Source organism: Dendronephthya gigantea, unplaced genomic scaffold (assembly GCF_004324835.1).
Source record: "Dendronephthya gigantea isolate DGI-Jeju-01 unplaced genomic scaffold, DenGig_1.0 000003F, whole genome shotgun sequence".
Classification (NCBI taxonomy): Eukaryota; Metazoa; Cnidaria; class Anthozoa; order Malacalcyonacea; family Nephtheidae; genus Dendronephthya; species Dendronephthya gigantea.
In genome coordinates this window covers 1,492,501-1,553,539 of record NW_021163013.1, presented here as the reverse complement: position 1 = coordinate 1,553,539, position 61,039 = coordinate 1,492,501, and the positions used below count along the sequence as shown (strand labels likewise).

At 36.6% G+C, this 61,039-nt stretch overlaps 5 protein-coding genes across 8 annotated transcripts in view; 3 read left to right on the top strand and 2 right to left on the bottom strand.

Moving 5' to 3' along the window:
- The first annotated feature begins 3,042 nt into the window (after positions 1-3,042).
- On the top strand, positions 3,043-6,464 carry LOC114539428 (ras-specific guanine nucleotide-releasing factor RalGPS1-like). Its single transcript, XM_028560058.1, has 5 exons — positions 3,043-3,375; positions 3,966-4,094; positions 4,217-4,341; positions 5,170-5,939; positions 6,295-6,464. The coding sequence occupies exons 1-5, from the start codon at positions 3,043-3,045 to the stop codon at positions 6,462-6,464; spliced, it is 1,527 nt and encodes a 508-aa protein (XP_028415859.1).
- Positions 6,465-7,517: 1,053 nt separating this feature from the next.
- On the top strand, positions 7,518-32,839 carry LOC114541214 (oxysterol-binding protein-related protein 8-like). 3 transcript variants are annotated; one of them, XM_028561208.1, is made up of 25 exons: positions 7,518-7,962; positions 11,079-11,156; positions 17,097-17,176; positions 17,298-17,339; positions 17,725-17,826; positions 20,393-20,473; positions 21,181-21,303; positions 21,843-21,930; positions 22,161-22,233; positions 22,503-22,564; positions 23,160-23,218; positions 23,396-23,450; positions 23,967-24,037; positions 24,695-24,760; positions 24,852-24,964; positions 25,519-25,600; positions 26,263-26,458; positions 26,892-26,990; positions 27,699-27,796; positions 28,236-28,325; positions 28,998-29,042; positions 29,335-29,450; positions 29,875-29,917; positions 30,781-30,935; positions 31,373-32,837. In XM_028561208.1, the coding sequence occupies exons 1-25, from the start codon at positions 7,950-7,952 to the stop codon at positions 31,842-31,844; spliced, it is 2,502 nt and encodes an 833-aa protein (XP_028417009.1). In that variant the 5' UTR covers positions 7,518-7,949; the 3' UTR covers positions 31,845-32,837. The 3 variants fall into 3 exon arrangements, with proteins under 3 accessions (XP_028417009.1, XP_028417007.1, XP_028417003.1); XM_028561206.1 differs by lacking the exon at positions 7,518-7,962 and adding an exon at positions 8,494-8,640 and having other exon boundaries at positions 23,396-23,441; positions 31,373-32,839; XM_028561202.1 differs by lacking the exon at positions 7,518-7,962 and adding an exon at positions 8,495-8,640 and having other exon boundaries at positions 31,373-32,839.
- Positions 32,840-36,633: 3,794 nt separating this feature from the next.
- Positions 36,634-40,658, top strand: LOC114542398. Its single transcript, XM_028561965.1, has 4 exons — positions 36,634-37,124; positions 38,194-38,282; positions 39,350-39,526; positions 40,487-40,658. The coding sequence occupies exons 1-4, from the start codon at positions 37,060-37,062 to the stop codon at positions 40,573-40,575; spliced, it is 420 nt and encodes a 139-aa protein (XP_028417766.1). The 5' UTR covers positions 36,634-37,059; the 3' UTR covers positions 40,576-40,658.
- A 3,401-nt stretch (positions 40,659-44,059) lies between these two features.
- LOC114541819 lies at positions 44,060-51,272 on the bottom strand. Of its 2 annotated transcripts, none has more exons than XR_003689354.1 (5): positions 51,026-51,223; positions 47,567-47,710; positions 46,677-46,804; positions 46,203-46,349; positions 44,060-44,397 (listed from the first exon to the last, which is right to left on the bottom strand). XR_003689354.1 is itself a non-coding variant. In XM_028561636.1 (5 exons), exons 1-4 carry the CDS (start codon positions 51,255-51,257, stop codon positions 46,225-46,227), a joined length of 633 nt encoding a protein of 210 aa, XP_028417437.1. In that variant the 5' UTR covers positions 51,258-51,272; the 3' UTR covers positions 44,060-44,397; positions 46,203-46,224. The 2 variants fall into 2 exon arrangements, 1 of the variants encoding a protein (XP_028417437.1); XM_028561636.1 differs by having other exon boundaries at positions 47,567-47,714; positions 51,026-51,272.
- Positions 51,273-55,070: 3,798 nt separating this feature from the next.
- Positions 55,071-61,039, bottom strand: part of LOC114542474 — an 11,839-nt gene continuing 5,870 nt past the window's right edge. The window contains exons 6-11 of the mRNA XM_028562017.1: positions 59,095-59,388; positions 58,189-58,500; positions 57,813-57,888; positions 56,702-56,984; positions 55,894-56,005; positions 55,071-55,515 (exon numbers count right to left, since the gene is read on the bottom strand). Of these exons, the coding sequence (XP_028417818.1) occupies positions 55,157-55,515; positions 55,894-56,005; positions 56,702-56,984; positions 57,813-57,888; positions 58,189-58,500; positions 59,095-59,388 (1,436 nt within the window). The 3' untranslated portion in view covers positions 55,071-55,156. The remainder of the gene's footprint in view (positions 55,516-55,893; positions 56,006-56,701; positions 56,985-57,812; positions 57,889-58,188; positions 58,501-59,094; positions 59,389-61,039) is intronic.

Below are 61,039 nucleotides of genomic sequence, written 5' to 3'. Positions count from 1 at the left end.
ACCACCATTCTCTACTAGACGAATTTGTTCGCTTGAACAGATAAAATGTAGGAAGCGATTCTTCTCTTTCGCGGCGAATTTTTTCGCAAGTCAATCACGTCACTGGATTTTAGATATCGCTTCGCTTTAGCCACTATATAGTATCGCCATCTTGTCTTGTATTTCTGATAGTATTTCGCTCGAAAATTTGCCAAGCATAAGCTACACGATTGTGTTATTTTAGATACAGGAATGGCATTGTATTAGCCTAGATTTTTAAGGAAAGGAGTCTTGCAGAACTTTTTAACTCGATGTAAAAATTGACATGTGCTGCGCGTACTTTTAAAAAATAAACAGACATTTAAAAAATCTATCTAGGCTATTAGGTTTTGCACGTGCTTGCCTATAATAATGACTTCATCAAGCGCGGAGCAACTCATTAGTTTACGTCACAATGCATGCTCCTCATTATTGACTCATACTGCAAACCGACAAGTCGTGTTTGCAGGAGTTGCGCTCGAAATCTTATTATCAAAGCGATATTTTGGAAAGTGATTTATTTTTGTGTCTTGAGATGGGCGGCCTAATGAGTCGCTGCGTCTCCGCTTGTTTTCGCCAGCCCGCCGTGGAAACATCGTGCGAGGCCGTAGAAGATCATAGTCCGGTTCTGGTGAAAACTCAAAATCTTAGAAAGTCAGGAAATCTTAAAGAGGAATCCTCACAATCCGTAAGTTATTTAATATGATCGTTTTAGTTTTGATATTAGTTACAACTTTACCAGTTTTTTCGACAAAAAAAAATTCATTTTTCCGAAATGCGTAAAGATTTTTTTTCAAGAATGCATTAGGTTTTTTCTATTTTACAATTATACTTCTGAGATCTTCTGTGTTTAATAAAAAAATTTATCTAATTAGACGTTTAATTTCATAAATCTTGATGTTTACAATAGGTTGTTAAGCAGGAATTTACAGGGAATTATGAAGTCATATAAGTGCTTGCGTGCATGCGCAAATGAACAAAACTGCAACAAATGTCCAGTGTATCATGTTTATATAAGTTCAGAGTTGCCAAGCAACTAAAATATCAAACCAAAAAGAAAAAGGAACAATTTTCATTTCTCGAAAAGCTATTTGAAAATTATTTTATCGTTGAAGTAGGTAGGAATTAATAATTCTTTTTTATTCAATGCATGAACGATATGGTCAGCCCAAGGCGTATAGCCTACAGATTTTCGAAAATATATATGTATATATAAAGCCTGATACAAAAAAATTCTTAAAAGTAAATCGAATACATAAAGTGTTTATGTATTAAAAATGCAAGAAAATTCGTGTTAGATTATATTGTTTTTGTACGTACCATGCAGTGTTTACTATAACTTGTCTTCATATTAACTATTGATTCAGATTAATTTTTTAATTTTGTACGTTTTGAAAAATAATAATATATATATCTATATATTCCAACTTTATATTCGTAGGACATGAAACAACTTTTATATTTGTATAGTTTTATAAAGGGTATAGAAATAAAATGATTTTGATCATGCCATGCAGAGAATTAATACACATGTTATTTTTCACCTTAGGATGATTTCTCTGCTGTCCGAACTCTATCAAAAACCCACATTCAGGAAACTAAATCTGACCTTGAGCCAGGTATTTAAAATATTTTTATGTGCAATTACATCCATTAGTCAATCGTAGACTTAAATTGACGTACTTTGCTATTAGACGAGGAGTAAAATCTTCATGCAAAGACCATTCAATGCATTCAGTCATCAATCAAACTAATCAAAATTTCCCTTTTTTTCCAGTTACTGTTCTTGCGAAGCCACAAGGCAGTGTCAGTCTTGAAGACGTGAAGATAGAGATTTGTGACGTGGTTAATGAGTTGTCAACAGCTTTAACAAAACAAAGTGAAGATGCAATTTCACCTAGAAAACGTAAGATTATTCGTTTACGATTTTTTTTTTACTTTTTATATAACATAATGTTAAGTTTTTCATAATGCAGCTGTAGATCACTGTAAATATGGCCAGAATTATGGCAATATTGAACCACTAATAATAATATTAAATAACATTCAAAAACATTTTACAATTCATTTGGAACCTTTCTAATTTAGCAAAACATTCCGTTGATTTATTTAGATGAAGTCAATGAAGTAGATGATAACTCATCAGAAAATCACCAACAGAAAATTATTCTTCAAAAAGATGAAGGTGAATAAAAATTTCCTAAAGGCTCGTTTATACTTGGGTTTTTTGCTGCGATTTTCTTCTTTTGATAGATGTGAACGAGTAATTAGTTACTAATTAATGCTCTGATCTATCGAAAAACTGAAAATTCGCGTCGCGTTGTCAAATTGCGTCCGGTGTGTGTGGGCCTTAAACGGGCCTCAAATCGTTTCTTTGCAAGTAATGCATTGGCCCTATTTAGAACTATATGAAAAAATAGGAAGAATTTTTTAATCACATGCATTTAATCAGCCGCTTCAGTTGATTCTCTTGGTGAATTTTTGATATTTTTTATAGCTAAAGTAAAGAAGAACATATTGTCTCATACCATAAAGCCAGAGATTGCTCTGTCATTGGTTGAAAAAAATAATGAAGAAATTTCAGGTGGATCTGTCGTCACACTGAATGTTGATGATGGCCTAAAAGGCATTACGTCATCGGTTAATGCTACATCATCTGTGAGTAGATCGTTCGTAATTGTCAACAATTTATAATTTTCTTTCTGGTAAAAACAACGAACAAACTTTAATAAAAAAAACTTTTTTCTATTTCACATTTATTTATTTAATAATTATAGCTACGTTTTCCACATTTTCAGACATGTGAAGAATCTACACCGGTGAAACAAGGTAATCTAATTTATAAATTCATAATTGCGCCAGGAATATCTCTTCCGGTGAAAAAAAGTTCAATTTTAACTTTGCGGTTCCTTCGTCGGAACCGAAATATTTCCGAATGAAATTTCAAACGTCTCTACTGCGCATGTCCTCCACGAAAAATCTTCCATTCCAGAAAAGTTTTTTCGGCGTGTGTAGGCAGTTTCAATGACCATTCAAATCTCATTGCGGGACATATTTATTCACTCCAGTCCTTTTCAAAGCTTGAGCAAAATATCTCAAAGTACGGACAGTTATTGCCGTTGCTTTTTATTAGGCAAGACGTCAATCAGAAAGAAGATTGCCAAATATGCTTTGTCTCCTCTCACTACTCTGCGAACTCGATCAGAAAGAGAGAACACCATTGATGCTCGTCCAAAGAAGCTTCTTGACATGGATCCTTCATATCTTGCTCAAGAGTTGTGTCTCATTGATAAGGAACTTCTTCTTATTATTCCTTGGAGCGAATTATCTGTTTGTGGCTGGATGACTAAAAAAAAGGTATATAAATAAATGAATAAAACGTTAACCGAGAGATCTTCCAAGGTTTTTTAAAAAAGCTTCCCACCCGACCTATCAGTTTCGTACTGACAAAAGTTTTGTTGATAACCACAGTTTCCCATATTCGAATCTGAACATTATAATTGTATGTCTATATTTTACAATTTTTTTGCCTGTTTTCGCTGATTACGCTAATGTAGATTGTGAAGCAATCACTGATCTTTCACCTATAATTTTCGTTAGTAATTTTATCAACAATTGAAGACTTTATCTCCAAGTCGAATTTGTGGGTTGATTTCGAGTCTTTATCAAACAAACAATGGATGACTACATGACTGCCAAGATCATGTTATTTACTCATTTCGATACATCAAATTCATCTCACGCTTCGTTGAATCTCGACTAATTAACCGGGACCATGTAAACAGCCACGTGGTCTGTCAAATATGAACTGATGTTACAAAACTTGGATAGGATTACCAAACCTCATCGAATGGGATTTAAAGACCCATAGCTATTCCTGGGCAGAATAACAAATGTTATTGATTTTATTTTAAAATGTTATTGATTTTATTTTAATTGATTTGTAGTATCAAGTTTCTCCGAATGTCATGGCGATGGTGGAATTCTTTAATCGCATTGCACTTCTTGTTGCTTCGCAAATATTGTGCGAAGATGATGTAAAGAGAAGAGTTCGTGTCATCTCTAAAGTTATTAAGGTTCGAACCTCATTCTCTTCAGCGATTATTGCAGCAAAAACACTGTAGTTTTAGGTGCAAAGAGCAAATCATTATAAAATCGTAACATACTTCACTTGAACGTTTTATTATTTTGCTAATAGGTTGCCAACAAACTTCGTGCAATGGGTAACTTTAACTCACTGAAAGCTGTCTTGGGCGGATTGCAATGCACACCAATCTATCGCCTCGACGACACTTGGAAGGAATTATCGTCAAAACGAAGAAAGTAAGAAAATATTATTGTGGATAACCGCCTACTACTATTTATTTTCATCTAAACCTGTCCCCGCCAAATACATGTAGCAGTGGATGTAAATCAATCTCTTGCATTTGGTAAAACTATTTCTCTCAACAGCTCCCAAACAGTAGCGTAACCAACCTGACGATTTGTCCCGCTATGCTAATATTTTAGTGTTCACTGATTGTGAAAACAATAAATTTCTAATAGACATGAATTATAATAACTCGAAATTTACATAGCGAGAAAAAACCTTCAGGTCCAAATAAGATTAAACATTTGCGCTCGTTCAAAATAAACTACGAAGCCCGCATAAATAGCGGTTGAAAGATACAGCCGGCAAACAGCAAACAGCATTTCCTGCAAACAGCAAAACTAAACAAAGTCTAGGCGTCGTAAAAAGTCGGTTGGGATGTTAATATAACAGTGCAATAGTGGTGGAACGTTGTTTAGTAATTTTAGTTTGTCATTAGCAGAAAATATGCGCAGAACTGGATTTGCATCATGTTTAAATATAGTCAGGGAACCATGCAGGATTTGGCAGCGAACTCTATGTGAATAGACCTTGTGCATAATGACGTATCAAGCCGTGACGCCTGCAGGGAATTCTGGTTTTAGCAGTCACGGCGAAAAATTCACAAACTTCAAAATTTCCCGCCGTGACTATTACGACCAGAATTCCCTGCAGGTTTCACGACTTGTTACGTCATTATGCATGAGGTCTATTGGATCGACAACTCAGTTGATGTCTTTGATAAATTCAAATCAATTCAAATCAGCAGTTAATTTTTCATTGTTTTTCTTCTCGGTTCAAAGGCAATACCGCAGTTTGACGAATTTGATGAGCGAAGAAGACAATTTCGCTGCTTATCGAAACGAATTGGACAATTTGATGGACAAGAACGTTCCATGTCTACCATTTTTGGGGGATTTTCTGACACAAATCGCCCAAACACAAACCTATTTGGCTTGTCGTAAGAAGGAATGCCACAAGAGTACGTCAAAAGAAAATAAGTCAGAAAATCTGGAGATTCAAACAACATCGTCACCTCAGAACATCCAGACGAAATCTCTACGAAAGAAGTCGCTTTCTCGCACGAGCTGGCTGAAAAAGCGGAGTTTTTCCGTTAAGGAAAAGTACGACCGTTTCTCTCAGTCGTCCCCAAACATTTCCGGAACTTGTCGACAGACTCCTGGCAGATTAGGTCATTATCGTTCGCACAGTTTGCGAAAATCTCAAAGTTGGCAGAACAGTAGCGACAGCGGAATACAAGTGGATGAAAGTAATACCTCGTGTTTCTCATCCGGGTCATTCCTAACCAGTGATACATCCCTGGGTTATGAGACTGGTGAAGAAGGATTTGAGAGTTCAGTACAGAAGAATCGTGGCGTATTCAGTGCTACTAGCACACCAATACCTGGAAAAGGCTCATTGAAATGTTCAAACCCTGGTGGTAAGAGCAAACATCAATCGTTGTCTCGAACACAGAGCATATTGAGCTCAGTTGAGGTGGAGGATGCCAAGAAATCACCAGATGTAAAAGACGCTCGGAACATCCCTGATCAGGAAAGCTCAGATAAGACAGGTATGTACAGTACAATACGATCACGGCCCCGTTATATGAAAACCGGAACCAGCTTTCATCTTTGGAATCTGGATTAGGAATACTAAGATTTAATCAAAGTAACAGCAAAGAACGGGCGATTTAAAAGCGATTGAAAAAAATCACTATCCCTGGATAGCGCTATCCGGCTGTCATCAATCGACCACAGCTTTGTAGCAAAATGATCTTGTTGTCTGGTCAATTTTTACGCAGCCAGTGACTTTCACAGACCACATTTATTGATAATTCACTTGGCCTGATAATCAACTCAACACCAACATTTTGAGCCCTAAGTTTACTGTGCAGTGGTTTAATACTTGGTTTTATTCTTTCCCAGGTCCTGAACTCCAACTGGGGCGTTTTCATTCGGCTGCGATGCAATACAGTTTCCAAAGTCGACCGTGCATTCATCACTTTTTAACTTCAACGGCATTCAATGCTGAGGAAGAGAACTATCAACTATCAGTAAAGCGAGAACCTCTTGCTAAAAAGAGTGTCCGTATTTAAAGCGACTTTGTTCGTCAGATATAGAAAGTAACAGTAATTAATGATGATATTAATAGTTAATATTGAATATGTAACATGAATTTAAAAATAAAAGCGTTACAAATATTCAACTGAAAAATGGTTTGTTTATGTGTCTGTGCCTATACTATCTGTTTCAGTTAGACCTTTCACCGTCAAATTCATTGACAGCGAAAAACGGCACCCATCCGCCGCTTTTTTCTCGGACAAGAAAATTGACGGTTAAAATTATGCGTTGGGTTGTGGTTCTGAGCCATGCTCCCTCTCTCAATTTTTCAACAGGCCCGGCCCGATGAAATGCGTACAAAGATTCAACAGCCCAAACTTTCAACCGGCGTTGGAAAACATTTTGGAGCAGCAATATTGGGTTGAAATTCAGGGGCGTGACTAGAGAGATAATTGGGGGGGAGGGGGGAATATTCATATATTAAGTTCTGCCCGACGGATTTCTATTGTAAGCTATTGCACTTTGGGCAAAAAGAGTACGGGATGGTCAGTTGACATCAGAACTGCATGCTTAGCAACGAAGACAGATGTGCGTATCTCTGCTATCTTTTGAGCTTCTGAAACGATTGGTCGGAGTATGAGCCTTGAGTCAGTCTACCTTACAGACATTACAAAAAGTCTTATATTCATCACCACCAACTGGTGCCAGCCATCCTGGGCAGAGTAAAAAATGACCAGTAGGCAATGCACAATATGGCAAAAAACGTATATAGATTTATAGTATAATTTTTTGTTACAAATATGGATTACTGGCTATACGATTTTACTTTGCTCAGTGAAAACTCCTTAAAAAGTAGAGCATTTGTTTTTGTTAAATAATCAGTGCTTAAAAGTTAACTAACCTTTAAATTGCTTATCTTGTTTCCAGGAAGTATTGAAGTAATTGAACTTCTGTGCGTACCATAGCTTTTTTGTTGGCGCTTGCTTCGCCAGTTGCGTGTGGCTTCTGGGCATGAGTCGCTTTGTTATTGTTATATGAAGTACCGGAGGAAACAAATTACACAAAACTTCATTGCTCTTCATTAATTGCTATGATTCGAACTTCCAAATTCTATGTACAAAAGCAAGAAAAATCTGCACTTAATTCTGTTTTTTAGAACCGATCAATTCTCGAAACGAGAACGAGATCGCCGGATTTTAGTAAGCAACTGGCCCCAGGACCCATCGTTGTCCCGCAGACCGCAGTACAAAGACCAAGAATGGATGAAGATTGTGAAATATTGCCTGATTGATATATTATGCTTGTTTTTATTAGCCTTCACGAGCTTTGTTGTAATTTTTGGTCATTGTAAGGTTTTGAAAGTCACGAATTGTCATTTTGCTATTCGGTTATGGTCTCGTGGATCAATTAATTTCGATGGTGTGGTCAGATAGACTTTGAAACATCGAAAGATATTGGATCGTTATGTCGAGAGCTTCAGATCAATAATGAGATTATGAAAAATTAGCAAGATCAATGACATGGCAAACTTGGGTAAGAAGGACCTAAAAAAGCTTGTTACATGAATGGATATTGCCATCAACTGCAGTATGTATTGGTGTAACACAGTACAGCAGCACAAGTTTGTTGAGAACGTTATATTCGCACACTTCAAATCACCGAGTGACCGAGATTAGTTATGTTGTATCAAAAATTTGAACATTGAAGTATCATCTTAAACGATGTTTTTAGCAAACATTTTCCCTGTATATTCTTCACAATATTAAGATGTTTTATCACTATTGAGGATAAAACATACCGAACTGTACGCCATCGATTACTTCTAAGCACCATCCCACATTAAAATTATGAATATCTTTATTTTGACAAAGAATTTCTGCCATTAATATAAACTGCACATGGGGATTATCCGCAAACCCACCGCTTTAAGCTCTATGTTATGATTGTTATTCCTCATAATTCCTCAAACTTAAAATATTCAATGTTTTCATTCGAAATAACAGGTACTAAAAGGGCTTCTTACAGTATAAACAACATTTTATATCAACTGCCTAGTGCCTACATGTACCTGTCGTGTATTAGTTTACAGTCATATTTTGCTTTGTATATCCTAAGTATTGGTTGAGGAGACACGTTTTAGAATGGCTCAAAGCACTAGACGGTCTTTATCCCTTCCAATATCATTTATTCAAAGACGTTTCTCAGATAACGGTATGTTTCTATATGATATATTCCGCTATTACATGCTCTACAAACTAACCTGAGAAAATTGTTACAATGTTCTTGTCAGGATCACAAGTGGTGAATGTATACATTTGCTAAAGTTCTGTTGCTTTCATAATTTAGTTTAGTTTATACCTACATTTTATGTGGAACTGAAAATTCAGTTTTTAAAGTGTTACATTTAGACAGTGAATCTATTATTCAGGGCAAAAATGACAGCTGTTGAATACTGTAGATGCTGGATATATAAATGTCTCATGTAAATTTGTGAACAAAACACAGTATTGCTACACTAATGTTAAATTTGCTCTATGGATTTATATATGGAAGAGTTAGTATGCATATTTCCATTGGAAAATGCACTTATATTCTTATCTTGATTTGCATTTTGTGATATAGGCAGTTTACTGAAAGGCAGCTTTCTAGTTTGCCTACAATGTGTTTTTATCTCAAGTTCAGACCACCTGTAGCCATAATTTATATTCTCAATAATATATTTTTACTTAGGTAAAGATGTACATATATAGTTTAGCTATATATTATGATTGCCTGTTAGGCTATAATTAACTAATAATAATGCTCTCACTGTAGTGCGTCATTATTGATACTATCTTTCTTCCAATGCATTTTTTCATTTTTAATGCCTTTTAGTTGCACTATTCTATTTTCCAAATAATAAACACAATCCATACAAAGAGAAATGAATAATCTGCATGAATGAATCCCCAGGAATTATAAAGCTGGAAATCTTTTTAACTATTTCCATGTCTTAAATTCATATCTATTTAACAGGCTAAATTTGTGGCCAGTTTGCCCAGGAAACAGTGAAGTCAGGGTCTAGTCCATGTTGTTTTTTGCAATTTCAATGCACTGACTGGTCACCTCACCCTAGCATGATTAAATCAACTCCACACAATGTTTTTATGCATCTATAGAAAATAATGCATTGTTAACGTGACATATAGCCAATATAACCAAGGAGCAGCGTGGCAGCGTCTTCAGACAACTTAGCATCAAATGTGGTATAACAACTGCCTAAATAGACAAAACACTTCTCGACGTTTCGAAAGGTTACATTTGACATATAGCCATGCAGACAAATTTTGCCATCTAGCTGTTTTACTAAATTTGAAATGCATTAGGTCTGGAAAAGGATTTTAAAATGAATCCTTGAATTTTAGACCCCAAATCTACCGTTTAAAAGTGGCATAGCGAGCCTGATGATTTACTTAGACTGCTATGCTAATTCTCAGTCTTGATATTATGTAATTATTTATTTATTTAGAAATTCATTGTTTTCACAGACTAATGACCACTAAAAGATTAGCAAATTATTGGTTCTAAATTTCCAGACTGGCTTTGCTGTTGCCTCTCAAGCTTACAATATTGAGCCAGCTATAGGTTTATAGTAGCAGGTATTAACCTAATGCCAACAAACTACTGACACAGCACATCTCCCCTCCATATTATTGACTTGCTGCCAGCAGGCTACTGTACTGCTCACTACCAAATCCTCTGGAGTGATGTTTCAATGTTTCTAATCATATTGTAATATTGGAAGCTAATCTTAAGACCAGATAATATCTGCATGTCCCTCATTAGTGATTGCTGAGTTGCTGTATACAATAATAACAGTATATAAATTTAATTTCATTCTTATATTTTGCAATCTCTAATTTACATGGCATTCACCAATGTAAAATTATATTATTACATTACCAGCTATTGAATTATTTGATTATTAAACACTGGCAGACACAGTAGTTTTGTGAACGAATCCAAAGTGACCTACTCCACAGAAAAAATTTTGCACCCCTGCACTAAAAAATAGAGAGTTTTAGCAGCGACCACGAGTACGAGATTCGTGCTTGTTCGTGCGTTGTTTGCTTTCGCCATCAGCCAAAACTCGTAGTCGTCGGACTTTTGAAATTTGCCAGCAAACTCGTACTCGAAAGCCGGTGTCAAGCGAAATTTATGACCATTGCGAAATACATGGGCGACTACGAGCTTTGGCTGATGGCGTAAACAAACAACGCACGAGAATGGCGAATGTCGTACTCGTGGTCACTGCTAAAACTCCCCAATATTCAATAGAATATGACAAAAACTGAGGTTTTTTCCATCTATAATGACAGACATATACCCATAACCCTAACCTGTGCCGTGATGCAGACTTTACTTGGAATCTATGCTTCATGCTATCGTAATGCATGGTAGTTCCATGGTTTAGGTATGGCTTCGCTAATTTTACTTAAATGTTTCTCCCTCCCCCAAATTCCCATAGGCAGCCCAAATATGCGTGATAATTTGAACGCGAAAAATTTTAAGATTTCTCGCGTTCAAATTATCACGCCTACTTGGGCTGCCTATGGTCACCCTTAAGTTTTCCATCAACCATGAACCCTCTGACTTTTTTTGTTTCATAGTTACAGCAAATGGCATAAATGAGTGTGATGAGGATGCCGCTGATATTATTGGAACCCCATCAACACCATCTACACCAGGTTTGTTTTGAAACTAACATGAATTTTTTATTTGTGTGATGGCCGGCACTCTTGTAAAAGACATTACTGTTAAATATTGAGATGAGTCAAAGAATAGAACTCCTATTAAATCGAGTCGTAAGCATTAACAAGTAAACATAGCGCAGGGTTACACGATGCAATTTTCGTGCAACCTCCAACGCAATTCCAGTTTGCAGAGGTGTAAAAAATTACCGGTATAGGGAAATACAAGTTAACTGGATAAGAAGAAAACTTGTTTTTAACAATAGCTGAATTCATATTAGAGACAGGAAACTCGTCTTAGACGGGAAACTCATCGAAGACGAGAAACTCGTCTGATGTGAATCCGGTCGCAGAAGGGTTTCTCGTCTGAATTTTTTCCCGTCTGACTTTCCCCTTTCCTGTCTAAACAGACGGGTAAGTCTGAGATGAGTTTCCCGTCTCTAATGTGAATTCGGCTAATCTGAACGGCCAAACAGAGGGAAGAATCGTGTAGATGAAATGCCTTAATGGATAATTTTAAACAATTAGAATTTAAGCCTGTAGTGATATTCATCAGTACACCTGCAGGAGCCGGTTGTTCAAAAGCCGGTTAACGCGAATTTTTACATAAATTTTTATCATCGCTTGCATGTTCATAAAAGTTGAATATTTTTTACTATGAGTATTTTATGGTTCAATAGAAATCATATTTTGTAAAGTTTTGAAACAAGCGGCGGTGCAGAAACACGTAAACTAAAACAGCGTATTAAAATTTAACCCAGTGTTAGCGCTAACCCAGATTTGAATGAGTCACCTTGAATATTATGCACTGAATATGTAGCATGTAAACAGTATCTTTGCATTTAGGTTAAAAACATTTAGTTCGGTTGTTGAATAAAACGATAGACTTGCTTTCTATTTTGAGTTTATTCACAGTTTAAGCTAAACGGGCTGGATACAAGCGCCGCCTGAGAGATTATCCGAATTGGTGGCGAAATGTTAGAAAACATTATACCGTTTGAAGTTGGTTACATTTTGTTATATATTATTGCGCGTGGGAAAGCCTTACCATGCACTTTTTCGCATTCTTCAATATTTTGCAACCATGCAAGCTTCCTATAGTTCACAGTGTCCCAGCATTACTTTTAAATCAGCTGCTTAAAATTTAACTCGGGTGTTGCGCTAACTATGATCACGGGCCCCTGATCAATATTCAAATTACTTTGACTATTAATTAAATTTAAATGAATATTAGTTATTATTTACCAAATTGATTTGATAAAAACTGTGAAATTTCCATAATGTAATTTGTTGTCTAGACGATCTAGTTTAAATTAGCAACAGCAATAATGAAATTTCCTTTCTAGCTGGGTATCAAATAATCAGATATTTGAAAATTATACCATTAATTTTTCCAAAATGCAAAGCTAATATATGTACGGTGTTTGTGTGCGTAAAAGAATGTCGAAGTCCTTTTTAGGCAAGGCAAGCTTCTCCATCACATTCTAGCAAATAAGTTTGGAAAGGATACTGCATTTCAGCCAGGATTAAACTATATAGCTATTTCAGTTATGATTTTTGGCATTTCACTAGATGCATGTATATTCTAGTGGTTCAAAGGGTCTTAATTTCGAGTGGAATTCAAATTCACAATAAGCGCTATTCGCACACTTCAAATTCAAGCTAGGAACAGTTTATGGAAAAATGAGTCAACTATAGGTCCTTCGGCAGGAATCGAGCCTACGCTTTTGCGATGCCCATGCAATGCTCTTGTCGCCAATAGTGAAACCTCTATGTATAGCTATTTGCCTATACTTCACAAAATGTTTGTTTGTATACCGTAAAAAGGTAATGTTCATTAACATTGGTTCTATTAGTCTCCGAGATTTCCATGTATTATGTTCATCTGTCACTCTGACAGTAAAGATCTTTCCAGTACAAAGTAGACCCGACCCGATCAGATAATTTATATATATCTGCATGTCTGGTATATGTTCCACTAAAATTTGCCACTTCCTGGACCAATTTTCTTGGAGATATTTTGTATGCCTCCTCTTTCAAACCTTCTTCAGCGGCTGTGTTTAATTCGAATTTTTCAGTAAGTATACTTGAGAAAGAATGATTGGCGAAGTACGTTTAAAAATAGACATTTCTTCAGCCGAGAAAAAAATCAAATTTAGGTTTATGTAAATCAGGACAAACGTGTTTGCGGCTTACAGACATTGATTAAACCTTCATATCTTTTGATTCTTTTTTTCATAAAATTAAAATTCCTCGATTAAATACAAATTTTCTTTATACAAATGTTCTTATATATATTCACACATTATGTATTAGAGGTTAACCTTCAGAAGAGTGTCTTTCAGTCGAGAAAAAATAGATTTCTTTAATTTGCATGTTCTCTGTTTGGTTAATTATCTCTTCATTTGGTTTCAGTGTATCAAGTGCATGATGATAATTATAGACGTGAAGCGTGTTACTCTGATATTTCAACCTCACGACCACATTACCACACTATTATCACGATCACCGCAATTTATCTTTCTTCACAAAATCGAGGCGAGGAAGCTTTTGTAATCCCAGGATTTTAATAATCCAGGCATTATGGCTAAATTTCTTTATATTGCATGGCCGACGGCCGACCATGTGGATATAATCGTTGCGACATCTTTAAAATCCATTAAGTTTCAACATTCTTTGTTGAATTTTCGTTAAGGCCCTGTTACACGGTGCAAATTTTTTTGCAACTTGCAATGCAATTCTACTTTTGATAGATGTAAATTTGGCTACTATACGAAACTTTTATGTTTATTACACTCCATGTTCGTTTCTTACACTTACATTTTGAATACTCTGTACTAAATTACATCTCTTAATAGTAGGATGGCATAACAAGTTGCAAGAAAAATTGCACCGTGTAACATGACCTTTTGTAGTAATTAAATAATTTTTAAGCCACATATCGATCGATGTCTTATTTACATTATACTTTCATCAACACATGTCGACGATCGTAAATAAATGCCTAAGCATGCTTTCATGCACGCAAGCGTAGAATGCTAAAATTTGACCTCGAGCAAGCATTTGTGGATTGAATTAGGAAGTATATAGACACCAGCTATGACTCAGGAGGTGCTAGTAAAGATTTTGTGTTTCTGTGATTCTCGGTCAATTCACGAATATTTTGATAGATTACGGTTGAGGGGGTGAAAGTTTAGGGGCGGGGGTAGGGTTGAGATATGGGTTGGCCCTTGTAAAAATGGAATTGAGTTCGCTATCCTGTAGAAATGTTAGGATGAAGGTGTTCAGCGTGGATACATAGTTTACCTATACCTACCTATCCACTGGGTATAATGACTTTTAAATCGCTCTAAAATTGCCCGTTATTCTGTAGAACGTTGTTCGCGGTTTTCTACTTGCATGAAATTTTCGATCGAAATCGAACGACAATTTTCGCTTCATTTTGATTGCAATTGTGACCGGTCAATGCAATCCGCTGCGGTCAAATTCTCACAACTGAAAAGAAAATCAGACGAAAAATGTCGTTTGATTGATAGAAATTCCCTTGTGCATGGAACTGCCTTTGATAATAATGTGGAAAATCAAATAACACTAATAATTCACAACCAATTTAGGCGACGAAAACTTTATAGCCGATTACTTTTGTATATCCGGCTTTAAAAGGTGGGACGGAACCCGAAAAGAACAAAGTTCAACACAAATCCTAGATTATAGCTACATGCATGCAGTTTGCGCCACTCGCATGGCTCATGCATGCTATTGATGTATGTTTGAGTATTATTTTAAGATTAATCACCCCGTTTGCTTGCATTTAACATACTGTAATGCTCGTATTCTTGTATCAATTACAACATTCTTAACTATGTAACGGTTGGGCAGATTTTGGTCACTGCAATATAGCCATTATAGGCAAGGTAAAATAACTGAAAATATCAGAAAAATCTGCACGTCGCGAATTTATCTACTTCATTTTCTTGCCAGTCAAAACACCGCATGATCGTTTCTCATTATTACTAAATTAATATTCCGTATATGTCAGAATAATTATTAAAGTAATTATATGAAATATGTTTAAACTCAGCTTTTTCGACGTTCATTCTCCTTATCAGACTGATAATGAATTGAAAAATTGTTTGTATATCTTAATAAAAATGTATAAGTTAGTATCTTTGAAACATGAAGTTAGTATTATTTTGTAAATCACTTTAACTTCCGAGTCAAGCGGTATTTTTTAGCATTTTTTATAAAGTTACTATAGCATAAGTAATGAATTTCGAATAATTTGGAACGCGGTGCATTGGGAAAATTGAAATACCCCGCTAAGACCGCGAGGTATTTATTTATAATCACACTGTGTGTATCTGCAGACGGTATTTCCCGCGTTATCAGATTTCGCTTCCGTTTGAAATCGTTATGGACAGAAGATTTGCGGTGTATATTTTCAAAATCGCACGCCTTCACTCGTAGCTTATTATTAAAACATAAATGAACTGACATCAGCTGGCTTGTCCGTGTACACAAAAAGCTAATATAATATAATGGAATATGGCGTCCTTTTATGCTGAATGACATAACGCTGCTTTAATAATATATAAGAACTTCACGGCTATTAACAAAACTATGCTTATATTCTGCCGTGTTTTTCGGTCATGTTTGTTTCTCCCGAGTGTCATTTGTAATCGGTATTCTTAAATGACAATGAAACTTGGCTGTCGCTTGAAAATCTCAGGTAATGTAATTATTGTTTATACTTTCTTTTAGCATTATTATATGCCGTATGTAAAGTGATTTTTTTAAAGCTTAGCTTACAAATGTTATTATTCCATATATACTTTTATTGTGTGTGTGTGTTGCAACGTGTAATTAAATAAACATGCAAAATCAACCGAGAATTTCAACGATTCCAAGTGTAATTGCGTGTTAGTTATTGAAGTAAGCTGAAAATCGCTCAGCGGCTGTTACCGTGGGCACATGACGGAAGGACAACAACAGACATGCATCATAAATTGTCTGCACACGTTGTCTACTGTCTGTCAACGCAATTATATTGTCGCCAGTTGATAAACACCATTGTATATGCGGACGCTGAAAAGTTAATTCTATCGCGTGGCTTGAAATATTTGCATTTTTTCACAATACTTCATGTATGTAGTATACTTTATATTGTTTGGATCGTCACATTCTAAAAATATGGCACTCTGATAACATCTAAATTTTGCCATGTGCCTAAGCAGGGGCGTAAGCAAGGATAATTTCTATACTCTTAGTATTTCTTCTGAAATATATTGTGATTACATACATACATTGTGTTAGCTGTTGAATATCGTTCTTCTGTGAGTAAACTATACAATGATGAAATATATTCAAATGATATATGATTGCGAATGATGATAAATCTAAGAATAGTAATTTATACCTGTCAAAACCTCATTTCAATGATTTCATTTTTTTCTTGCTCCCACTGAACGCTAATACAACTGGAACGATATCCCAGCAGAATGATTCAGAACGAGCGAGTTTTGAGCAGAAATACTTGCACTGCACATGCGCTGAATGTTGAAATGTCTATGAGACTAAAGCACTAAGATTTTTTAGTGTCAACATACTGAAATGACCTGAAGTACCTGAATGCCGAAAATCCGCTGCACGGTGGCACATCACAGTAGATGATTTGGGTAGTGCCGTCGCAGCTCCTCGCAAGAATGATTTTCATTGGCTGAACTTTACAATACATTTCTGTTTCAAACAATAGCATAGCTTCGTTCTTTAGAAAGCATAGAAAAGCATTATCCAATTTGACGAAAGCCTCCGAGCACTGCGACATGTCCCGATGTTTTTAATGTAAGGTACAAATAGGTGCAAATCGCGCAATGGACTGGAACACAGGCTAAAATAGGGGAAGCACACTGTAATGCTTTAATCCATATGTGTTTTCAGGCGATGAAAATGGAGAGAAAGGTTTCATCAGGAGTGACTCGACATCAAGGTCACCAACCAGAGCTGTCGGAAGGAAAGCGGTACGTTTATATATCCAGAGTTCACGATTGATATTTCTAGTGCATGTTTTATTAGATGATTGTGTACTGTATAATAATGTCGTTTTATTCTGTTTATTTCCGTTTTTATTTTCTCATGTAGCCCGATAGATCGCCGAAATTTGATAGGAAGGTGTCCTTAAAGGTACGGTGCATTGTATTTGATATGTGTTTGGTATGCTTTTTATAATTACAAAATTTAACAGGCTTTGGAAAGTAATGGTCAGCAGTATTTCGTTCAAAATTGAGCTAAAACACGTGACACATTATGCATGTGGTTAATGTTATTTGTCAAAAACACGTATTGTTAAGTAATATACCAATAAGTCAATAAGTACAGTTATGAATTAAAGTCTACAGTTTTTTCACATTAGATACACTGGTATGGTATAACAACTGCCTGAAATAGACAAAAACACGTTTCGACGGTTCGACCTAGGGCCTTTTTGATGACTATACCACATTTGATGCGAATTCCTTTGAGGACCCTTGGTTATATTAGAATGTAACATGAAGTATATTTGTTTCAGGAAATGAAGAAAAGTTATAAACACGAGAAGCGACGTATGGCAAAGAAAGTGACAAGTACGATGCTCGATCCAGCGGTTATTATACTGTCATCGTGGTTAAAGGTTAGTGCAAAATATTCCTTTTTGGCTTGAATAATTTCCGTTTGCTTGGCATTTGCACGAAATTTTTTAGCGCAAGGATTACAATGGTGTTATTTCCTATAGCGAAGATACTGTAACCTGACACTGCATTGCCGAATTATTAGAAGTTTACGATATATAGGACGGTGTTAAGGTCTGTTCACACGATCCAATTTTGTTGGATCTAATTCACTTCTGATGGATGTTTTATAGTCTGTTGTCTTGTAATGTAAACGAGCAGAAAATCAACTTAAACCAATGCACTACGGCTTCATCAATACGCGACTATATTTCATACATCAGACGTGAATTGGGTCCAAATAAATTGGATCGTGTGAAGACCTTTGCACAGTGCAATTTTTCTCTCAACTTGCGATGCAGTTTTACTTTTGCGGTGTAAATTTGACAACTACGCAATTTGTTCGATAATTTGTTTATTACGCTCCACAGATGTTTTACTTATATATGAGAGCATGTTTTTGTTTCCGAAGGTTTCGTAATGACAATGTTGTTCAGCATCGTGACCTTTGAGATTACCCAAGGCGGCAGATTTCGTGAGTTTCTCTTGAAGGCTTTTATTTTCATCATCTTCGACTACCACTAGTTTTTGCTTTGTTTTACCAGACCACTTGAGCGTATGGTTTTTACTCGTGAATTTTTTAACTTCCCCACCAGTAGATTTCCACGAGCCGTCAATGCCCAGGGCTGATTGTACAAATACTTTCAGACTCTCGTACGAGCCTTTCCAGACAAATTCCTCGTTTATTTTCACTAGATTTGATTGCTTAAAAGGTGTAGAAGTTATAAGCATACTTTGTTCCTGCTTATCTTGAGAGAAAAGTCTGAGGTCAAAAGTCTGAGTCCAGTCAATATGATTTTTGTCACATTAATATCACGACATCACTGCATGTGCATGTAATCATGTTATAAGATTTAGCTAACACAAATTGGTGCTGTTCTAATAAGTATTTTGTATGACCTCTTTTACGTTTTAAAACAGATTTGACTTTTCCCTCATACTTTTGATCCCCACTGTACATTTCGAAAACTCTTCACTAATTTGCATCTTTCAAAAGTAGAATTACATTGCTATTTGCGAGAAAAATTGCATCGTGTGAGGCTGCGTTCATACGACGCGGCCAGTTTCACGACGCGCTTGCAAGACAAATAAATCATACGTGATACGTGCGTGACAGACGTTATGGTCCCACCTTAACCGTTTAATTTCTTATTAAGCCTTCAAATATGAGACATTTTCTCCGCTTCTCGACGGTTTCAAAACAGCTGTTTCGTGAAACTTAATGTTTTATAGCGGTAACGGACCCGCAATATCATCAGTCTAGACGTCTCTAGACTACAAGTAATTTCCGTGCATATATAGCTTGCTTGCATGTGCTTCACAGCAAAATTTTCATTCTTATTTTAGGAAATTTATTACTTGTTTTAGGTAATATATTTCTTAATTCAAGTAAATATTTATACTATAGTCCGTATAGTGAGGGGTTTTTGCTGTCAAATAATTCGTTTCTTGCTTACGTTGTAAGAATTTTCTTAATGGAGAGAAACCCCCACTTAAAACAATAACTAATTTTTCTCAATATTTAAGGAATAGAAAACATTTTCCGTGTTTCTATACAGTTATAGAAACACGCGTGGGAGTTTGGGAGAACGAGAAATAATCAGTGGGAAAACGAGCCCGTAGGGCGAGATAGCAAAATTTCGATTCAATTACAAATTCTCATTACATCGCTTCGCTTGTCAAGTTCGGCGGGAAAATTCCCGTGTTTCTATACAGTTATAGAAACACGCTTCTCTTTAGGATTAAAATAAGGAAATTGGCAGTAGAAAAGAAACAAATACATAATTTTGGAAAAACTGATATATGCCGTTTGCACTGGTTCAAAAGTAGTGTCGATGTTTGAGGACGTTTTAAAATTTATCCAGTTGTAAGCTCTGATATCAGCTAGGAATTGCTGCATGGCTGGAATTCAGAGTTCCTCGGCACAATATAGACATTATATAGTATTATCGTCAAAACGTGCTTTTTGGAAGATAACGCTACACACGTGTAGTCTATTATTTTTGTTATCTCAATGTTTATATATTCACTGTTTATCTCTAAACAATTTAAAATTAGTTACCTCAGATTTATTTATAGTTTCTATTTTTGATTGCGTTAAACAGCTAGAGATATGGTTGGAACAACCAATTTTTTGTTTTTACTAAATAGAATTGATAAAAAAGAGATGAATCTGATACCAACCAATTTCAAATTTATAGTTATTTTCACAATCTGATCTTCAAAGCAATGCATAAAAAAATCATAAATAACCTACATAATCCCAGTCTAGGCCCCAGTCCCTTTTGTATTTATGATTGAATAAGAGGATTGGCACAGGATGTTTTGTCTGATAGTTTAAGATAGCAAAGTCCTTATTGTTATCAGATCAACGCTATTAGTGCACTGTAAGTGTTTGTTATGGCGAATGAGGACTGAGTCGATCTTTTATGGCAGCAATTCTCATAATTCCAATCCAACTTTTTATAGATCAGAGGAACGTTAAAAAATTGGGCAAGATTTTGGTGTTTAGTTAAACCTGGTGCTTTGATTATTTACAGAAATGATAAGGTAAGGTACATGTAGTGCCGTATTTATAACGTTGCAGTCGTGCAAAAATTACCAGGTTCTAAGACACGCAGTTCACCTAAAGTGATTTTCGTGGTTCTAATATATCAATCCTTTGTTGTACTCTTCTGAAGCCTTACACAGATATCTGCGTTTGCAATACAATCCTTAATGATCGTTTCCTCTCATCGCAAAATCAACTCGCAAGCTCGCTGCGAGTGTTTGCATCTAATTAAAATAAACTGTCAAGCATTGTGATTGGACGAGATACACACAGCGAGCTTGCGAGTTAGTTTTTGCGATGAGTGGGTGAGAGCCTTTAGCATGCTCTTCAAAATAATTATTATTGTATTGTTGAAACTACCGTGAGGCTGGCTATTTCTAGAGTCTGATCAAATCTTTAGTCTTTAAGCCGGTTTTCCACTAGCGATATTTTTCGCGCGAAACGACATTTTACTTTTGTTTCAGAGCTCTCAACTGCAACCATCTGGAACGAATTGCCCAAATACAAAGGAATAAATTCGCTTCGCGCGAAAAATATCGCTAGTGGAAAACAGGCATTAGTCTGGTGATATCATCATCGGTTGTCAGTCTCCTCTGAGTATCCAAAAAAAAAGTCAATCTCGCACTGCATGTAATGTTTTTTTGTTCCCACGGACGATTTGATGGTGTTATGAGAATGTTGCAACATCGTTGTATTGTATGTTTAGGAAGAACAATGGGTTGGCACGGTGATTTTGAATGGATGTGAAGTTATCGAACGACCATCAAAGAAAGAAGGATTTTGCTTTAAAATTTATCATCCTTTGCAAAATTACATTTGGGCCACAAAGGTGAGGCCAAGATTTTTGTGCCCATGGGTGCATATTTTAATGGATGTTGATTTTGTATACACGGCAAAAAACGCTCAATATTGTTAAAACAAGTTGGAACAACATTGTTGACAACATTGTTCATGGGGTGCAGCACAACATTGTTGAGGCCTGTTCTCATCAACCGGGAACAACTTGAGCGTTTTTACCGTGTTATTATGGAATGCACAATAATTATATAACTTACACTTTATATAGTCGAGGATATTTTAGCTCGACTACTCTCTGTCAAACTGTATACATAGGATGACTTTATTAGGTTGGTGCTTTCCATTTGGAATATAGGAGTAAATCTGATTTAATGTAGCGTAAAATTGGTTTGTCCCTTGTGCAAAGCTATAAGCAAGCAGGGTTAAGTGTGTGATACACGCCGACGTCATTGTGAAAGTATTCAATGCATTGAACAAACAGTTTGTTAAAAACCTTTGCACGCTTCTATCCTGATTATCTGAAGCAAAATGAATTTTAAAAGCAATCATTTGTTGTTCTTTGTATGTTAGGGTCCGCGAGGGGAAATTGCGGGTGCATTGGTTGGCATCCCTTTGCCGAAAGATCATTTAATACTACGTGCTGCGTCAGAATCAGACGGTGAGTAATTTGTAGTAAATGTGATTTCCACGCCGTCTTTATTTTCTCTTTTTGGCAACGTTGACAAGTGCATGTACTAGTTTTAGTTTTCTCGTTTCTGCTGTTTTCATTTACTTAATTTACTTTTCACGCACGTTCTTGATAAGATTTGTGCTATCATGCAAATAGCTTTCAAACTAGCAAGTAGATTTCAAACTATTATTTTACGATACAATTCGTTTTTTGTATAGGTAAATGTTGGCTGGATGCTTTGGAGGTTTCTCACAAGCAGGCGTACAATATGCACAGAGACAGTAAAGGAATGTGAGTGTCAAATGAATAATAACAAGGGGGGGATTTCGTTTAACGTACCGCCAAGCCAATCAGATTACCTTAATTCTTGGTACTTCATGTAATACTGTAAATAATGTACTTTTTCCTGGAAGTATTCAATATTTATGCATTCTGATTGGGGGAATGAAAATGTAAACAAATTTGATGATTGATCTAAAACGAAATTCCTCCTTGTTATGAGTATTTAGTGATCGCGTTTGTTGTACACCAATGACTTATGTTATTATTCTTCCTTGTAGGGTGAGTGACCTTTATGGTAAAATGACGTCATCCGAAGATCTGGATGAGGAGACTGCACAAGGTTTGTTTCTTTAGTAAACGTCAGGCGCGTTGCGTTTTAAAAACGTACCCGAACTGAGTAAAATACCAATTACATATCATATGCCAACTTTTAGTCGATTCTGAAGTTAACTTGTGCTCTAAAGAAGTTAACTGATTTTGTTTTTTTTCTGTTTATTGCCATTATTATCAATGTCGTGTGATATTGAGTGACGTAAAAATGCAGCAACAATGTGATTTTAATAATTATAGTGACTGCGTGGACCTCTCTAATAATTACATCAAACGCAGAAAGTCTAATGTCACACAAAGTTTCATTCGGGAGCTTTAGCTGTAACTATGCATGCGTGCTTTTTGCTTTCGCCATCAGCCAAAGCTCGTAGTCGTCGAGCTTCTAAATACGAATTGGTTGATAAACTTCGTATTCAAAAGCCGGACGACTAAGTGTTTCGTCAGATGACGTAAGCAACATCCAGGCTTCCGCGTTTGACGTCATAATTACATGAGAAAGGTCTATAAGATTTAACCGTACATGCAAGAATACAATTTCAATAAGGATGGACGTTGAAATAGTTTTCCCGCGATGGAATAAGCCAGGATTGCATTTTGTATTGCAGCCATTGGTCAGTTGAGTATTCGTGAACGAGATATTGATGAAATCAGCAATGACGCTATGGTAAGTCGTTTTCATCCCATTTGGACAACCAGAAATACGTGCAAGAATAAATTCGGTATTACACACGGTGCAATTTTTCACTTGCAAATTGCAATACACATGTCTCTTCGTCATTGCTCTCTTTTGTACGCTTAAGAGAGAGAGAAATACCTACCTCCAATGTTTTTTCTCATACAGGACAAATCCGACTCTGAAGACGACATTGGAGATCAGGAAGTCAAAGGTCATTCAGGTGTTTGTTGGGATTAAACAGGGTGCACTATAGAGATCTTTGTTCCGTTTATACGCATGATGCATGCACGTTGTGACACGTTGGTATAGTTACAATATAGACCATAACAATCAAATTATACTCGCAGAAAAGCTTTGAAGCATATATACACTAGGCGAAAGTCAAGTTAAATGAGGCAGTATAAAGATCATTCTCTTCAGGGCCCTAGCCAAACCGCTTAATTCGAAGGGGGGGTTGATGTATATTCAAACATTCACGTTCACATCTCGTGAAAACAATATAAATCCCCCCCCCCCCAACTAAGCTTCTAGCTACAGCACAACTCCGGTTTTCTTAAACCAATGACCTGCTTTGGTCTTTGGATCAGATTTAGCAAAGTGCGAAAGCCTTGTTTCTATTTCGTCGGAATTGTCATTAACATCATGCAAGTGATATAAACGCGTGTTTTCTGTATTCAAATGGTGGTTCACTCCATGCATGCGACACGTAGCAACATTCTATTACTTTCTTGTACAGACGAAGGTGATGAAGGACCACATGTAGAAACAGTTTACGTAGAGGAGAATGAACCAGAGTACCTTGGAGAAGTAAGGAAGAAATAGTCGTTATTGACTATGTTTACACAAGCGCCGTTTTCAAACGTTTTAAAAACGTTTATTCTTGCTTGGTTACTGTTTTGACGCCGTCTTTACGTGATCCGAAGGAAAGCATACAGCAGTGTCCAGCATATACTGAATGATAAAAAATTAAACTACCTATTTCCTAATATATTGCGCTCAAAGTCTCAGATAAGACACTAAACTGTAAATTTGCACCAGAGTAATTATAATTGGGTGACAATTTAAGTACCTATGAATCCCTAAAATTTGAACCGGTACAAAAATTGGCATCCTTCTTCACCCCCATGCAGTACCTGGGCACAGTGGCGTAGCCAGCCTGACGATTTATTCGTGCTATGCAAATTTTATGTTATTATCATTATTCATTTCTTTGCAAATTCATTGTTTTCACAGTCAGTGAAGACCAAAATCTTAGCATAGCATGACTAAATTGTCGGGCTGGCTACGCTACTGCCTGGGCATTATAGTTACACACAACCTACCCCTGCCAATCAATCGTTAACCATCTCGCGGATGACTCCTGTCCTGTTGTAAACATTCAGTCTGTATAGCTGGCTAAATTACCTACGACGAAGCTGTGCTTTTGGGAAAATATCCGGGATTGAAAGGTTCTTTTGTTTTTAGTCGGGTGAAGCAACTGAGGACATGGAGGATGAAGGAAAAAGTATTCTATGGACTCTGATGAAACAGGTTTGTGTATAAATTATATAAATATATGTATTCTGTTTCAGACGTCGAACTTTTCATCTGATTTTATACGATTTTTTTCTGTTTTTTTAAGGTTAAACCTGGGATGGACCTCTCCAAAGTTGTTCTCCCAACTTTTATCCTTGAACCGAGATCATTTCTTGATAAATTATCTGATTTTTATTACCACGCTGATATCCTTTCTAAGTATGTCAAATTTATGGTTTGAATTGCATAGTTAGGTTTGTTTCGAAGCCGCTGTGATGGCCTCAACTCTCTGATAATAAGTAGAAGATATCCATAATGTTTGTGTGTATTTTATGTAGGTCGTTGAAAAATGTGTAAAACTTTAATCAAATGTGAACGTATCAATTGCAAATAACTCAACGCAGAGCCAAAACTAGAACGAAAATTCGGAGGGGGAGTATTTCCATGAATATTTCTTTTGTAAGTGCAATAGCTTGCAAAGAAATCCGTCCGGAATAGCTGTATATATGAATGAACATCCCCGGCTCAATTTACTTTCTAGTTTCGGTGTTGCCTGAACGACCTTTTAACATCGCTACTAAATGCATAGTAATAACTTTGCTTCGCGATCACTGACGTCACTGAACTCACAGCGCACCTGGACTAACTTTTAATATTTCAAAGAATATTTATTGGGATTCATATGCTAAATGTATTATTTTTATGGATATTTTAATATGTTTGTACTTATAATATATTTTTCCTTTCATCTGTTGTATTTTTGTCATTTTCAGAGCTGTTAAACAAGAAAGTCCCTATGATCGAATGAAACATGTTGTCAAATGGTATCTCTCTGGATTTTACAAAAAACCAAAGGTATATCCATCCAGCAATGACGTTCAACTTTGTTATTTATTATATCTTAAAACTCGAGGTTTTGGATGATTGCATGGTCCTGAGTGCCTAAAAAATTAATCGTTCAGCAGTTGATTTAATTGCATGTATTTGGACCGCAAGTACAGACTGTACAGTACAATGTAGTTGCTATTTCTTTACGGCTATATGTATAGCGTAGGTCGTTTACACAACTATATACCACCCCTCAAAGCGTGTTTAAAACAATCTCCTTGTTTTTCCATCATTACAATAGGAATGTATATAATTACATGGCATTTTTAAGGCCCATTTACACTACGCGATTTGTCGTATACGAAGTATGAACACACGTACAAACATGACACTTTAAGTTCCACCCTGAACAAAATTGAATGAAGATTGATGCATAGGCCCTCTGTTGCATCCGTCAGAATGATAATTGCATACAACTTATCATGTAGTCTAAATAGGCATTAGCCTAATGACAAATCCTAATTAATTATATAGTGGCTAATGACAAAAATATATATTATAGTCTATGCAAGGCATTAGCCTTTATTGTAGACTGTTATATACAAAGTCTGCCTCTTTGCCAATCGGAAACATGCTTTTTCCACCAATAAACACCCTTTTTTTAAACACATACATTTTCTCCTACCCAGGGCCTGAAGAAACCTTACAACCCAATCATTGGTGAAAGGTTCCGTTGTTACTGGAGTCATCAGGAGACTGACTCAAGGACATTTTTCGTTGCTGAGCAGCTGTCACATCATCCACCAATATCTGGATTTTATGTCGCTAATAGACAGGATGGTTTTGTTGTCAACGGCTGTATTTTGGCTAAATCAAAATTTTATGGTGAGTATAGTCAATTTTTTGTCCAAAACCTTTGAAAACAGGACAGGATGCTATCCACCGGGTAGTGTTTTTTTCAATCGCTTCAAAATCCCACGCTGTTTGCTATAACTTTGCTATACATTCCTAAATCTAGGATCCTCTTTAATATTTGTTTGCCCCAAAGATCAAATGTTATCGCTTTAGAGTATTTATATTAATTTTAAATTTTGATTCTTTGGGTATACAACTAGATGTTGTTGTTCTTCGTTTCCATACGAGTACATACGTTTTTGTAATGATTGATACGCATATGTAGTCTTCCCATCTTGACAAAAATGTTATTTCTGCGTTGAGCAATCACCGTGAATCACTAAATATACCATGCAGGGGAGGTGTAATACGACCAGCTAAATCAAAATCGTAAGCTAAAAGTTTTGTATAATTTTTTAACAAGGTAATTCAACGTCAGCTATAATGGATGGTCTAGCCAACCTCACATTGTTACCTCATGGCGAAGATTACGTCATCTCAATGCCGTATGCTCATTGTAAAGGTGAGATTCCTTAGTTCACCCTTCTAATAGTAACATATCTTTCTACTGAAGATCGAAATCAGGCGCTTCAGGTCTGAAGAAAAGTAATACAACAGTGTGTATAGAGATCAGTGAGTTACTTTTCACTCAAGGTAAAAGCGTCTTTCTGATTGCCTCCGAGTAAGTCAGCTTTTTTGAGCTCATCTGCTGACGCTCGAACCTATCTGCTGACGATTTTTTACGAGGGGTTCAGATCCTCACGATTTCCGTCGAAAGTTGTACGGCAAAATTAATGGCACAATGACAATGCTTCCGCAGCTTGTGCGCCTTTGCAAATAAAAGAGAGTATTTTAGAGATTTTCTAAGCTTTAATTCGAGAATAAACTCGTTTGCTTGCGTTGTACTTTGGAGACTAAAATGTTCGTTTCTGAATAAGACACTACAGCATACTGTATAGTGTATACTATTATACTCAATATTCTGTTCAACAAATTCTACAATCCTGTGCAGTTTTTCCCGAATTGGCATAAAATAAAAACCCCAACATAGTTACATTTTCAATGTTGCCGGTTTTTTAGCACATCTGGTCTTTGTAATGACGTAATTTAAGGGCTCCAGATTACAAGCAAGACTAAAGATACAACCGTGTAGCATTAGCATAGGTATGATAGTATGTAACGATATATGTTTTTGTTCTCTCATTATTCATTCTTTGCTCTCCCTTTTCAGGCCTTCTCATCGGCACCCTCACTATGGAGTATGGTGGCACAGTGAAGATTGAATGCGAGAAGACTGGATACCACACTGAAATCGAGTTTAAACTGAAGGTAAAGATGGTTACATTTACAAACAAACAAAATGGCGGAAAGATTTGGGGAGTTGAGTGAAACAGAAATCCAAGCTTTAGTTGATAATAGCACACCAAAATGCACCGAAAGGGCGACAAAGTTTGTGTATATAGTAAAACAGCTCACTCTCGTGGTATATGGCCGATAGCCAACTCGGCGCTACGCGCCTGGTCGGCTATCAGCTCATATACGACTCGAGTTCGCAGAATAACTGTTAAATAGTCGACGTTATTAAATTGCATGTCACAAATCGCACGGATGATTAAACTTAAAATAAGATATATACGGGTGATTATCGTATATGCTGTGTGTTCTCTCCTGCGACAGATATTGGCGTGCAATAACAACCCTTTCTGGGCGTTTCGCATTAAATCAAAACTTTTGTTTATGACAATGATCTTATTTTCATTTCTTTCAGCCATTTTGGAAGAAGAGTGGTGAAAGCAACCGTATCGCTGGTAAAATCAAGATGGGGAAAGAAACGCTTTGTAAACTAGAAGGGAAATGGGTAATGTTGTTATTCTTGTAAATCATATTGTAAAACGTAGCATAAGTGAACTGTCAAGGCTCGTTCACATTTGCTGCGATTTTATGTGCGATTTTCTTCTTTTGAAAGATGTGAACGAGTAATTAGTTACGAATGCTCTGATGTATAAGAACTCTTGTTTGAACTTCGGCAACTAATTCACTCATTCACATCTATCAAAAGAAGAAAAGCGCGCATGAAATCGCAGCAAAAATTGCAAGTGTAAACGGGCCTTCACATGTAATTCCAACCCATCCCTTTTAACCCACTACTAGTAGGAAAATCTTTGCTAATGTTGTACTAAAATGTTGTAGCTACAATGTCATTGTCTATTCGTTGAAATATGATCATCAGATAATCTACATTTCACAACTGTGACGTGTTATAAATCCCAGCAATAAAGTATACTTCAAATTTGTTAGGGCAAATCGCTCTATCAGTGATTCAAATATCTAGATTTACCTTTTCTTATCCATAAGACCGCTAATCGCGGTACTCTATAGAGATTTCTATGGTTAACTGGGCAAGATTAGTTTATCGCAGCTAGGCAAGAGTTTATTTTTGTAAAGTCTGTTTAGACCACTTTTATCCAATGGACTCTGTTCGGAAATGGGATCAAACGTTTGTAAAAGCGTTTTTTTCTTCTACCTTTAGGATGGCGAAGTGCTTATTACCGATTTAAGATCTGGAAATCGTGAGGTATGTAAATACAGCATGTAAACGCTACCATTTTGTTTTGTTTTTGATGAACAAACTAAACATCAAATAACACGTTAACCCTGGAATGGATTGAGATTAGGAGATGTGCTTGGCGAGGTTATCTCAACACTTGGAATACAAGGTTTTTTGTGTAGGACAAAATCAGGAAAGGTGTTGGGCGATTTGGCTCCCATCCTGCGCCAATGGCCTTGCAAACCCAGCCCAGTATGTATTGTATATACAAGATCGCTCCTGTGTCACCAAGTTAAAGATGTAATGTTATCTTTTTTAGACTGAAGAAGATTTGTTACCAGACCTCTTTTGGGAGCCAACACCAGACGTGCGCAATACAAGGTTAAAACGACATGTTCCGGATTTAGACAGTCAGGAACAATTTGAATCTCAAAAGTAAGCGGGAAAAGTTTTATAGTAAAAAAGAGCATTATTACTGAATTATTACTGAATTATATTGGCACCAAAATATTGTGTCAGTGCTATTCGGAAGCAGGAAATATGCTATTAACACCATTTATTGATAACATTAGTATTTAAAACGACAAACACCATTATAAAACGACATGCAGTACCTTCTGCTGTGCCACAGTATAGAGTTGCCAAGCTGCGGCAATAGGCAACCTATGGTTTCTTTAATAGCGTAACTGGGTTCGCTTTACGTGCAGTGGTGTAGTCATAGCCATAGCTAAATCATTTATTTTGAGGATGGGTGTATATTCAGAGATTCATGTTTACATACCTAAAAAATGTAAACAAATTTGCTGATTCTTTCAAAGCGAAATTCCCTCATTGTTCAACTGCTAAATGTTTAATTTAGTTTATGGCGTTATGTCAGTGATGCAATACGTGCGAGTGATCAGGTAAGCATTTCAATTAATCTTGGGTTTGTTTCATTCCCCGTAGGCCCGTTTCAGACGTCAAATTTTTCATGTGCTAATGAACAAACTGGCGAATACAAATGATCTTAAAACACTTCACCTTATTTAACATTAGGTTTGGCACATGAAATGTTTGACGTCTGAAATATATTTTACATTTTGCCAATTACATTAAATGGGTAATAAGCTATATAGAATGAAGCTTCTTCTTGCGTCTTCTGCTTCTTGTGTCTTCTTCTTCTTGTGTTTTCTTCTTGTGTCTTCTTCTTGTGTCTTCTTCTTGTGTTTTTTTCTTCTTGTGTTTTCTTCTTCTTGTGTCTTCTTCTTCTTGTGTCTTCTTCTTCTTGTGTTTTCTTCTTGTGTTTTTTTCTTCTTGTGTCTTCTTCTTGTGTTTTTTTCTTCTTGTGTTTTCTTCTTCTTGTGTCTTCTTCTTGTGTTTTTTTCTTCTTGTGTCTTCTTCTTCTTGTGTCTTCTTCTTCTTGTGTCTTCTTCTTCTTGTGTCTTCTTCTTCTTGTGTTTTCTTCTTGTGTCTTCTTCTTCTTGTGTCTTCTTCTTCTTGTGTTTTTTTCTTCTTGTGTTTTCTTCTTCTTGTGTCTTCTTCTTCTTGTGTCTTCTTCTTGTATCTTCTCTTTGTGTCTGGTTTTCCATTTAGTTGCTATTGTCGTGAACATGTCAAGGTGACTGATGTGATACAATATTTCTATGCGTATGCAGCCGACAATGGCCGATTTCAATGCGAAAAATAAAGACAAATTTATATCCTGACAATTTCTCATCGGTAAAAATGACTTGTTCACGACCTGTCGGACAAAATAAAAACCAATTACGTTCGTTTTTCGCTCCAGGTGAAGGCAACCGAGGAAAAATTCAAACTGGAGGAAGATCAGCGACGCGTTCACCGCGAGCTGAAGGAAAAATGTGAGAAATGGATAACAAAGCTGTTTGATAGAGATCCTGCTCATCCAGAGGCTATCAATAAATATATTTATAAATACAAGAAGTAAGTGATGATGAAGTGTTGTGTTCTTGGTCAATCATTTAAAGCACAGTTCGTTTTTTTGAATGACACCACTGTCCAAACTTCGAGCATCCGAATTTTATAATGTAAAATGAACAAACCTGAAAGAAGATTTATTATCTTTCATCGATTTTCGTAGTGAGTGCCTTCTTGAACGTATAAATCCTTCAACACAGTTCTTTAAATGATAGTTTTAAGGAACATTTCAACTTCGATTAAATGTGAATTGAAAATTAACTAGGAACACTAACCAGAAACTCACCACGCTCTCTTTATACTTAGAGCAGAGTATTCGAAGTAGTATGCTGAATCTATACTAATCAGCAATCCTAATCGCCACTCTCGCATTCTTCAAACAATATATTACGGCATATTCTGAGTTTTGAAGTGAAACCCGATCATCTTAAATCTCGTTCTAGTGTTCGCCCATGGGATCCCATAACGGATTTGCACGAATACGAACATGAATTCAAGATAAGCACTCGAACTCGTATCAAGGCTCCAATGGTGAAACAACAGAGCTTGGTGGCAATGGAGGTTCATCCACCTTCCCAAGATGATGATGATAAACTTTCTCCGCAATACTTGAAACCGACCGGAACTCGTAGGAAATACGGTCGTCAGTCGCCGGATCGTATGAGTAGCATGGACGAGGATGATGTGTCGTCTTTCGCACAGTGTTTGAAACCATTACGCGAGTCTCAAGCTGAACTCAAGGAGCAGATTAGGTCCATACGCAGCGATATGCGACGTTACCAGATTGCAAATCGTGAGCAAATGGCAAGCTTCCACACCAAAGACTGGATATTTCTTCTCTTTTTTGTGATCGCCTTGCTGTGGCAGTGGTATCAGAGCACTCTAGTAGCATCAACGCGAAATACTATTGAATAACAAATCATATCACAAAGGTATAATATATGCACAATGTTCCTTTAAAGTGGAAGTCCAGCCCGTTTTGCGCGTCGGTTCTGCGAGAGCCCTCTGGTGTAAAAATTGCCCAGATTTCCCGTGCTTCAATTTTTTTAACATTTTCTAGTTCATATTTATCATTTAGAAGCGTAGATAGTTTGGATATTCAGATTATTTCAGAAAGCAAATCGTATTTTAAAAGAGGTTGAAACTTAAAATGTAAAAAAAGCCGTTTGTTTACATGCGGACTTCACTTCCACTTTAATGAATCGGATGCGATAATACGTGGCCGGACTTCGTGGACGAGATGTTTCCACCGGCGCTGCCTTGTATCACAGAAATGATTTCTCTTTTGACAATGTTTAATGGAAAGTATGTTACACGACGTTTTAATGAATAGAATATGTCGGGTAGAAAAAGAGCCTGTCGGTCACTTGACACTTATTGTACTATCTAAGATCTTCGTGCATTGATATTCTACACGGGTTGGTTATATGAAAGCTGGACAGCTCTATCAGATTGATCGGGATTTTTTAATCGCTCTAAAATTGGCCGCTGTTTGATATAACCTGAATAAAACTTCAGACTTAGGATTCTTAAATTGGAGAATCTCTTTGATAATTACAAGCTTCTAATCTTTAGTTTTACTTTTTTTCAAGCAATTTTAAAATGGCTGTTTTGAAACGGGATAGCGCTATCCAGCTTTCGATGCAACCAGCCCCCGGTGTCTCAAAAAAACTAAAACTGGTATTTTGAGGTACTCTGTATTACGATAAGCATTGTTAGACATGCAAATCATACAACTTTGTGTCTTTTAAGAGGAACTGATCCAAAATTTATGTAAAAAATATATATATATGTATGTATATACATAGTTATGCAATATATATACATTAGAAGAAGAATATATAAACTGTATTTATCAAATAGCGAAGAAATATTAACGTTAAATCGTTAGGACAACACGAATTGTTCTGGCACATTGTTTTTCGACTTGTTTCTAATGGACCTATATATGGCTTACTTTTTGTAAACTTCTCGCCAAAAATAAGGGGGAATTTCGTTTTAAAAGACTAAGCAGCAAGTTTGTTTACATTTTTATAGTAACCAAAAATTGCAATATATACCATTTTAAACAAATTTGGCGATTAGTTTAAAACGAAATCCCTCTTCGTGTCAAATATTATTTAGCCTTTGTGCTTAATATTGCATGGCCTTGAAAACGTTTTTGTTATTAATTTAGTAACCCCAAAAGAAGATTTCTTAAGGCCTATTTACACTAAACTTTTTTTCGTATACGATTTATACCAAAAGATATGAAAAAAAGAACAGAAATGCCGAGCAGGAAAGAAATTTGGTATTTTTTTCGTCCTTGCTTGCAACGTTTGATGAACCGCATATAGATAATTTGCTCATAAATTATTGCCTCATAATATGATCATTTGCTTATTTATAATTGCGTAATATACTAAAAGGCTTCTCGACGTTTCGACCTATTGGGTCTTCGTCAGCTAGATGATACTCTCTGACGAAGGCCTCAGGTGGAAACGAAGTGCTTTTGTCTATTTTATGCAAATGTTATACCACATTGGAAGCGAAACTATTCTAATGGATGGCCCACACCCAAAAATGGTTAACTGAATTCAATATGAAGCGCGTCTCAGTCTCTGTAGATGCAATAAAGCAGGATGTCTAAAATCATAACGACTTAATCATAAAAACTATTATTGTACATCAGGGAATGCCTTTTTTTTCAAATATCTCAACTCAAGGGCCGTGGAAAAAGTGGTGGGCACTGACAAAAAAGGGCACTTTCTCCTATAGAACTGTATATCACATTTAACCCCGTACCTCTTTAAAGACATTGAAATTCACTGGATAACTTTACATAATTATTAATTACAACTGCAATGGAACATTTTGCTGCATACAAATTTTTACTAAGTCTAAGATCATGTTCTCCTGTAGTCCTGTTTCTTTTTTTTATTAACAATAACGCGCATTTAATGACTCAAAGAAGGGTACGTTCGCATAAAAAGGGGGGCACATTTTGGTATTTCAAATACAATTTCGGTTCCGCGGCCGCTGACTCGGCTGAAATATACCTTTTGTTGAAGATGCATTTTGTATGAGTATGAGGAATTGTTATAAAAAAGTAACATAACTGGTCCCTCAAGGATGAAATATTTACGATTTCGCCATCTTACTTATCTCTGCAAAGACAAAATGTCACACCGGAAATCTGATATATACACATAACAATGTCAATGTACACAACATTATTAAATTAGACCCAAAGTACATATCTTAACACGTAAGCAAACTGAATGAATATCGAATGATCGGTGGGGATTTCCTGATTTGTAACAGTTCAGGCTTTAAATGTATTCTTGTTTCCTCATAGCAGAGTAGTTTTCCTTAAACGCATAAACTTCCGTTATAATTTAGCTGATTATAGGGTTTTACTTTCATCTTTTGTTGGTATTTTTGCAAGCACAAGTAAGAAGTCAAAGCACTGTGACACAGCACAGCTAAAGCATTTCGTTCAGCCTTTGTATTTGTAATATGAGCAGGAACAATATTAGGTACGGTTACCCATTTTCGCCGCGCCGTGCCAAAATGAATGTAGTGCATGTAAACGGGGATAGAAAGCGCTGAATCGTCTCTCTTATTCAGAACATTACTTCCTCCTTTCAATGGATTTAAGACTTGGAGACGGAAATTGACATTATTCTTTTATTTATAGACCATGCTTTATTGAACCAAATATAAAGATAGCGAAATTAATTAGTAAAGTTGGAAGAAACATCCCAAAATTAATAAATAATTGGGATAAAGAATTATACTAATATGCTAATTCATACAAAATTTGTCAACTTCTGCCACTTGTCAATATTTCGCAACCAAACTTTTTTGATTTTGACTAATTTTGGGATACTATTTCCGGAACTCTGCTGCGTGAATCATAGTCCAGCATTTAATTTAATAGGAAGTTATCTTTGGACTACGCATTTAGCAGCAGTAAAAATATTTTGTTGTTTTGTAACTGATAAAGTACTGGGCTATTATTGATAACAGTTACACTGAGGCCCGGTTTAAGCCCCGTTTACACTACACTCGATTTGTGCCCATTTCATCTATGCCCAGCCTTTGTTTTGGTAGCCTGAACACTAAAAAATTGGGCACGGGCCATTTAGCCGTTCCGCGCCAACAAATTGATTGTAGTGCATGTAAACGGGCTTGAAGCTACGTTCACACAGGACCGGACGAATTTAGAACCGTGCGGTTTCCTCGTGTGAACACGTTGAACGGGTCAAATTTCCATTCCATTTCCAATTGTGCCGTTTGAACACCTGAACCGGACGAATCCGAGAACGTTTCCAAGTTCGTCCTGTCCCGTGTGAACGTATAAAGCCTAAATCTTCGCAAGGTTTCCTGCATAGACCACTTTTTCGAGACATATTTTTCGACATTTTTAAGGCCTGCATGCTTACAATGAGGAAATTAATCAATGACTGTCGACTAAGGATGACTGCTGGTACACGATTCTTGCTCGTTGTAGCTCGATTGAAAACTGACGTTAAAGTTACTTAATTGTATGCTTGCAAGTAATTTGATCACATGAAAATAGGCCTTTAGCCAGAATAATAGTATAATGCTGATGTAATCACAATTGTTTGAAACTTGGCAATAATTCAGAATTCAAAATTTCTCCAACTATCATTCACTCGAAGAGCAACATCCAAAACAGAAGCATTTAGTTGGACATTCTATGCCATCCTATAAGTCTATTAGATTGCCCATGAGTCGAATAACTTAAACCAGATAATGTACACAATACTTAAACATCTCAATTGTTAGAGTTTGGATAGTCGAAGACGAAACTTTAATCAATTGCTTGCGTTGTCTGTTAAGAGCAGTGGCGTCACCAGACCTAGCAAGGCTTGGCCTGGGAGAACAATATGACGACGCCGAGACTACGATTAATAAAAAATCTGCCCAACCTGAAGTGTAATGGTGGAAAAAATGCCCTGAGTGCAGTAAGCGACGTAATTAAAAATACCATTGACAGAAAAAATGCTCTTTTGGAATATGTAACCTTTGAACATGCAAGCGTCAACCCATATTCGGTAAATACCGTAATCACAACATTCTATATTCTCAGCGATTTTAGTCAAACTTGAAAATTAATTGGTTTTGGTTGTTGCACTTCTTCCCCCCCTCCCCCGCGCTCCGTTTCCAGAAAACATCACCGCTCCAGAGAGCAAGTATCGAGCTTCATTTGATATCTTATTCACCAGAAACGCGCGGGAAACGATATTTCAAAGAAGACCAACCAACCACCCTATGCTGGATATTTAGTCTTGAACTCGTGCACGAAGTGCGGCTGGTAAAGTGAACAGTGCACGCGGTGTCGGGTGTCCCCCAGAATAATTTCCAGAAACGCTTTTCAATTCAATGAGAAAGAAGGAAGTTGGCAATTTTAAAGTTTTACCAAATTTAGATCGTAAAAACTTTTTTTTATTTCCGAACATCTCCAGATTTGCCCATGCATCAACACGGCGTCACTGCGACCATACTATTGTAATTGAATTTTGTAAATTTTGTCTGGACCGCACTGTTCCAGCGAGCTACAAGTTATATGACTATGGCTATGACGTATTACAGACTAAATTTATCATTTTGACTGCTTGAAGAGGAATCGAATTTCATTGATCTCAATGCTAAGCTTGATTAATAATTCTCATGCTAAATACATTTGCTAAGCAGAATTCTGTATTCATCTCACTCGAATTTTCATCAGTGGCATATTTCTGGACGAATCTCTGCCGGTTCAAACAATCGCTTCGCTTAAATTCACAATCTCAGCTCGACTAAAGACGGAAATAGAAGATACCTCTTGCAGTATAATTGAATCCTGCGATACGTCACCAGGAAGGACACTGCATGGGTGCACTGGTTTATTCATGCAAGAACTCTTAAACTTTGTGACTTGCCAGATTCTTAAATTAGATGAGCTTTTTGATAAAGCCGCTCCGTGATTGTGTAATTGCTTTCGAAACTAGACCGCAGCGAGGTATTTAAGAGCTGTGCGCTAAAGGTTATAGCCATCAGTTTTTGTCTCGCCACTGGGCTAGAAAAGTGAAGGGCTCAAGTTGAGGATTTATACTTACTCTTGACGCGGTGTTTCGACGATATGAAGTTGTTTTTACGTGCAGCCGTGCTGACCGCTGTTTTGGCTGTGGTCCTTTCTGATGGCATGTAAGTTGAAAAATATTAACTTTTTTAAAACAGCGCGTAAGTTAGTTCACAACTTTAATTGCTATGCAGTTACCGTTGCATGCATGCGGTACATGAATTACGAGGTATTTTCTTAACCTTATTTGAAGCTTGCTAAGGCTAAACGATGGATAATAAATAAGATCAATAGGCCTATTTGTGTGGAAATATTATATTTAAATATAATATGCATTTAAAAGTAAATTAGTTTTACAAGTTGTGTCGGATGGAAGATAGCGCTATTGACCAGGGGCCGGTTGTATAAAACCCTTTAACTACATTTTGAAATTCAGAAATACACGTTTCTGATTGGCCAATTCTGTCCTAAACAGTTAAAAGTTAACTAGTCTCTTATACAACTGGCCCCCGATCATGATTTCTTCAATACTCGTAAAAATGTTTGAAAGGCAATGAAGCCGTATGGAACCAACAGTTAATAAACAGAAGCTCTATACTATGAGAATACTGCGGTTTAATATAGTTGCACTGATTACAGGCAACTGTCACACGATTTATTTTCTAAAAAACAAATGCAAAATCACCTGCCGAGTGCTTTGAATGATATGTCCCTTAAAAGACTTTGGATTCATCCGCGCAAGGGATGTTGGGTTGCCATTATTATAGGTGATTCAAGGTAAAAAGACCTTCGCCGCAGGCATGCAGGTGTTTTGTTTTTTGGCTCCTGAATGAATTAATCATTGAATAACCCAGTAAGCTTCTCTCCACCCCCCATGGTGTTCAGAATTTTTAATAACAATAAAGTTAATCGAATTAGCTGGGTATATGAGCTAGTCAGCTTTTAGCGTAAGCGAAACGGAAACATCCGTCAGTAGCCTGCTCCACGCTGTAATCTAATGGCTTATACTAAATGGCAAAGCAATCCTTTGAATTAACAGGCCTCTTAGCCCCCTTGCTTCTGATAGCAGAAAGTAGGAAAGAAGGCTGCCTTCCCCCTCCCCCCCCCATTACCGACGACAGCAAATACAAGAACAGTTAAAGCTGATCGTATTCCCCGCAATTTTTAACCATCCGTTTTTATTTTACTTCGCAGAAATTTGGGGAAAGATTGTCACTGTCGCACAGCTAATGCTAAATATATAAATGGATTATGCTTACGACCTTTGCGATGCACAAACTTCCGTAAGTCAACAGATACAAAATTAAAACTGATTCAGGGGTCAGTTGTATAAAAAGCTAGTTCACTTTCAACTATTGTTATGATTATATAGTAACAAAATTTAACAAAAACCGGTCAGCATCATGTATTTTGGAGTACACTATTTATCGGCCCATGTAAGGTAATCCATGAGATTTTTGGATTCCGGATATACCACTGCTCAGGAAACCGGATTCAATTCCTAGGCCTTAGACTCGGTTGGATTCCGAATTCCACATGCATTACTGCTGGACACCGGATTCCAATTTATATTTTTTCAAGTTGAAGGCGAATAACCGCTGCCGTTGCATACCGTTTGCCTATATTTGGCACATATTTTGTGAGTATCACCACCATCAGTGATCACTCTGTCACTGAACATAAAGACATTTTTCTCTCAAAGCGCTGGTGCCAGGGCAAAGCAGTTCATATTTCACTTTATAACTTATTAAACAATGGCTTCTAGAGTAACCAGGAGTTGGGATTTTGGACTGGAATCACTGTCTGGATTACGGATTCAAAAGCCAAAAGATGTCGGATTCCGGATTACCTTATTTGGGCCGACATTTAGGACTTTTACACAACCTGGCTAAGATGGTTAACTAAAGGCCTACTTATTCGCTATACGATTAGTTGTATGCATTTATCATTCTGACAAATGGAAACGAGTGCTGACTGCACAAACTTGCTCATACGTAAGATTCCGAATTTAAAAGGTGACGTTTGTACACGTGTTTACACGCTCATATACGCCAGGCTAAGAATCGCATACAACAAATCACATAGTGTAAATGGTCCTTAACGGATGCTCAACATGTTTTAATTTTCGAGAGTATATAAGCAATGTACGATACACGACCACTCAAGTCTTCCATTTCTGCGCATGATTGATGACAAGGATAGCAAAATGTTTGCATACCTATACGTTTGTCTGTCTGCGGTTATTGTGGTGAGAAAATCAGGACAATTTTAGGACTCTGGGTACAAGGTCTTGATTTTTAACGAGATTTCCATCGATATAATAATCTTATTGCTCCACATTTTCTCGCAGAGAAACTTCCACTGATGGGTGATACTAAAATTGGTTCCGGGTTTGTGGTTTACAATCGTCAAGTGTACCGCACGTATCCAGCGGTAGGCAGGAAAACTAAGCGTTGTCTTGTTGTTGGTGCTCTGTACAATAAAACGTTTGCAGTTTGTGTGAGACCACTGAAATGCTTCGAAAAAAGTAAGTCGAATATTTTCAGGGAACCAACAATGCATGAGTGCCTGTTTTAAAGAATTTCGAGAGAAAGGGGGGTGGGTAATTCAGGGGTGGATCCAGCACTAGTGCACTAATTTGCATGACACAAGAAAACTGCTCAAAATAGCCATTTTGTTTTGTAATGCAAATTAGTGCACTAGTGCTGGATCCACCCCTGGGGTAATTGGAAAGTTTTGAAATCAGTTGCTTGATTTTAAAATAGTATGTTTTTGCGATAGATCAAATAAGTGGAATTACATTCAGCAAAGGTTGGTTTACAGAATACAAAATGCTAATTCATTTTCGCATGCAGTAAACTTTTTCGTAAAGCTATCTTTGTTATTCATCAATATGTTAACTCATATTAATTTTGAGAAGCGTAGATTTTAGTTAGGGGGGCGTTACTTAAGTCCGGTTTACACTACAGTCTTTTTTTTTGGCACAGCACGGCTAAAATGGGTACACGTGCCCAATTTTATTAGTGTTCAAGCTATCAATATACAAAGGCCGGGCACGAATAAAAAGGGCACGGGTACCCATTTTAGATGTGCCGTGCCGATAAATCAAGTATAGTGTAATCTTTATTACGGGGCTGTAATCTTTATTTTCCCTGTCGTGAATGGTGCCCGACGCCCCTTGGCCTTAATCACGCCCATGAGACAGTGTTCTGATAACGCCCCTACCTACCGGTTGAGCTCTCATGTAAGAACAGCCTGAAAACTATCTTTTCACCAATCGCAATGACCCATTCCAGCTTGCAAGTTAACTGGGAGAGATCCAACTGATTAAAATGCCATTGTGTTAATTATCATGCGTATTGTCGCAGCAATCTTACGACTTACGAGTTGTTTTTTTGCGATCGATGAGCAGAAAACAGACCGGAAACCCAATCTGGAGAAGCCATTTGTTTTCTCTATTCATATTTTATTTTTCTACACTTTTTAGTGTTTGGAGTGTCAGATCGCTCTTTATCGCCGAAATATTATGTTCAAGGTTATAGTCTGTATCAGTCGTATCCTGCATATTGTCAGTAACGTCTACTTGTAAACATACTGAGGATATATTCACTAGCAGCGTATATTAATACCTTGTTAGATAAGGCTTAGATTGTTGTATCCATACCACAATAAAATATTTCTGCATAATTGTGTTTTGAATTTGACGTGGCTCCTGGTCATTTTCGATATTACCAGAAGTAAAGGCGGTCGTTGTTATGCTATACATCTTTCTATACAACTTGCAATGCAATTCTACTCCTGGGGCATCTAAAGGTGTGAAATGCGAACGTTTCTTACTATCCGCCAACGTTTTCTAAGCATTTCGATCACTCTTTAAAACACCCTCAAAATCATAATTGCATTGCAAAGCGCAAGCGAGTTGCATATAGTGTAATAACGCCTTTAAAGGCCCTGTTACACGCTGCAATTTTTCCTGCAACTTGCAATGCAATTCTTCCTTTCAGATATTAAAATTTGGCAGCTACCAAACTTTTGTCATTATTACATTCCAAAGCGCTTCTTACACTTGCATTTTGAAGACTCTTCACTAATTTACATCTCTTAAAAGTGGAAGTGCATTGCAAGTTGCAAGAAACATTGCACCGTGTAACATAGCCTTAAGGCCATGTTACAATTTTTCCAACAACAACGAAACCTTTGCGTTCATTACACTTCATGCACTTTTCTTCGGCAAGACTTTTGACTAATTTACATCTCTCAGATGTAGAATTGAATACAAGTCGCAAGGAAGTTGCATAGTGTAGTTTTGCAGGTGGCGTTGCGCCTCCTTCATGGGACATGTCGCAGCTCTCGGAAGCTTTCGTCCAATTGGCAATGCTTTTCTATGCTTTCTAAGGAACGAAGCTATGCCATTGGTTGAAACAGAAAAGTATTGTAAAGTTCAGCCAATGAAAATCATTCTTGCGACGACACTACCCAGCCCTTTTGGCATCGCTGGTGCGTTGTGCCAACGATGTTATGTTTTGTAACTTCTGTATTTCTGAATACAACCGAAAACCATTGCCAGGAATTTGATTCAGTCGGCGGTTGCTGTACAGGTGCCCCCATAAAAAAGTGACACTTCAGGAATTATCTCATTGTTCCAAAAGCGCTCTTTAACGCGCGTGATGATTACACGCGGAATGTTATCAAATTTTAAAAACTCTTTTCTTTCTCAGTTGAACGATGACTTACTTGTAAATCGAATATTATGGTAATAGGAGTAAACTGAATTCGAGAAGCTGATATAGCTATGCACCCCTGGGGTTTAGCATAACGCACTCGGGACGATTGTATAAAGCTGTTTAAAAGTTCACTACAACATTCAACTGGCTCCGGACATTCAAACAGTATGATCATTTCTACAGGGTGTCTCAAAAAGACAGAAAGTTATTGTAATCAATCATTGTTAAAATTCGAATGCTGTGTTCACGAATTTTAGCCCGCGGGGATTTAATGCAACCAATAAATTAATTACATTGTTATGGGTGATTTCAATAGTTTTCTTTTTTTTTGAGACACCCTGTATAGTGTCATCTTTTTGAGAAACCCTAGGTATATTCGTGTGCGGGCACATGCGAGTATGACGAAACCCAGTGAATTCAACATAATTGCTATATTTGAGTTAAGAAAAAAAAATTGTCGGGATATTACTTATATCAAATCACATTGCATAACAAGAAATGAAGTGTTTAATGTCATTCCTGTTAAGCGTAGCCGTCTAACGAGCCAGACGATCCAATTTTGACAATGAAATCAAATTTGAAGTTATCGTAATTATTAATTAGTCGTTTTTTTAAGACATTAATTGATTGTTTTCGCAGTGAATGAACACCGAAATATTAGCATAAGCAGGAATAGGTCTTTCGACAGGCTGCGAATGAAGTCTTTTTCTTTAATGGCGTTTGGAACCATTTCAAATTACAGAACAGTCGAGTATTTTCGGATAAAAATCAGGTTGAACATGTGTTCCGACCAATATGACTTGTGGAAAAGTAAACTTGTCATGCAGCTCGCAAAATGTCACTAAATAGCTATAGCAGAAATTTCTGTTTGTCGTCGTACGGTTTCAAAAACATTTGGAATTGGTTTGCCCACTCAAAATCGTTTGAACGCTGTTCTACAAATGAGACGGATGGACAGGTAAGTCGTGTTTTTCTTACATATTTCTTCCGTTTTGACTGTTTGAACAAGACGAATTAGATAATGCGCCTTTTATGCTTCGCGCCATGATGAATTTAGTGTCTGTTCATATTGTAAACACGAATTTCTCGCCTTAACTCAGCCTCCTTGTAAAGTTTTTTGTTTTGTTTCACTATGACTTTATGAAAACAATTGCAACAATGGGAACATCTAGCGCAGCAATTTTAGGCATTTCGGGTGGCCTAAATTTTTAAGTTTGAAATACAACTGCTATAGCCTCTTTTTACAGTATGTATTTGTCCTTTAAATTCATTATTCACTTTGGATAACATTAATTTTTAACCTCTAGCTTCCATATTACTATGCAGTCAGTTACAAACACCAGAAACCCCCAATGGTATAAAAGAACGATTTTTTGAAAAGAACCGTTAACAAATAAGATTTAAAGCTAGAAAGATGGAATTGGTTTTATTTAGTTGTAAATATTCTTACCTGGAGGCTGCGCCTCGATCAAAAAAAATTTTTGCAGTATTATAAGTTTTGGAGGCTATAATTGTCAGCCTTCTGAGAGCTATCTAAGGTAAACTGGGGATATTTTAGTTGACCGGACGGAATACAACTGTTTTAGGTTCACCTCTATAAAGTCAACCATGAAACTTTTTTCAAGTTAGCTTTATTACTTTACGAGTCATAACAAGGGGAATGAGAATCTCAGTTTGCTAATTAATAAAACTTTTTGTATAATTCTCGCGTTCTTTATATATTTTTAGAAAAAAAATATTCACGATAGATCAGGGAGACATTCAGTATGATTGCGATCCCTGGAAATTTTTAAAACAACATAAATAGTAATCGCCGGTGTATTGGACCATCTTAAATCAGCTATTTTCAGCAAGTATCTACCTAATATGAACGAGTTTTATGATTGGCTTTTTATAACAATAGTGAACGGTGTTTATGATTCGTTCTTTTAGAAATCAATTTCTATATTTCATTGTGTTTTATTGTTATCATCAACCAATTACCAATAGCAAAGCTTATTCATATAGGTACGTAGCGATCCGCTATTTTTGAGATTATTTTATAATCCTCAACTGAAGCTGGATGCGCTACCTCAAACCTACCCTGCAAAATATCAGATGACCATCCAGGTCCAACATGCATATAGACCACAAGAGCCCTATTTGTCAAGTACACTGGGCCTAAAAAGCTTAACGCCACAATGTAAAATAACACCACCGGTATTTTTTACATCGCTCTTTTTCGGTAACAATTACATATTGTTCTCTCGAAGTTTGTATCATCAACATGTGATTACATGTCATTACATCTTGAAAACGTGGGATTGACACAATATTCAACAATATTCTCTATCGTAATGTCAAAATTATTTATTTCCCCATGAATATAACAAGGTTATATACGAACCAGATCTGGAATTAGCGCGATGATCGCACAAAACAATCTGTCGGGCAGAACGAATATATGAATATACCTTCATTCTCTCAATGATCGCAACTAGTTTCGACCCTCAATACTACAAAGTACAATCCTGCTTGTTTTTATCAAAGAACACACAAATATATATTGAAATGTTTGACAGCATGCATATATATGTAGATATCACAATGGCTGGTAATTAAGCTATATTAGTAACAGTTCAGTAAATATTTAGCGTAAAAGGAATCCAGCGACTCAATGAATTAGTCTTCATTCCTAAAATTTAAAAAGATTCTCATTAATATTTCCACCTCGTGACAAATATACCTAGAAGTTGTTGACGTGAAGAAAATGTATTATATATTTCAGACCTAGGACGCCTTTCTTCTAAACGGGAAAAACGGCCAGATCTCTCTTATCGGTTCAGCACATTGGTGTTTTAGAGTGTTTGAGGGACTCTGCTTTCACGTAAATCGTTATTCACATCTGCTTAGCATTCAAGATGTAGTTTCACCGCGCCATCTTGAACGACCTTTTCAATTCAAACTATGATCCGACAACTTTGACCGGTTGAAGGAAAGTGCTCTAGTTTATAAGTTACATTTTGACCGCGTCAAATCTCGCCGTTTTTAACCAGTCCTATTTTCACTATCGTGTATATCGGAGTGATTTTTGGAACAATTCGGATAAACATGCATCTATACTATTTTCTCACCTAACTCTATGGTTTTACGAACTCTCATTGTTGTTACACCAAGTTTTAAATAATAAACCATTCGATATATGCGATATGTATGTTCCCTACACGGCTAAAAAATCGGAGCCTGCGGTTCATCAGCATGCAAGAATGTCGCTCAGTGAACTCAAATAAGACTGGAACGGTCACTCTGTCGGAAGTTTGAAGCCAAGATGGCGGACACTGAGGCCTTTCTTGTAGGTATGATTCAGGCCACCACGCGGAAATTTCGTAGGTAAAATGGCGGCAACTTTTATTTTTCCTTTAAGACTTCCACGCCAAAGGCCTAGATCATACCCACAAGAAAGGCTTCATGTTCCGCCTTCTTGGCTTCACTCATTAATGAGGGAAAGTCAGAGAGTGAGCGTTCCCTGTTTATTTGAGTTCACTGGCTGTGCTGCCAATATTGTTCACGCTTGTCAACAACAGTGAACAATATTGTTGAAACTGAATCGGGTGTAACAATATTGTTCAATATTGATAACAATCAACTCTGAACAATGTGGGCAGCAAAACATTGCTCCATCCTGTTCATATCAATATTGCGTCAACGTGATCGTTTTTAGCCGTGTAAAATCCCAAAGTGGCAAGGTATTGGCTATACTATTTAATCGTCTAACTACGGCTGCATGTTGTAATTTTGCATGCATGATGATATTAGAATAGAAGTAAATTAGCTTGTACTGAAGGTACATCGTACACCACGTAGGTATTTAATAATGCGAAGTTTTCGGTCCGTTGACCCGGGCCTTCAACAATTAGCTTGTAGGTGGCACTGATGAAGGTCTTGGTTAACGAACCGAAAGCTTTGCACATGACGGCACGGATGCTGCTATAGATAGTCATTCTTCATTCTAAATCGTGCAAATTGTAGCTGCTATAATAGTCATAAACGAAGCCAAAATTAGTGAACGTCTAGAGCCAAATGAAAAGTAACAGGTCGGAGGAGCCCCTTTCAGGGCCGGTTGGATGATATCAGTGGATAGCGCTATCAACCGGATAGTGATTTTTTCAATCACTTTAAAATCGCATGTTGTTTGCTATAACTTTGATTAAATTCTTAGTATTCCTAAATTGAGGAATCTCCTTTAATAATTTTTGGTTCCAAAGCAGAGATTGTCTTGCTTTTCAATTTCAAGAATTTTTAGAACGGTTGAAAAATCACTATCCGCTGGATAGCCTATAGCGCTATCCAGTTTTCGTACATCCGGCCACAGTTCGGAAAGTCGTCAGATCCGTGTGAGTGTCAGTCAGGGGGGTGTTCTCTATATGTAATGAAGGTTCCTAGGAGAATAATCGAAGGGTATCGATGCAAATATTGGTCATAATATTATGCGATACTCACCTCACATACAAATTAATAAAATTTATCCGTAATGCGGACATTCCGATAGAGTGTTCATGGTCTTGTAAATTTTTCCCTCCAATAAAACCACTTTACTGTTACCGACACGGCATATGGAGCTTCCGCCATGCTTGTTAAGAATTTTGTCTAAAAACGAAGAATTAGGAGGATTTCATTGTCGTTGAAAACCGTAATAATTTGTCGAGTAAGTAAGTCTATTTTGCATGAACAAGCAAACATCGTAAGGCGTTTAGCTTAAATCGCGGATAAGTTCAGAATGGAAAACCAAATTATCTATTTATTGGAGAAATGAGCGGAAATATTTCGATTTAAACACCTTAATTTTCAATGCAAGTACATATATTATGCAGGTTCAGTCATTCACAAGATGTATGAGAGTATTTTAAACTTTTGGCTCATCCACCGTTGGGTTACGCTGAGCGCCTTTTGACCAAGAAATCTTAAAGGACTTACCGATTGTTTTTCGGCATGAAGCAGATTTAATTTCATCTAAATATTTCATGCATTCCCCTTTTCGTGAACCACCTGCTTTATCGTATGTTACAAAGTTATAACCTGTACGTCTACAGCAATTGCCAGACCTTAAAAACAAAAGTAAAAAAAAATAACAAACAAAAATCGAAACATTTGTAACAAAGAAACAATCATTATAATGTTATTGGGAATAGAGGTGTCGGAGGGGTGGGCACATATTCGTTTCTTCCGCAGAATTCATTTCTTGCTAATTCGATCTTCTTTACATAATATTATGAATATGTCCCCACCCCTCCCCTCCCATTATGGATGCTGGTGACGTCGCTGGATTTTATATTTGTGGTGTTGTCAAAGCAAGGAGCGCAAAGGATGAAAAAGAGATTAATAATACGAGTGCGAAAATTTTGTGGAATTTAGACAAGCCGCCGGAGCGAGCCCAATTTGGCAGAATTTATTATTCCCTAATTGTACGAGCAATAAACATCTCATGAATATTTGCTTAATATTTTACCTCAAATTCAAATTGCCCAATCAAAAAACATTATTTGTACCATGTGACGAGGATATTTTTCGCGTATCGCATCCCACTCCCCTGATTTATTGAAATAATTCTCCGAGCGTTTGTACTGAAATACTATGTTTGGCTATTTTATAAGCTGGCAATACTTTTTTGGTATAATACATTATTTATACACCCTCTGCTCTGGGGATTCGGTAAAATTTTGAAAGTACTTTTGTACTTTTGGCTGTATTTTCGTTTTCCTTTCTTGCCTCTAGGGCTGTTTAGTTAAGTTGAATACAAAAAAATGTCCGCCATTTGTTTACATTATAGAACTATATATATATGCATGTAATTGCTAGTGTAATACCCTTTTTTATCTCTCGTGAAAATCACATCATCATTTTCTTGATTGGTTAACCAAGAGTTCTCCTCATTGAAGGATGCTGCGGCAGTAAAACTGATTACTGAGATAGCGATGAGTGTCTTGAGCATCATTTTCGGAAATTTCTTTCTATCTTATAAAAGTAAAAGAAACTTAACTAACTAATTAACTTGCATCCATCGCAGCGGTTGAAGATAAACAGTTTAATTAACAATTATTGGATGAGGTTGAGCGTGATATCGAGAATTATCAAGCTGAAGTTTGCATTATTCGCCGAAGCGAAGCTGAGGAAGATAATGCAAACCGAGGCTTGATAATTCTCGATGTCATGCGAAACCCGAATTCAATAATTGTTTTATTATGTATTTCCTTTTTAGAGAGGAAGCCTGCGCTAGCAGCAAACGTCACCTACGGATAATTTTCAATGTCTTGTAAATGGCAAGACATTGAGCATTATCTGTAGGTTTTTAGCCAATCACAATCGAGATTGCATTAGTAATGCATAATAATTTCTCTTAATTGCTTCGAAATTGTCATCAAAAACATCCAAGTTATTACGACATACTAAAGCTCCATGCAGTACTATGGAGTAATTTCACAGGATGTTTGTAACTGCAACAGCAGTGTTACAACTTTTGGCGCTTTGTTTGTCATTGATTACTTCAAAATTTCCCGCCGTGACTACAGTGGCGGAGCTAGGGGTGTGCAGAATAAATTACTACAGCTTAAAATCGGAATCGCATTGGCAGATTTTTATGTAAAATTATTCTTTTCAAATCTATAACTAATAGCGTTGTTATTAAGGTGTTTTTAATTTAAAATTAAGCTGTGTAATTTATTCTGCAGACCCCTAGATCCTCCACTGCGTGATTAAGCCCAGAATTCATTGCTGGTGTCACGGCTTGTTAGGTCATTATATGCATAAGGTATATTATTGCAATAGCACGGGACCTTTTGCGAAGGAAATGTTTGTGTTCAATTCCTAACTTCATTCCCCAGTGTTATCGATAAGAACACTCGAATTTGAACACTCGAAATAAAGATTGTTCAAATTCAATTGCGTTGCAAGATATATTTTCAGAACTTTGCGAACGACGCACAGGACTTATCAGCATTATACAACGAATGTTCTATAGTATATATTAATCCCGGTGTCAAGCGAAATTCATGACCATTGCAAAATACATGACCACGCGTGACGAGTCACGAATTTCGCGGCTTACTCGCGCGAAAAACATGACGATTACGAAATCTATGATTTCGGCGGCCGAGTGCGACAGTTTGGTGTTGAGTAATTTTGATCAAAATTTTAGTAAGTTTTAGTAATTACTCGAAAATAAGTTTTAAAACAAAAATAAACTAGGACAGATAAAACATCATTGAAGGCTATTTACATCGCTAAAATACTATAAATTATTGAGTTTTATGCGGTCATTTGCGCATGCGCAGAACTGCGACACTCATATATATTTCGCAAGTCATAAATTTCGCGTGACACCGGCAACACGAAGATAACGCCGCAACCTAGCTGGAAGTTACCATGTTAGATTTTACATGATGATAGATAATTAATTACATGCACCGGCTTTAGCATGTGTCCTAACTGTGAGATTAACTAAGGTCAGATAATAAGAAAAAGAGAATTAAGATTCTATTAATATTCTGTCATTCTTTCATTCAATAACTGTCATTTTGCAACGCCTGGCGTGTTGTTTAGCAGTGTTGTAGAAGAGGGGGGCGCTTGGGGGCGGAGCCCCTTTTCTTTGATCTGTGGGTGGGGGAATTAAAACTTCATTCAGAAAACTATTAAAGAAAACCTGGCTACTTTTTAATTAAGTAGAATCAAAATGACATCCTTAAATCGATATCTTTTTATACTCATATGTTCGTCTTAGCTAGGTTCAAATATACAATAAATACTTCCACTGCCAGCCTTTGATCATTAGCGCAGACGCAGCCAGCCAACTAATATTTTATATTAAAGGCCTTAATATGAGTTATGATCTAACTCCGCGCTGTTATGAGTATCTCAGTGACGAATTCTGAACATCCATGACGTCACACAATAACGTCAGCACAAAAGCAAGAGAGATCCCCCCCTCTGGTGAATTTAGCTCTACAGCACTGTTGTTTAGTTGTTATTGCTGAGAAATTATGCGTTGACTGCGTTTTACATCATCTTTAACCTTGTGAAAAGCCTTGTGTGTCAGTAAATTAACTCATTGTGCTATAGTCACTGTATAATAAGTGAATTTTGTCGTAACAAAATAATCGAAATTCGTTATAAATTATTTCTCTCAGCTGCCATATAAACTTGAGGCACTTTGGGTAGTATTATTCACTTTATCGGTTTGTAACATATATACTTGTATTCAATCTATTTTATCAATTGTAAATCCATTTAATTTTATACTGAAGATGGATATCAATAAATTATTATTATAAATATAATATGGCTATTTGCTGTGTACATCGAGATTTTAGTCACCAATAAAAATTGCACACGACGAGCACCTGAAATATAAGATGTAAAATTTCTAAGCTTGTGAAAATATAATATTTGTCAGGAAATGAAAAACCACGGTAATAATCTTCTCCCACTCACACAAATCAGTTCTGCACGTACTATACATTTCCGGCAGCACTTGTCTTTGATTTACTTTTATGCCTTTTAAAGCAAACTTTACGGTGTTTGAATGTGTACAAAATCCGTGTATATTTTTTAATTCTTCGCATACATTGTCATTTAGTTGTAATTTTTTTATAGTTATTGCTTTCTACACACTTGTTAAAGGCTGAAGCAGTATTTCTGCATACACTCTCAGACTATATAAATGAATTCTAGGATACGGAGCAACGATGATTTCTCTTATTATATTACATAGACATAGCAACAAACTGTTATTTATTTTCGTTTTCCGCAAAACTTCATTCCATTCATGCAGTGGTAGCAGTAAGTATCGCTAATCACGATGGGAAATTATATACTGAACTATAATAATATTATATATATCCGATATTCAGTGATTCTTGATGTATTAAATTTATGTGTGCCAGACAATTTCGACCCTCAATTGCGAGGTATTTGATCGCACACTACTTTCTTGGGAAAACATTTTGCATTTGTTACCGATATCGAAGAAGAAATCCGAGTTCTCTCTTTGTAAATGTTTCTATATACACTGTAGGCTGCTAAATTATCGAGAGTTTTTATGAGTCGCATGCAGGTGATAGAGAGTTTTAACTACAGTAGCTCAGTATCAGGTATACAATTCATGTAAGATAATTTTATTTTCTCTGTTCTATAGCTACTTCCTCGAAAACAATTCAGCTAATTTCTTACGTGTAAAAATAGTTTGTTTTAATTCCATTAAACAACTATACATATATTTATACGCTTGTATATAATAAGCGCATTGTATAAAAATATTACACGGTACTCACACGTCACAAGTATTATAGCTTGATATTTTCTTGAGAGCTCCTCGATGTTGCTTCTCCAACGGCTAGCATATACACTATAGAGAGCCGCTTGTTTTGAGCAACATTTTATCACGTCTCCCCTCGCAGGATTTAAAAAACAAGGAAATTGCGCTTGCCATAAATTCCTGCTATAACATGAAAATTCGTGCTTTACATGCACACGCTGGGTAATCTGGAAATTAACACATGTCATATACGATCCATAACAAAGAACATTATATCGCTTAAAGTTTGAATAATAATCCGATTGTTGAGAACTTTAGAGGCCATTTTATCAACTTAATCCTCAATACTCTGCCAAAATGAGTGGTATAACGACAATATTAGGATGACTGTGTGTTAGCTTATAACTCTAACATGCAGAACATTATCTTATGCATGGATGAGCTGTTTAATTGGATTGACTTTCGCATTCATTTTCCTAATTTAAATACATTGAAATGCCAGTTATATAATCATAGTATACAATGTTTGAATGGCGGAACTTTGCGGCTATTATAGCAGGCGGCATATTTCTGCTACAACAGATAAATTTACTGCTACAGCGGAAATTGATATAACAAGACGCCTGTTCTGGCGTTAACTCCGGCGCACGTGCCAGTCTTTAATATAGAGCTTCTGAACATAAACAATACAGTTCATATTCGCATTTAGATGCCTTGCGAACCTAAATGTTCGATCGCGAAATTCAGAAGCACATCGTACTTTAAAAAGTATAGAAGTTAAATCGTTCAAGAATGTAAATAAACGGTATGATACATTCGCTTTGTCTTACACTTTGCCTTTGGAATTCGCGCTTATATAGCTATAGCGCCCATACACGACCACATCATCTTGTTAAACGGCGAAATAGCAGCGATATTACTAAAATAGGACCAGAATCTACACGTATTAAATATATTTTTACCCCAATTCAGTCTAAACTTAATCGAAAAGCATGAAAAGAACGGTTTATTTGTTCCTCTTGGAGGAATTGCCGTATCATGCGAGCGAAATCGAATCGCGCATCGGAAAATTAGCCAAAGCTGTGCACCACAACTCTTGGGAGACAAGACTGGGACATAGATAAATCCAATCACATACACATTTTAAATACTGGAATGTTTCGCGCCATTACAGACTTGCGACGACGAAAAATAATAAAAAAAAACTAACGCCGGAGTAATAATATGAATAGGAAATAGATAAAGGGTTACTATGAAGACTATAGTAGCTACGTAAAAAATAATGTATAAAAGTGTAAAATTAGGGTATATCCATTAATCCATATTACATAAATGTCACATACCCTCGTATTATCAGAGTTGCATAAACATTCAATTGTATATTGTATATATGCATGGACTATACAAAAACAACACGTCGTCGTGAACTTAAATTCGATAAGGTACATTATTACCACACATTGCCAACTTTTTGGCAAAGCTTTTGCTTCTCAACAAAGCGCTCGCAGAACGTTATTTTGCTTTAAGTGCAGCAAATTCGGCAAAGCGTTGTGACTAGCAGTCTAGCACAAGTGTTGTACATCTGAATGACGTAATGTTTATTTTGCTGGGCTATACAGTACATAGAAACTAGACCGTAAAACATTTCACTAGATTTCAATCGGTTTTTTTGTTGACTTGAAACACTGAAACAGAACTTTATTGTAAAATTATCTACTATAGTATACATACTATATTATGACATAATAATAGACCAAGTAGACTCGTGTACACGCGCGAGCGCCACGAGAACGAAAACATGTCTGGGCTGCCTATGATAACGAGCAACATTTGAGTTTGAGAATATGAAGAAACCAACAACCTATATTTCAAAAATCAAATCTCGTTTTGGGAAGAGGTTTTTCTCTAAAATATGCTTTCTTCAGCATTAATTTTGCTTCTCACTATTTCATTGTTTCGAACTTCATGGCTTGAAATCAGTGTAAATAATAACTGATTTTAATTAAAGTTTCACCGCATATATGCGAGGCAGCTTTTAACCCACGCGCTGGCTTATACATGCATGCGAGGTTGCAGATTACGTTTTATTTACTTGACGTATTTCGGCGGTAAAATGATCTTACCTGGGTGTTGATCAAATGAAAATCTCAAATGACGAATTTATAACTTATTTAAATTTGAAATTTCAAAACGTTTTTGAAACACCGGCTGTAAACATAGCAAAAATTCCTATCAATTTAGAATCCCGACTTTGAGACTGGGTATGAATGTGCACGCTATATCGCCAGTCTCGTTCCCCGAGTTCGAGATTCTCTGGTGAGGAAACAAAGGCTCTGGGATAATCCAAACCGGAAGCCTGAAATCCTGGCTTTCGGTTTGTAACGTTTTTTTGATAACGATAAATCAGAATAATTTCTGATTTCGATTATCACAGAGCTTTTGTTTTCTCGCTCGAGGAATCGCGGGCTCGGGGAACAGATGCTATGTTTCATGCTTTTAAACGGCAAAATACAGTGCCCTATTCAACGAGTACTTTTCACGCACTCCTGTCACCTTGCCAAGCGTATTCCTAGTCTGTGACCTGTAGGGGCCAAACTAAGATATTTTGTCAATTGTGGCCAATTTTGCGACACAAATAACAGAATAGGAATTTTATTTTGCAGACTTGAATATGTGCGACTCGTATTTGTCACTATATGAAGCAAAATTAATCTATTCTCGTTTGCAACTTGTGAAATAGTTTCTTAATATTAATTATTAATCCTTTTAAACCCAACAAAAAGAAGCTTTTGTAAAGCAGCAATATTTGATGGCCCCCAACCTCGCCTGCAAGCAACTATACAGAACTGTATGCAAATTCTTTGGATTACTTTAATCTTCCTCAGTAGGCTCAGAATTTTCTCAAAACGTGTGCGAAAAAACTCGCCTGCGGCTCAAACATTCTCATCCTGAAACGGGTTTGCTATTTCTTAAACGTCACGATCATCATCATAATAGACCTTTCCAGTAATTATATGCACCACAACTGAACTGACTGAAAGAGGGGGCGGTACCTAAATTATCGGTTGAAAAGGGGTCCAGTATTTTTCACCAGGGGGGTCGACTTGTTACTGCTGTTCATACGGTGGGGAGGAGCCACACAATGCAACATAAATTATTTTATTAATGGTAGGCGGATATACCCAAAATGTAATGCATGTGGTCCAAAGAACGATCGACTTTTGCCAGGATCGAACTGGGTCTTATCTGTCATATTTCCCTGATGTACATTTTAATAAAAAGGCAGTCACAATAAAAAGCAGCGATGTGTAACAACATTGCGTGAGAACGACTTTCGCGCATTTGTGCTGTACTTGAGAATCAATTAGTCTCAGGTTTTGAACAAAATATGCTTTGTAGATATTACACTGAAACATACAGAAATTACACTGAAACCGGACCTGGCGGTGGAAGTGATGTGTGTGCGGGGAAGGGGGGGGGGTTACTTTTTGCGACGAAGGGCCTGGGAGGGCTGGATTATCCTTATTCAGTTGTTAGTTGAAATTGGCCAATCCACCGCTAGTTAAAAATATAATGAATAATCACCAAACAATATGGAAGCAACTTTTCCATGATCAATTATACATCAAAAGAACATTAAATTACCCTAAATTTACTGAGTGTTTTAAAAAAGTCCCCCCCCCCTATTCAAATTCTAATTTTAAAATTTTTCAAACAACACTTGCACTATGTCAAATCCCGAATTGTACTCGCCATAACATGATTACCTACTATTAGCTATACTTATCATCTGCTGAATTCAGTATTATCATATTGGAAAGAACGTTGTTCAACAGTAGCATATACATAGCCAGCCTGCCAATTTTATCTCGCCATGTTAATATTCTGGGACTGGTTGTACAAAAACGAGGTTAACTTTTAACTATAATGGCAGAATTGAACAATGAAAGTTATTTACAATTTAACTATACACAAAATGTAGTTAAGAGTTTTATAATTTCATATTCATTGTAGAGAATGAATAATATCACATAACCTGAAATTATTTGTATATACTGGGACTAAATTATCAGGCTGGCCAGGCTAGGCTACTGTTGTTGAATCATTCAAGTATCAACTCGTCTCATAATTATAATAAATACACGTCCTACTTTCTGGTGTATTTTAAACTTTCATACTTGCTTTCCTTATCTCTGACGGTATTTAGTTCAGTGTATGCAGCGTCTTCGTTTTCAACAGACACTTTATCTCCCACTGAATTTCCATCCAACGACTCGTAATGATCGTCCCCTGAATTCATTTTAGTTAAATCCAAACTTTCGTAACTTGAATTGTCCTTAGGTTTCCGTGGCTTAGCGTTCTCAGAAGACTTATCTGTCCTTCCATTTCTGGCGCGACGACAGGAACAAAACAGCCCGATGCCAAGGAGGACAGCAACGACAACTCCGACAGGTACACCAATATAAATATATAATTCCTTTTTATCATCCATTTTTTTGCCGCAATCTGCACAAGAAGGAATACCAATATAATTTAGGAATCCATATGATTCAAATTCGCGAATTTCAGACTCAGTGCTCTCATTCAACAGGTGAATATCGATATTCACCGTGACCGAGTTTGATTCTTAAGCCTATTACGAAGGTGGTTATTGAAAATTCTGGCCTCTGATTGGTCGAGTGAGCTCTAAACATTCCGCGATGATCATCTAAAAGGGCATTTTTCAAAATAGCGTCGAGTTGATTATGTCATATGCAGTGTCTTATCACCGCTCTGTTGATTATCATTATCCGGTGCATACATTTTCCTTGGTTTCTCACATACGCTTTTCTCCAATTCACATAATTTATAACCATTATAATTATGCTAAAATGGCGTCTGTACCTGTACAAGGTTGGTCAGTTTTTTCATCATTTTCCTTATCACTTGGAGTAATTGTTCCCATCGCAGATGCAGTGCAAACGACATCCATCCAATCTGAATCGTAGGACAAATTCTGGGCAGGCAGGTGTCGTAGAAAAAAAGAATAAGGCTTAAAATTCAAGTTTTATTAAAGGAATGACGTAACCAAATATATCCGTTCGGTGGGTTACACAACAAGGGGAAATTTCATTTTCGACCAATCAGCAAGTTTGTTTACCTTTTCAGTAACCCAATCAGCCTGCATAGATTTAGATTACTTCCGGCAAAAAGGTTCATTATTTACCATTATTAAACAATTTACATGAAGTATTAAATATTTAGGCGTTCTGATTGGCTTTTCCTGAAAAATGTAAGCAAATACACAACTAGTTTAAAACAAAATTCCTCCTTGTTGGGTTAACTATTGACGAGTAATGATTTGGTTACCTACCTTTTTATGTGTACATATGGGCAGGGCCGTGGCTGGAAGCTTAATTTTGGGGGGGGGTGTATATTAATTAATATATTCGTCTGCCGGACTGATTTATTTTGTACGCTATTGGTCCTATAGTATGAAAACGTTAATACAAAAACAACCCCCCTTCTAAGCAGTCTAGATACGGCTCTGCATCAGTAGGCCCTGAATTACAAACTAGGTAAACAAATTTTCAGGGGAGTAGCTGCAACGATAATTGGGAGGGTGTTTATTTACATATTCAATTCTGCCCTGCGGATTTCTATTGCGAGCTATTGCACTAAGCCACTGGCGCCGCAGTTATATGTCACTCACCAAACTTTTATATGTTCTTTGAAAAACAGAATAATATGTATCACGTTCCAGATGGACATTCCGAAATATTTTTCTTTTCTTACTATTGCTTCTAAATTCAGAGTATAGTTGATTATCTCCAACAGTAAATAGCCCTTTGATTTGATCGAAGTGGGTTTTTCCAAACTCTGCAGCAATGTATGGCACACAATCCACAGTGTTTTTATCGTACTGCTCTACGATCTCGGGATGCTTCGTTGGTTTTGCGATAGTTTTTAGTTTTGATAGCACAATTTGAACATATCTGCAATGATTTCATGAATAATTTTATACCCACTTGGCCTTTGGGCAGTGCAGCTGGGGCAGGGCAGTGCAATAAAATATTTGTCATCTACTATGGTAAAAAGCTTTCTTATTGGCTGTAAAGAGCTAGCAACAATCATGGACAAAAGTGGTGTAAAAATGAAAGAAATCGTAAGAATATTGTTATCATTCATTTTAAAGCAAACGTTTTCCCCTTACCCTACCCCCTCCAAATCAATGTGGTATATAGCTGGTTGCGCTGCTTTGGCTTGCAAAATACAACATTGCCACGGGGGTGGTCGGGGGGAGTATAACGGGTGAAGCAAGTAGGTTAGTGTAAATGAAGCGAGGGGGGGGGGCGTTGGAGGATTAGCTTTAATAATTTGGGCCTATTTTTTTGGGCGGGGGTCGTTGGAGGATTAGCTTTAATAATTTGGGCCTATTTTAATTTTTCACTACATGTTTGCGGTCTAAATGTTCGTTTCCGAAACACAACTGCAACCGGTAATGTAATCAATCATAAATTTTAGTTTCCGAAATCGTACATGCAGGTGTTTCCAACTGGTGTGTAGAATCTGGGAAAAGCTAACAGAATTGTAAACTACAGTGGGTGGGGGTGATACAAAAGTCTAAGTCCAGCCAATATAATTTTTGTCACATTGATATAACGCGTACAACAGCACAGCATGTGCATACAATCATGTTTTAGGATTTCACACAAATTGACGTTGTTCTATAATGTTGCAAGACCAGCAGTTGCATTTAACGCATCAACAATTTTGTTCTTATAGCTATACACTTCATATAATAATTATCCTTTCGGACTTACATATCGTCCGCTTGAAGCTTTCCAAGTTGGATTTGAAATGCTGTTGTTGATTTTGTTCCTATCGGATTGGGAGCGGCTAAAAAAATAATAAAACCTTCTTACAATTGCACGAAAGAAAACATTTATTATCAATATATCTATACTATTTAATAAAAGGTGGTAATTTGAGTAGCCAACGTTTGAGCGAATATCGCAACTTTTCTAAAGGACGAGTCATAGCTAATCATCTTTATGTCAAATATTCTAGATCCACAAGGATAAAAATGAAACGCATGTACCACAGCAATATTCCAAACGAACTCTCACTGAGAGGTCCATTATTTGGGGGAAATAGGGGGTAATTGACTTGCAATATGATTATATCGCTAACACAAACCTGAACGGGTCATGGCAATTTTTTGTCTTCTGTCGAATACCTTAATACGAATCGATTTCCCGTCATTTAGATATTTTTCAACGGTTACACTGTATTTTGTTGCTGGTTGTAGCCCGGAAAGTGTTTCATTTACGAAATTACCAGGATACACTTTGGACAAACATTGTCTAGTTTCCCCTACTTTGTTCCAACACAGCTTGAACACATGATATAATTGATATTTGAATTTTTTTGCAACTCCGTTGTCGTTCGGCCACTTGACAGAAAGCCTATGCTGACCTTCAACTGTAATTTTTAGGTCGTTTTGAGCAGCTTAAATGTAAAAAATAAATAATGAGGTAAATAAAAAAAGGGCACAATTGTCCCTACACAAAAAACGGCAGCGTCGGATACCGATGAGTATATTACACTTTTTCTCGTTCAACGTTTCTATAGTTCGCACTTTTTCTTATTACCGCTCATGCTTCACAAACCAGTCAAAAGAGACCGAATGGTATCCAAGAACAACTTAAATTTGTTTAATTTGTGAAGTTTTTCAGCAGGAAATTATTTTGAAGCTAAATAAATTTCAAGCCCCTTGATCTCTAGAACTGCCTATTTTGAGCATGTGTACCTTGAATATTCAGAAATAAGCCAGTATGTGTTGCATATTTCACGAATCTACTCGAATTTAATGTTCTATAAATTTTTTCACCAAAAACAAAGCATTTGGATAAACTTTTTGGCACTTAAAATTGTTAGGGTGAAGGGGTGTCACATGCATGCCCCCCCCCCCCACGGTCTCTGACGGTTTCGCACTTTACGGCTAGCAATTCGTTCTTTAACCCTTGCAATTAGCGTTGCCGTCTGAATAAAGAAGAACCAATTTTTTTCCTTCTTATATCTATCCAGTTAATATGTGTGTACCTGGTATTGTTTTTTGACAACGATATTGAACAACTAAAGCCGTATTATTTCTGCAGATGTTACTCAAAAAATCCGAATCTTGGACTTCAAATGAACACTTTCTGGTCCCATTACACTTTTTTATCATCACTGTGATGGCTGTGTTGGTCACGCAGTTTTTATCACTTTTGTTCAAGACGAAGTGATTTTGGCTATTGATTAAAACACCGTATTCAGCCCAAACGATCCGGATTGTCGAACACGTCTCACACTCGAGAGTTGCAACTTCGTTTTCGCTAAACGTCCTCTGATATGCTAAAGTAGATAACAAGAAGGTCAGTTGCGGTTTTAAAAATGCAACTGCGTATTACCATAGATAAAAGATGATCGGATGTCCATCTCAGTCATGGAGATTATAAATAACACTAGAGAAGGCATTGGTATAAAAAAACATCAGTCGGAAAATGGGGGGCAAATTCAAGTCCCGGATGGAAAACCAAGCGCTGATTGGCTAGATCAATGCCTCCTTAGCAACCACGTTAGCAATAACTAAAGTTTGTATTAAAAAATTATATTTGTTTTTTAGGTTGTTTACCGTTTTTTTAAGGAAAAACAGTGTTTTTTTGAACTGGTTTTACTACTTTAGACATCCTGAGATGATATTTTAGGGAAAAACCATTTAGAAATAAAAAAAATACTCGTTAAAAACCGCATATTTTGCATGGCCTCTGACATCGTGAATGAGTGAACATCTGGGACTTGGATTTGCCCCCCACTAACGCGCTCCCCAATTTCTCCTCGATGACCCCTCTAGTGTTATTTATAATCTCTATGATCTCAGTAATAAAAATGTCTCAAGGCAGCCATTTTGCTGGCAAGTGTTGATTCCGTGATATTGCGTGGTAATCGTCATTTGGCATTACGTCATCATTTTGTCTTTAATTATGCTCTCTGTCGTGTCACATATTTCACTAATGTTTTGCATTTGCGGAGATAAACATTCGTTTTAAAATAAATTTATTACTTTATATTTATATTTATATATATATATATATATATATATATATATATATAAAAACCAACAAGTTACTACCAAAATGGTAGAAATAGTAACACAGGCGGCCATAAGATCAGCAAGGGTCATGGTGTGTGGATGACGTGTGCATGTGGGGGAAATTTGAGGACATAAAAATAAATATGTATTCTTCGCCTTTGGTATTACTGTGTGAGAGAGTAAACGATATCTCTTTGAAAGATTTTGCTATACGTAAAGTAAAACTGTCTTGAAATTTGAGAATTATGTTTAGAGTATCATTGCTATATTTCGTCGCCATCTTGCAATTCGATTATAAATCGATTCACTTACAAGTTCTCATTACATTACTTCGCTTGTCAAGGTTGGCCGGAAAAGTCCAGTGTTTCTATACAGCTATAGAAACGCACTTCTTCGACCAATCAGCACGCGCGTACTGTATATGTTATATTATAATAAAAATTAGAACCATCTGGGCCCAGTTGTTCAAAGCTAGGTTAGCGCCAACACCGGGGTAAATATTAATTCAGTTTTTGTAGTTTATGTGCTTCTGCATGGGGCTGGTTGTACCAAGCCGTTTAAACGGTGGATGAATTCAAAATAGAAAGCAAGTCTGCCGTTTTATTAAACAAGGGAGCAAAATGTTTTTAAACTTAATACAAAGGTACTGTTTACAACGACATATTCAGTGCATAATATTCAGTTGGCTCATTCAAGGGAGATGTAAAAGTGTTATTTAATTTCAACTTATCCACCGTTTAGGCTAAACGGGCTTGATACAACCGGTCCCAGAACCACTGTTGGTGTTAGAAATTTAGAAAAATGTTACCTCTATACATAGGTCTAAAAACTATTAATTAAAAAAAGATATTCAACTTTGTACACAAGCGATGAAAAGAAATATGTAAAGATTTGGTTTAACCCCGGGTTAAG

What these genes read in the sequence shown, in the direction of transcription:
- LOC114542398 (XM_028561965.1), top strand. Translation starts at nt 37,060, where the DNA reads ATGAAGTTGTTTTTACGTGCAGCCGTGCTGACCGCTGTTTTGGCTGTG. An exon ending in GTGGTCCTTTCTGATGGCAT is followed by an intron (nt 37,125 to 38,193) that starts GTAAGTTGAAAA and finishes TTTACTTCGCAG; the next exon opens with AAATTTGGGGAAAGATTGTC. An exon ending in ACTGAAATGCTTCGAAAAAA is followed by an intron (nt 39,527 to 40,486) that starts GTAAGTCGAATA and finishes TACACTTTTTAG; the next exon opens with TGTTTGGAGTGTCAGATCGC.
- LOC114541819 (XM_028561636.1), bottom strand. Translation starts at nt 51,257, where the DNA reads ATGACATGTGTTAATTTCCAGATTACCCAGCGTGTGCATGTAAAGCAC. An exon ending in TTCACGAGAGATAAAAAAGG is followed by an intron (nt 46,805 to 47,566) that starts GTATTACACTAG and finishes TTTGTTTTTAAG; the next exon opens with GTCTGGCAATTGCTGTAGAC. An exon ending in TTCATGCCGAAAAACAATCG is followed by an intron (nt 46,350 to 46,676) that starts GTAAGTCCTTTA and finishes CTTCGTTTTTAG; the next exon opens with ACAAAATTCTTAACAAGCAT.
- LOC114541214 (XM_028561202.1), top strand. Translation starts at nt 8,571, where the DNA reads ATGGCTCAAAGCACTAGACGGTCTTTATCCCTTCCAATATCATTTATT. An exon ending in AAATCAGCAATGACGCTATG is followed by an intron (nt 23,219 to 23,395) that starts GTAAGTCGTTTT and finishes TTTCTCATACAG; the next exon opens with GACAAATCCGACTCTGAAGA. An exon ending in GCCGTATGCTCATTGTAAAG is followed by an intron (nt 26,991 to 27,698) that starts GTGAGATTCCTT and finishes CTCCCTTTTCAG; the next exon opens with GCCTTCTCATCGGCACCCTC.
- LOC114539428 (XM_028560058.1), top strand. Translation starts at nt 3,043, where the DNA reads ATGACCATTCAAATCTCATTGCGGGACATATTTATTCACTCCAGTCCT. An exon ending in TCATCTCTAAAGTTATTAAG is followed by an intron (nt 4,095 to 4,216) that starts GTTCGAACCTCA and finishes TTTTGCTAATAG; the next exon opens with GTTGCCAACAAACTTCGTGC. An exon ending in TTATCGTCAAAACGAAGAAA is followed by an intron (nt 4,342 to 5,169) that starts GTAAGAAAATAT and finishes CTCGGTTCAAAG; the next exon opens with GCAATACCGCAGTTTGACGA.